This window comes from Talpa europaea (assembly GCF_964194135.1).
Source record: "Talpa europaea genome assembly, chromosome: 1".
NCBI lineage: Eukaryota > Metazoa > Chordata > Mammalia > Eulipotyphla > Talpidae > Talpa > Talpa europaea.
This window is the reverse complement of record NC_140073.1, coordinates 154,551,540-154,618,888: the sequence shown is the minus strand read 5'-3', so window position 1 is coordinate 154,618,888 and position 67,349 is coordinate 154,551,540. Positions and strand designations below refer to the sequence as shown.

At 50.9% G+C, this 67,349-nt stretch overlaps 1 protein-coding gene across 1 annotated transcript; it reads right to left on the bottom strand.

Annotated features, from left to right (window-relative positions):
* Window positions 1–23,925: 23,925 nt before the first annotated feature.
* On the bottom strand, window positions 23,926–54,709 carry EFHD1 (EF-hand domain family member D1; the record flags this gene model as incomplete). Its single annotated transcript, XM_084253197.1, has 4 exons — window positions 23,926–24,060; window positions 30,527–30,661; window positions 38,236–38,383; window positions 54,402–54,709. The coding sequence occupies 4 exons, from the start codon at window positions 54,707–54,709 to the stop codon at window positions 23,926–23,928; spliced, it is 726 nt and encodes a 241-aa protein (XP_084109323.1).
* Window positions 54,710–67,349: the final 12,640 nt, after the last annotated feature.

The window sequence follows — 67,349 nt, the reverse complement described above, 5'->3', positions numbered from 1 at the left end:
GATGGGTACCCAAGTATGCACACCTGTCAAAATACACATTAAAATGTATACTTCATGTAAGGGTACTTAAAATGAAGGCATTTTATTTATGAATGCTTAATAAAGGCATTTATATTAAGTTTACCTCAAAAAAGTTGATTTTTAAAGGACTACAATTACTAAAAGTAGAATACCTCTCTCAAAAACAGTGCTCTCCAGGGCCTCCCCGGGGGCACAGCGGTTGAGCGCTGGGTTGCGAAGCTGCCCACAGCCTCTGCAGCGCCGGTTCGATCCCCAGACACAGGGCGAGGGTCCCACAAGGCGCGCAGACCACTCCTGCCGCCCGCTGCTCCCCTCAGCAGTGTCCTTCGGTCCTTCTGCCTGCTCTGCTCCCCGCTCTGGCTCTGGTGAATTCTCTCACCCTCCCGCGCTTCTGACTGTACCCAGTACTTATATAAAAAAATAAATCTTTAAAAAAAACAAAACAAAACATAGTGCCCTCCAAAACTAACATCTGAAATATTCCCTTCATGTTAAATCACTGTCTTTAAATCTATTAAAATAGATGTTAAATAAATACATGAAAATAGAAGAACATTATCTAGGATGGTGTGCCTTATACAGCACCTATTAACATATAAAGTTAAATTAATTAAAATTTTAAATTTCAGTTTCTCCAGGGATGGGGGAGAGTAACTTGACAGGGGACAAACCTGACAAGGTGTGCGAGTCAACCAGATATCAAGGTCAACATTAACAGTGACAAATCATGTTAATAACAAGTGCTCATGATGCTCTCAAGGGCATTATGCTAAGTGAAAAAAAGGCAGAAAAAGGCAAATATACGATAGTATCTCACTTATATATAGAATCTAAAAAACAAACTACAAAAATCAAGTTCACAAATACTAAGAACAGACTGGTGGTTGCCAGGTGGGAGGCCAGGTGGACAGCAGGCAAAATGGGTAAAGGGAGTAAAAAAGTACAAACCTCCAGTTACAAATCAGTCATGAAGAAATAACGCACAGCATGGTGATTACATTTGATAATATTCTACTGCGTATTTAAAAGCTGCTAAGTATAAAATCATATGCTTAGCATATAATTCAACAGAAAAATGTGTTTAATTATGCATGGTGAGGAATGGTAACTAGACTTGTGATGATCATTTCACAGTGTATACAAACTGTGTAGTATGACTGAAATTAATGTCAATTACCTCAATAAAAAATTAACAAAATCCACTATAAAAGAAATTTAAGTTGTAATAAAAAAATAAAAGTGTTTTACATTAAAAAAAAAAATGCCATTCCGGGCCTCCCTCGTGGCGCAAGGGGTTAAGCACCGCGCTATGAAGCAATCCACAGCCTCTGCAGCATGAGTTCAATCCCTGGCCGGGCAGAGAGAAACCCACATGGCGAAGCAGACCTCTCCTGTCTCACCCGCTGCTCCCCTCAGCAGTGTATTTCAGTTAATCTGCCTATTCTGTTCCCCACTCTGTCTCTGGTGAATCCGCTCACCCCCCATATCTCTGGCCTGTCCCCTAGCTCTTGTATGCATAAATAAATAAATCTTTAAAAAAAAAAAATGCCATTCCAAGTCACACTAAAACATTTCAACTGCTCAACAGCCACATGGCAGAATTTGACAAAGCATATTTATAGACCATGTCCATGACATCAGAAAGTTCTGTTGGACAGTGCTTGTGTAGAAGCCTGTTTTCATAGTATTTATAACTCATCACAACTTATGACCAAATCTCTAGCTATCCAGTACTAAAAGCGCTCACTGAAATCTAAAGAACCTCAATGCTATGTTTATTTCAGTTCATATTACAAATAATTTAATGCTTAAAAAAAAATTAATGTAACACTGAAAATGTTTTACTCCCCAAAGCAATACTTCTCAAAATAAGGTCTTCTAACACACTTTCAAGGTATCTGTGGTATCAAAACTATAACATATTATTTCCATTTTTCAATGTGTTGGCACTGCACTGATCAAGCAAAGCAGTAATGGGTAAAACTGCTGGCACCTTAGCATTGTTCAAACTGAACTGTCAATCTGTTCCTCACTGTAAAATGCCATATAAAGAAGAGGAAAAAAGCATGCACTTGGTAAAGCAGTAAAAACTACTAAATTTTATTAATCTTGATCCCTGTGTAATATCTTTTAATTTTCTATGTGATGAGATGAGAAGGGTATATAAAGCACTTTTGTGATATGACAATGTCTCAAAGAAAAACACTTGTCTGTGAGTTGCAAGCTAAACTAGCAGCTTTTTACACAGAACATCGTTTTGATTTAAAAAATAGCTTATGCATAAATATGGTTATCCAGACTTAGGTATTAAGCAGATTGTTTTTCCCCCCAAAATGAGGAAAGTAACAATGTCACTGCAAGGAAAACAATTGACAATACTTGCTGTCAATTATAAAATCTAAGCTTTCAAGCAAATATCAGAATTTTGTAGAACTTCTATTCACAATCATGAGTTTCAAGGGTTTCGAGTACTCAAGACTTTCCCAATCTTTTTTTTTTTTAATATAGCACCTATTTCTTTTTCTTTTTTTTTTTAAAGATTTATTTATGCATACAAGAGCTGGGGTACAGGTTAGAGATGTAGGGGGTGAGAGGATTCACCAGAGATAGAGTGGGGAACAGAACAGGCAGACTGACCAAAGTATACTGCTGACGGAAGCAGCGGGCAAGTGAGAAGAGGTCTGCTGCGCCATGTGGCTTGCTCTCTGGCCGACTGGGGATAGAACTCGTGCTGCAGAGACTGCGGTCAGCTTCATAGGTTGTGTCTTAACCCCTTGTGCCACCAGGGAGCCCCTCTTTTTTTTTTAAAGATTTATTTATCTATACAAGAATTGGGGTATAGTCAGAGGCGCAGGAGGGTTAGAGAATTCACCAGAGACAGAGCGGGGAGCAGAACAGGCAGACGCACCGAAGACACTGCTGAGGGGAGGAGCCGGTGAAGCAGGAGAGGTCTGCCGAACCATGTGGGTTTCTCCCAATCCGGCCGGGAATCCAACCCGTGCTGCAGAGGCTGCAGACAGCTTTACAGTGTGGCACTCAACCTGCTGCGCCACCAGGGAGGCCCAAGACTTTCCCAAACTTGCCTCCCCGGTGGCGGTTGAGTGCTGGGCTGCAAAGCTGCCCGCAGCCTCTGGCCACCGGGCGAGGGTCCCTGGCCGCCGGGTGAGGGTCCCACATGGTGCCCAGACTTCTCCTGCCGCCCGCTGGTCCCCTCAGCAGTGTATTTCGTTGGTCTGCCTGTTCTGTTCCCCGCTCTGGCTTTGGTGAATTCTCTCACCCTCCCGTGCTTCTGATTGTACCCAGTACTGGTATAAATAAATAAATCTTTTTTTAAAAAAAGACTTTCCCAAACTTAAAGGCTTTTCTGATGGGTGCTAAACTAATGAAAGTGATTTTCTGACACTGTAAAACATAAAATATCCATTCAATACACAAGATAGACCGATGGATTTTAATACAATAGAGCACCCAAACACGCACTAATATTCATACTTCACATTCCAATTATCTTTATAAACTACTTGTGGAATTTTAGTGTAACATCAAAGGAGAGTATTTTCAATTATCTGAAAAAGCTCCTAAAATAATCTTCCCTGTGTAATTACATACACATCTCTGTGAGAATGAGTTTTCTTTACAGAGCTGAACCAAAGTAATGAAGAGCAGGAGATTAACTACAAAAGCAGATTTGACTCTAGTTGCCTTCTATTAAAGACATGTGGGAAGGTAAAACAGCAACACTATTCTTACCCAGTTTTTAAGACATGTTAGAAAAATTAGTATTTTTTGTTAAAATGTGGTAAGGTTATATAACTTATTTTTAAATAAATTAATAAATTATCTTCTAAATTTGGTTTATCTTCTAAATTTCTCAATATTGTAAGTAGAGATATAACTAAAAAACCAAAAGCTCATTGGGTCCTGTAATATTGAAGAAAGTAAAGGAATCCTAATATCAAAAAAGTTGAAAACACATATTTTAAAGAAAAAGGGAAAAAATAACAAATAAAAGAAATGCGTAAGTTAACTTAGAACAAACACACATACATGCATACATACATACCCTGGAAAGCATACCAAGGGGTAAGAAATATCACCAACAAGAACACCAAGATCCCAAAGGTGACACTTACACAAAAGTTTCCAAGGTTTTAAAAGTTTCTTTCCAAGGAAGGGACACTTTCACATTGTGAAATTTACTTGCAGGATTTGTCACTGTCCTACCACTGGGCAGTAAGAGTAGGACCCCACTGTGATAACAAAGATGGCACAAGTAGGTATTCAAATAAATGCTGGACTGAAAAAAAAGCCAAAAAAATTACTGACAATCCAATGACATCTCGATTCAAATGATAAAGATGAAATTTTACTATCAAAATTTACCTGTTACATAGCAAAAACAATTATAAAAATTACCATTCATAAGGGCCTGTTTATTCTGTCCAGGCATTATGCTGGACAGTTTAGATTTTTAATTCCCATAACATCTATGGCATATACTTTTTACATGAGGAAAATAAGGCTTCAAGAGGTTAACTTATTTTAGTTACAGGTAGTGACAGAAAATTAAACTCACATCTCTCTACTTAAAGACAAGTTTTTCACTACATATTGAAATTACACTCAATATTGGTTGGCTACCACCTTTTCTCCCCTTCTCTTGGGAATTTTCAGAGGAATTCACTTTGCAGAAGTCACTTTTCCTCCCCCCCAGTCTCCCACTCTGTTCCAATGCCTTCCAACTTCTACTACTTACATTAGTCAATTAAGCAACATAGTAAGCCCTTTGGCTAGGAAACAGTATGTATTTTTATAAACACACCATCAGAAACAGCATTAACAATGGTGGAAGCAGTATAAAAAGCCTGCAAGAAAGAGTAAAGCCTTTTAGAAAGCGTGTCGGGTTCCAGAATACAAATTAAGGCTCTCTGACCCATGATGCTGCAGGACGGCTTCACTTCCAGTTACTCAACTGGCCATAGTATGGGCAACACCACCTCAATTCTCAAGAAGCTCATCATGGGGGGCCTCCCCGGTGGCGCAAAAGGTTAAGATGCAACCTATGAAGCTGTCCGCAGCCTCTGCAGCACGAGTTCGATCCCCAGCCATGCAGGGAGCAACCCACATGGCGGGACAGACCTCCCCAGTCTCGCCTGCTGCTCCCCTCAGCAGTGTATTTCAGTCCGTCTGCCTGTTCTGCTCCCCACTCTGTCTCTGGTGAATCCTCTCACACCTTGCATCTCTGGTGTGTACCCCAGCTCTTGTGTGCATAAATAAATAAATCTTAAAAAAAAAAAAAAAAAAAGAAGCTCATCATGAAAGGCCCTGGATGTGGCCAATCTCTTCAAGGCCAAGCCATGATTAACCAATTAGGAAATACCAAGACAAGTACCTCTGCCAATTTCTTGTCATTGTCTACAACTAAAGAACTAATACTGAAGAGACTAGACCTCCCAAGGCTTCCTCCAGACCCAAGACAAGTTGAATAAAAGGAGCTTTGTTCCCAAAGAACATACTGGCCACAACATCACTGTAAGAAGAAAAACTATTACTATCATGCTCTACACTGCTTCTGAACAGTATGTAAATGTTTTTCTTTTTTCCCCATTTGGGGTAAAAAAGAATAAAATAAGTTATACTCTCATCACAAGCAGTGAACTATTTTAGGGAACATTACAATGCCATAAGCATTACCTGTCATCTGATAATCTCCCCACAAGCCAATGTTTTCCAGAAAGGGATCCCCAGAGCCTGTGGAAGGTTTACTGATTATGTGGAAATCTTTTTAAACCTCACAAAGCCCTGAATATGCCTTACCTCAACATCCAGAAATGTTGAGAACATCTAAGAAAATGTAACTATAAAAAAAGAAACCCTCTCACTTAAAAATGAATTCAGCTACAGTGTAATAAAGAAATCTTAACTGAAAAAAAAAGTATTCTAGGAAGTCACATCTGTGGCCTGCCATTCAATACACTGCTCTACAATAGATCACTTTTACTAGTAATTCCTAGGCTGTGCATCAACAAAATTTAAGTAATAAAAATTACTTAACTAGATGCTACAAACAAAAACAAACAGGACTTCAAAATTCTCCACTAAAATTAAGTTTCAAAAAAAAAGTTTCAGTATTACCTAATAATCTGGAACACAAAAGCATGTTAATATAGAAGTTTATACTCTCACAATTCTTTCTGAACAGTGAAGGTACCGTCACTGCTATCACTCATTCTAATATGAAAAAAGATTCACAAACTGAAGTCCCAATATGAAGCCTTCTAATTCTGTATGGTGTTCTATAAATCTGTATGGCTGCTTAATAATATAAAAAGTTCCCAGAATTGGGGCCTCCCTGGCGGCACAAGTCGTTAAGTCTCAGCACTATGAAGCTATCCACAGCCACTGCAGCACGAGTTCACTCCCTGGCCAGGAAGCTGACCCACATGGCACAGCAGACCTCTCCTGTCTCGCCCCCTGCTCCCCTCAGCAGTATATTTCAGTATATCTGCCTGTCCTGCTCCCCACTCTTTCTCTGGTGAATCCTCTCAGCCCCTACACCTCTGGCCTACACCCCAGTTCTTGTATGCGCAAATAAATGTTTAAAAAAAAAGTTCCCAGAAATCAGAATTTATAAAAGCAATCAATGAAACTAAGTAATCAATGAATTTTCCCACAAACCAGCCTCTCCTTTGCTTTTACTCATTTACTAAAACCTTTATCCCAGACATTCCAAACCCTTTAATTCCTCTTCCATATAAAAAGGAGGATAGCTCTGAATCAAGAACTTTTGTTAAAACACTAAACGAAGGGCCTCCCTGGTGGCGCAAGGGGTTACAACCTATGAAGCTGTCCCCAGCCACTGCAGCACAAGTTCAATCCCTGGCCAGCCAGGGAGCAACCCACATGGTGCAGCACAAGTCTCCTGACTCACCAGCTGCTCCCCTCAGCAGTGTAGTTCAGTCAATCTGCCTGTTCTCTTCCCCACTCTGTCTCTGGTGAATCCTCTCACCCCCCACACCTCTGGCCTGTACCCAAGCTCTTGTATGCATAAATAAATAAATCTTAAAAAAACAAACCAAAAAAAAAAAAAAACAACACTATACTAAGAAGTTCCCACATGGATGCTTAGTGAGACCTATTGGGTGTCATCAACAAAAGATATGCATATAGTTTAAACCTTCTGGAAATTGAAAATGTCATGCTTTATACAGGAAATTTTTTTAGAAAAAGGAAAAAAGTCAAGAAGTTTCTATGGGATTCTGCCTAGAATAGCCACTACTCCTTCTTCAGAGAAAATTGCCCCCCCCCGCCCCGCCCCTTAGGCGTGGGATCTTTCAGCTAAATGTGTTTGCACTTCTAGATCTCAACGCTGCGGCCACACTACTTGAACCAAAGATAGAAAACTGGACAAAGAGGTTAATCAAATTTTTCCTTCTAGAAATATGAAATTGAGTTACATTGGGCAGTAATCAATTGGCAAGGCACTTAAGTTTGTTCATCGGTGGTTCTAGAAGTGAAGTAGTCATTTTCTTCCATGTATTATTACAACAGAAAAGGCCAGACTGGGGAAAGACAACTAAAGCGGTACAAAGAGACACAAGAGGACACTGTCTGGCCAGTGGGGAGAGGAGTGCTACTTGGATTACCTTGGTTCCTGAATGCTTCCCAGTTTCTGGTTCATGTCCTTCACGAAACCAAGTGTTTTGGGGTTCTTAAAGATACCTCCTTAATTATGTAATGTGATAGGGGTGCTAAATATTGCTACAATGGTAATCACAGAATACAGAAGTGTATCAAATTAACCCCATATACACCTTAAATTTATGTCATATACATTCATTTAAAAAAACCCAAATATCAATTTAAAAAGGTACTTCCTTACCTTACCCCCAAAGCATCCCCCCCTTCCCGTTTCATGTCATCAAAAAATCATTATGACAGTTTAAGACACAAATTCATGATCGATGCAGAAAGGGTCTGATTATTCTTAGAGCTCGTAAGGAATCTAAGATGTACCAGAAGTTGATTTTATTGACTGTCTATAACCTCAGACGAAATAATGGACAAAAAGAACTGAAATCTTTAAAGTAAAAATCATACGTTTGCATAAGCCCTCAGTTCTGTGCTTCCTTTCAATACTCACCTGCTCAAAAGTTCTGCTGGTTCACAGCAGGAGGTTTCAGCAGACTTTGTTCAGGTTCTTTCAACACTGTAAATAACACAAGTATTAAAGTAAATGACCAAGCAATCTCTTAGGAAGCTTTCAAAACATAGTTTTTTGTCATAAATATGTTTTACAGGAAATGAATTCTAAACCTGGTTTCAATAGAATAGCCTGGTGTGCTTAAACTAGACTCCCTGTCCTAACAGCTAGAGAGTCTCCCATGGTAGATCTAAAGAGAGATTAAAATATACGTATTTTTTTAAGGTCTAAGTGATTCTGATGAAGTTAACAAGCACCACTAGAGGGTTTCAGGAAAGTGATTACTTGGGGGTTTCATTCAAAACACAGGGATTTGGTATTAACATTTTATACATATGTGACAGAGAAAAAAAATTACACCCAGTAACAGAGTAATACAATACGCAAATCACCAATGAGTCCCACTATGACCACTGCCAAAATGTCCAAGGAGCAAAGCACCAGGTTGCAAAATCACAACCTTCTTTTAATGCTGTAACGAGACATTATCTTAAAAAAATCCATAAGACGTTGTTATTTCAAGTGAAAAGGAATGGTCATACAAAAGACTCAAGTGGTTTGTTAGCTAAAATTAAATAATGCTATTAAAGGGTAAAAAAGCAGTAATTCAAAATTTGCTGTTAGTAAATTTTTTACTAACAGCATAAAAAGCAACTTGAGAAAGCCATTTCCACCTCTGATTTAATTTTGAGAAGTAGTTGCAGGCCTCCCTGGTGGCACAAGGGGTTAATTCTCAGCACTATGAAGCTATCCACAGCCACTGCAGCACCAGTTGGAACCCCAGCCAGGGAGCTGACCCACATAGCTGCAGACCTCTCCTGTCTCGCCCGCTGCTCCCCACAGCAGTGTATTTCAGCAGATCTGCCTGTTCTGCTCCCCACTCTGTCTCTGGTGAATCCTATACCCCCCCTCCCGACACACACACACCCCTCTGGCCTAAACCAGAGCTCTTGTATGCATAAATAAATAAAATAATCTTTTTTTTAAAAAAAAGTAGTTGCTATGTTATAATGTCCTAAAGGTCATACAACATTACCCACTGTACTCTGCTTTCTGTAAGGACATAAGAGAAAGAAGGAAGAAACAGACAATAAAACAAACTCTTCTCTCACTCTAACCCAAAAGAACAGGCTCTAGAGTATCTCCTATTAGAAGTATAAAAGTTCAATTCCAATGAAACCCTCTAATTAACAAGAAAATGTAAAATTACATTTCTTAATTAATCAAATAGAGAAGTATGTAATACTCTGAAAATATTTTTACATAATCAAGTCTGGTCACTTAAGGAAATGTTTTGTTTTTCAAACCTCTTCCCAATTCTCCCTCAACCTCACCCAAATTTATGGGCTCATGAACAAAGATATCACTTTGCATTCCTGTATAATTAATCTAACATATTTCTCAGTCACCTAAGAACATAAAAAAATGAAAAAAAATGCTAATCTGGTCAAGAAATTAGGATTCTAGTTTATAAGTAAGCCTGCCAATGGAGTAAAAATCTACTTATATTTTTAAAGATATGTAATTCTTCAGGGAGTAAAAATGAATAGAAACCCTAGGGCTTGACCATAATTAGTGGGAGATCAAAAGAAAAAAATCCTGACTTCAGAGTTTTGCAACAATGACCAAAGAATGTTAAGGCAATGAAAGAAACCCGGATTAACACGAACATAGGCTGTTGATTAAACCTAGTGAGAAGGGTCCTACTATGATCTATGAAAAACACAATAAAATGGAGAGGACTGAAAACTCAGTCAGCAGGAGCTAGTGGAGAACCACAAAGGAAGTCAGTCTTTGAAAATGGCACAATCAAAGATCCTTAAGAAGGGCAAAAAGGGGCAACAATAATCTTTCCCCCCATAAAGGTTCTTCCAGATTATAATCACAACCAATCAAGAGTCATCTTCCAGGGTATAGGTCAACCAAGAGAAAAGACATGGACTACTAAAACTCAGTCATGAGAACAAATGAGCGCTATGACATCAAAAACATTGTAATTTGGAGATGTCATTTCAAAAATTCAACAAAGGAACAAGAGGGAAAAAGGCCATTCGTTAAAACACTACCTCATCACTGATTCATCACTGTCTCCTTTTAGCCAAGGAGCACCACTCACACCCTGAAATTTAACTCCTTTCTTCTCATGATTTTCAGGCAAGTCTCTAAGACAAATTATTTTTCACACATGTAACTCACCAGTAATAGCATTTCAAAACCAAAATACTGAATTTCTCAGGTGAATTGGAAAGAGGACATTTATAAAAGGTCAGTAAAAGACTATGAAGGTAAGAAAGAAATAGCAATACTTTCTTCCAAATAAAAGCCTACTGTATCAAATTGGAGAAATAGCCTGAAAAGTAAAAGTGGAAAAATTAAAATCTCAGCACAAAAAAAAGTTCTACACATGTAAAATGCTATAAATTATGTATAAACAAATTAGTGGAAGAGTCTCTGAGGAACTTACCACTAGGATGGACAGCAGAGAAATAATTAAGAGGAATTTTTCACTAACTAGATTAAGGACATCATGAATTAATACACAGAAGCCACCTTTCCTCTGAGTTATAGTCCTTAATACCCTGTTTAAACTTCAAAGGCAAATCATTTGTTTACATTTTCAAATATCAACCTCATTTTAAGAGTTTTATTTTTGAGAAAGGTATTTCACTGCAATTTCTGAAACATGTTATACATGCACAGTGAATATTTCCAAAATGTGGGGGAGATCATGTAAGGGGACAGGCAGTTTGGGAGAGAGGCCAAAATTTTCAGAATCTGATTTCCCCAAGAGTCACAAGAAATGTGGGAAAAGATCCAGGACACTAAATAAACCCTCTCGTCTTAGTATCAACGAGATGGGTACATACCTCCTGTAAGCTTCCCTTTCGCTTGTGCCTCTGTGACTAAGTGAGCTTCCATTCCTTTCCCAACCACACCTGATGTACTCCCATCTCAGTTTTTGCCTCAGTCTTTGCCCTTGCTCCCTTGGCCTAGAATATTCCTCCTCCATATAGCTACAGGAATAGCTCCTTTACCTGTATTAAGTCTTTCCTCAAATACTAGCTTTTCCATGAGGCTTTCCCAGGGCACACTGGTTAAGATTAACCCCTTCTCCAACTCCCTATTATCCTATTTCCCTGTCTCATTATTTTTCTACATCACTTACCATTACACTACATATTTCACCTAAGTATTAATTTGAAATAAAGTAGAAATGAGCTCCATGGAGGCAGGAATGTTTGGTTTGTTTTGCTCCCAGCCCCAACAGTGTGGTAGGCTCTCAATATTTGTCAGTAAGTGAACACATGCATGGATGGATGGCTAGCTGGCTGGCTGGACAGATGGCTGGATAGATGGATGGATGTACAAGGTCCCCTCTCCTGCCTCAGTGTCAAAATTCTAAAACATTTTGTCAACTGTGAAACGGGTATAAGGTACATTCCTTCCTAGTGAATCACAACTATCACTGGTGCATTCCTCGGTGTTAGATGTCAAAGGAAGGATCATGTGGCATTTTTCCAGATATATGCCACTTTCAATTTTTTTCTAGCGTCCTCTGCTGATGTCAACATCTAATGTAACAGAAAAGTACATATTCCAGCTTAAGCACTCTGAAAGCTGCTCCACTAATAGTAGAACACACAAAAACATCAATGAATGAGAGAAAGCTTTTGTGTTCTGACCAAGATGGATAAACACTCAGGTCAGAGCAGCAAATACATGAGGGTTGAAACTTAATGTACAGAAAAAATGAGAAGAAAAATATTTTTTACTCCAGGAAGTCATCAGAATCTAAAAAGGAAATACTATATGAGAACACCTTCCCAGGGCACACAACACTGGGAATCAAAGCTGCCTAGAATCCAATGTTCAGAACACTAGACAAGCAGCTGTTCATGTGTTCTGGCCCCCTCCTCAATTTCTTGCAAGTTAAACTGGTATCCTTACCCTCCTCACAGAGAGACGAAGTGTGTTTAAGTGCTTTGACTTTCCGGGAAAGAAATTTAAAAAAACAAAACACTGCTAGGTAAATGCAAAGCTACGTTACTGCTTCCCAAACGCGGTCAGACGACTTGACTCTCACACCCTGCTCCCTGTCGCTTGATTTACGTTTGAGTCACAACACTTTTCAGTGTTGTGAGTGCTTCGTGGGAAACTGATGACACTTGAGGCTAATGCCCATTTCAACCCGATGTGAATGTTCGGGTCCCAAAGCTGCCAGGGGCTCTTCCCCGACCTCCAGGCTCCGATCATGGTTCCACCTTGCCTCGGGCCTGGTCCAGACCCCGTCCTCTCGCCACGGAAGGGTCTCCCAGCGCGGATGCTCGGTGAGGAAGGCCAGGGCGCACCTCCCAGAGGCCAGGTGCGGGGCGCAGGGCCGGCAGGAGCAGCTGTCGGGCCGCAGCAGCTGTTGCCCGGGCACGCAGGCCGGGCGGCGGGCGACCGGCCGGCCCCGAGGAGCAGGTAGCGGAGGCGAGCCCTGGCCCGACCGAGGCGGCCTGACACTGCCCACCCACCACCCCTTCCCTTCCTCGGTGCCCCCCGCCGGACCCGGGGGCCCCGCAGGAGGGAGCTCCCCGCCTCCGCGGCCGAGACGCGCCGGGGCCCGGGGTGGCCCCCGCCGGCCGGAGGCTCCCTCCGGCCCCGCACCTGACCTGTCCCCTCGCCTGACGCCCGAGCCGGCCGCGGCGGCGGCCGGGGCGGCCTGTGGTGTCCATGCGGCTGGGCCGGGACGGGCCGCAGCGACCGGGACACCGAGGAAGGCGGGAGGCCCGGGAGGCCCGGGGCAGGGCGGCGGGCCGGGCGGCGGCGCGGAGCCCGGCGGGGGAACGAGCCGCGGGCGCTGGTTACCTGCGGTCCGGGACAGGGAGTCTCTCAGACACCAAGTCAGTCCTCAGCCTCAACAACACAAGATGGCCGACACGTCGCCACGCACGTCACGTGACCGCGCTCGGCGGCGCCACGCCCCCCGCCCCGCCCCCGCCCCGCCTCCCTCCGCTCCGGGCTCCTCCGGCCTCCCACGCCATCCTTCCTCTCCGCGGCCTTCGGCCCGCTTCCCCGGCCACGCCCCGGCCACGCCCCGGCCCGGGCCCCGGATGTCACTCTCCCCGCGGGGCGGGGCCGCCAGGGCGCAGGCGCGGCGGCGGCGGGCGGGGCGGGCCGGGCGCCTGCCCTTGAGCTGCCGGGGTGGGTTCCAGCGCGGGGCGCGGGGCAGCGCCCGGTGACTCGCCGCCCGCGCGGCCAGTCGGTGCCCGTTCGAGTTCAAAACGCTCCGCAGTCCTGACGGGCCGACTTCCCCAACGAGAACCTCCCCGGTGTTCAGCCAGCGTTTCCTGCGCTTCGACAGCCGCGGGCGCTGGGCGGGCGCGGCGTCCCTGCGGGGAGCACCCCCATTCCCTCTGCGGGGAGCACCCCCGACTCCCCCCTGGAGGGAGCACCCCGCCCCCGACACCCCCTGCGGGGAGCACCCCCCACTCCCTCTGCGGGGAGCACCCCCATTCCCTCTGCGGGGAGCACCCCCCGACTCCCCCCTACGGGGAGCGACCTCCCCGACACCCCCCTGGAGGGAGCACCCCGCCCCCGACACCCCCTGCGGGGAGCACCCCCCACTCCCTCTGCGGGGAGCACCCCCCATTCCCTCTGCGGGGAGCACCCCCCCACTCCCCCTGCGGGGAGCACCCTCCCCGACTCCCCCCTGGGGGGGGCTGTAAGCCTTTTGCCTAAAAGTGAGACTTTAGGGGTCGCCAGGCAAAATGCAGGGCGCACGGCATGTTGGGGAGGTAATATTTGCACTGAAAAGTGCTCGTTTTTCCTAAATTCAAGTTGAACTGGACATCCTGCGTTTTTATTTGCTGAATCTGGCAGCTCTGTCGCTCTCAGGTCGCCCGTCCTTTCCTTGGAGTTTTGCAGTCCTCACCTTGGCTTCGTGCCGCCCCTTCTTCATGATGAACCACTTCCGACGTTTGTTGGGCGAAGATTTATTTTATGTATTCATGCATACAAGAACTGGGGTGCAGGCCAGAGGTGCAGGGGGTGAGAGGACTCACCAGAGACAGAGCGGGGAGCAGAACAGGCGGATCTACTGAAATCCACTGCTGAGGGGAGCAGCGGGGAGACAGGAGAGGTCTGCTGCACCGTGTGGGTATCTCACTGGCTGGGGATCGAACTCGTGTGGCAGTGGCTGACAATAGCTTGGTAGCCCTGAGACCTTAACCCTGCACCACCAGGGAGGCCCACTGCCGACTTTCTGAAACACTTTCTTCACCTTGCTTCCCAGGGTGCGGTCAATGGACCAGCAGCATAAACATCACTGGAAATGTGTTAGAAATGCAGAGTCTTGGGCCTCCCCGGTGGCGCAGCGGTTGAGCGCTGGGTTGTGAAGCTGCCCGCAGCCTCTGCAGCGCCGGTTCGATCCCCGGCTGCTCCCCGGCCACCGAAGGAGGGTCCCACATGGCGCGCAGACCCCTCCTGCCGCCCGCTGCTCCCCTCAGCAGTGTGCTTCGGTCCTTCTGCCTGCTCTGCTCCCCGCTCTGGCTCTGGTGAATTCTCTCACCCTCCCGCGCTTCTGACTGTACCCAGTGCTTGTATAAATAAATAAATAAATAAATAAATAAATAAATAAATAAATAAATAAAAATAAAGACTGATTAAGATTCCATTAAAAAAAAAAGAAATGCAGAGTCTTAAACAGGCTCTTCACACTCCCTCCTACTGAGCTCTCTCCCTTCTCGCGTTCATCTTGTCCCTCTCCTTACTGTCCTTATTGTTCATATTGGCCCCTCAGCTTCAGACATGCCCATGTATGAGCCTCACATATGCACTCCTGTTTAAGCGTTTGCACATGCTGTTCCCTCTTGTTACAATGCCAGTCCAACACTTACCCCATTGCTCATTAACCTGCGTGACTCCTGCTCATCTTCAAAAGCTTAAATCATGTTAATGCTTTAATGTAAAGCCTGCTTTAATCCCCTTCCTTACACCAAAGCACTTACCCCTTGAAGTGTTATTTTTAAGAAAATTCGGAAGGCCAGTGCTAGCTACGCGCCAGCCACCTCATTAAGCACTTTACAGGCATACCTCTTTTTATTGTGCTTTGCTTTATTGCGCTTTGCAGATATTGCTGTTTACAAGATTCTCCTCCAGCAAAAAGACTATGACTCAATGAAGATGCAGAAGATGATTAGCATTTTTAGCAGTAGTTTTTTATTTAAGTGTGTACATTGTTTTTGTAGACAAAATAGACTAAGTATAATGTAAACCGAACTTCTATGTACACCAGGAAACAAAAAACTTCGCCTGACTCACTTTGTGCCATACTTTTATTTCCATGGTCTGGAACCAAACCAGCCTTCTTGCCAAGGAGTGCCTGTGCATGCTTTCTCTCTTGTAATCCTGGTGATGCTGCTGTCGAGCACTAAGAAAATCAGCCAGACGCCCGAGGGTGCTTACCTTCGCCAAATCTCAGCGGGACTTCCTAGCCCAGCCTGACTGCAGAGCCTGTCCCTAACCAGCTTGTCGTTCCTGCTCTCTGATCCCGTACCACCTGTGCCTGTAATTATATATAATTAAAATATAATTTACATACAGTAAAATTTAGCAATTTTAGTGTGCAGTTCTACCGCTTTTGACAAATGCACGCAGGTGTGTGTAATTACCACTAAAATCGAGGTACAAAATAATTCCATCACCCATAGAAGTTCCCCCAATGGCCCTTTGTGCTTAGCCCTGATCCCCACTCCCAGCCCCTGAAACTACTGATCTGTTTGCTGGCCTGATAGTTTTGCCTTATAATGTCATGTAAATACAGCTGACCCTTGAACGACATGGGTTTGAGTCATGCGGGTCCACTATATATAGATTATTTCCAACCCTCTCCCTCCTCCTCCTCAGCTTACTCAACATGAAGATGACCAGGGAGCAGACATTTACGGTGACCTACTTGTGACTGCCTTACTAACATTTTCTTTTCTTTAGTTTGCTATAAGAATATATAATACATATAGTAAAAAATATGTTAATCCACTACTTCTGCGATTGGTCAAGTCTCTGGCTACTAGTAAAGTTTTGGGGACTTTATACATGGATTTTCCATAGCGTTAGGGCAGCATCCCTAACCCCTCCATGGTTCAAGAGTCACCGGTAAAAACCATAGAGTATGTGGTCTTTTGAAACTGGCGTCTTCCATTTAGAATGATGTGTTTTAGATTTAACTATACGGTTGTGTGCTTCAATACTTTCTTCTTTTGATCACTGAGCAGCATCCACTACGTATGCACTATTTGTTTGTCTGATGCCCAGTTAGAGACATTTGGGTTGTTTCCAGTGTGGGGAGATTATTAATAAATCTTCCATAAATATTCAAATGCAGGTGTTTCTATTTCACTTGGGTAAACACCTTGGAATGGGGTTGGTAGTTAAGTGGTTAACTTCATCAGAAAACTGTCAAACTGTTTTTCTGAGTGCCTTAGCCGCACTTTCTTTTTTTAAAGATTTATTTTTATTTATATAGGCCTCTAAGAGCAGGGGTGTAGGCCAGAATTGCGGGGGTAGGAGGATTCACCAGAGACAGATTAGGAAGCAAAACAGGCAGATCTACTGAAATACACTGCTGAGGGGAGCAGTGGGTGAGGCAGGAGAGGTCTGCTGTGCCATGTGGGTCAGTTCCCTGGCCGGAGATCAAACTCATGGTGCCGTGGCTGCCACTAGCTTCACAGTGCTGAGACTTACCCCTTGTGCCACCAGGGAGCCATACTTTTAGCCCTGAGCTATAAGCTTCCAGACAGCTAGAACCAGGGTGATGAGAATGATGATGGACAGCTAATAAAATCCCATGCTTTTAGCCATTGCACATACTACATTGGTCAGTTTTGCACGCTCAGCACTGCGCTATCCAGGCACACACACAGCAGTCACTCAACGAATAGCTATAGACTCAAATACATTATTGATTATCGAATCCTCACCCTAACCCTAACCTTAACCCTTCTTCCCAGGGCAAGGCATTTTCCTCTTCTGCATTTACTCACTCTGTCTCATCCATGTTTCATTGTATAGTGGCTTGAAATTTATAATAGTAAACTAGTACCTGCTCTAGTCAGGGGTGATAGCCAAGTTTTGGTTTTATTATATATTTGCTAGACGCAGAAAATGAGAATAATAGATCACTGAGTGGAAAGGGGAGCAAGGAGTGTGGCCCCAAATGAGTTTGATTAGGAATGAACACAGGTTGATCACACCGTAGTTTTGTAAAGATGGCGACAATAGCTGTAGCACCTTGCGGGCCTTCACAACCTGTAGAATGTGATAGAAACCAGGTGGAGCCCAGTGCTAGATGGTGGAGATAGCAGAGATTCCACTTGTTTGTTCAGTTCTTTTGAAGCAAGAGCTGCCAGAGGGAAGTTCCCTGAAGCTGCCATTCTTTTTTTTTTTTTAAAGATTTGTTTTATTTATTTATGCATACAAGAGCTGGGTATGGGCCAGAGGGGCGGGGGTGAGATGGTCTCTCCATCAACAGGTCTATGCTGCTTCATTCTCAGCACCACCGAGCATGAGGATGTTGCACCCCATGTGGTCGCTGACCTCAGGCAGTGTCTCCATGGCCAGAGATGTGGCCTTATTTTGTTTTTAAAGATTTATTTATTTATGCCTAGGCCACAGGTGGGGGGTGAGAGGATTCACCAGAGCCAGAGTGGGAAACAGAACAGGCAGATCCACTGAAATCCACTGCTGGGGGGAGCAGCAGGAGGCAGAAGAGATCTGCTGTGCCATGTGGGTCAGCTCCCTGGCCAGGGATCGCACAGTGGTGATAGCGCTGAGACTTAACCCCGTGGCCACCAGGGAGGCCCCAGATACATGGCTTTATATATTTCACACAAAACCAACCATCCCCAGGTCCATCTCATGAACATCTCCGCAGCGTCATGCTTCCACCATTCTGCTTAGGAAATACTTTTTCCATGTTTGGGGAGAAAAGAATCTTTTTTTTTATTTAAATATTTTATTTTATATAATTCTTACATCTTTTTTCACCTTTGCACAATGTATGCATTTTCATTTTGGTTACATTCCCCCTACAATTGCACCCCCCCCTTATTTTGACTCTAGTCCTTCCTCTCCCCGCCCCTCCCCCGCCCCAGTGTGTCTCTGGTTTATAGTTGCTTGTTGATTTTGATTTTTACTTTGTATTAATTAGTCTTTTTCCTGACCCCTTATTTAGGTTTTCTAGATTCCTGCTATGAGTGAGACCATCCGGTATTTTTCTTTTTCTTTCTGGCTTATTTCACTGAGCATGATCCCTTCCAGCGCCATCCATGTTGCTGCAAATGGCATGTGTTTATCTTTTTTGAATGCTGAGTAATATTCCATGGTGTATATGGACCCCATCTTCTTGATCCATCATCTATTTTTGGGCATTTGGGTTGTTTCCAAAGCTTAGCTATTGCAAACAGTGCTGCTATAAACATAGGCGTGCGGGTGCCCTTTGGAATTGATGTTTCTGTGTCCTTTGGGTAAATACCTAGGAGTGGAATTGCTGGATCCTATGGAAGCTCTATGTTTAGTAGGTCAAGAAATCTCCACACAGCTCTCCATAGTGGTTGGGCCAGTTTGCACTCCCACCAGCAGTGCAGGAGAGTTCCTGAGAAAAAGAATCTTGATGGCGGCAGAGCCCACCTCCCTTAGCAAAAGACAACATCATGAACACTAACCCTTCCGACCACCATGTGGGCACATGACTGGGCTCAGCCTCAGTCTCTGGACTAAGTGTTATAGAGCAACCCGATATTAAACGGGTTCCTGGCTGTGGGTCCTCACCCGCGCGCTTTAAAGGGACTTATGAATACTCTACTACAGACACGCAAAAGGGTTAATAAAAGGTTTATTTACAAGAGAAAAAGAAATAAGGAAAATATACAACTCAGGGAGAAAATAGGGAAATAAAGTCTTTAATGCCTCCTACCCGATCCGACGACCTGGAAACCCAAAGTCACTCCCAGAGCTGGCCGGACGGACGCTGTGAGCTGGCGGAGAGCCAAAATGGAGAGAGCCCCCCAAAGCCCACGTGTCTGCCTTTTGTATCCACCTGGCTGCTTCACCCCACTCTTAGGTTCCAGCCACCTTCCCTTTGGTGGGGATGAGATTTAGAGTTCCCAGTGGCTTTGGCTTTGACCTGGGGTGGGGGTGGAGTCCACAAAGCCTATATGGAATTTGCTTTGGGACAGCCTTTTCCCCCTAACATAAGGACCTGAAGATGAAGTCTCCCCCAAACCTCTGGTCAGCCTGGGCCACAGCACCATGACAGCGGCTTCTCAAGGCATGCTTTTGGCTACCGTCCCTGTTGCCTGGCTCCCTGCCTGTTCTCTTAACCTGTTCCCCTCCGCCCCCCGCCCCCCCACACACACACAGTCCTGTGCCCACCTCGGTGTCTTTTCAATCAATTCTGCTTCAATCTAGCTGGCTTAGATTCTGTCTCTGATAACTGAGCCCCTTGGCTGACTCAGTAGCCGCAGCCTCCGGATGACGCCCAGCCATTCTTGCCAAGTAGGAGGAGCTGACGGAGTGTGATTTCGAAGCTAGGCATTTGAAAAAATAATGTGGTTTACATCTGCTCTTCATGTACCACTTGCTTTGTGGGAACCCAGCTGCCATGTTGTGAGGACACTCAAGCTGCCCCATGGAGGGTTCCCTGTTGAGTGACTGAGGCCTCCAGCAGCCAGAAGCCACTTGAGAACTGCATGAGGGATTCACCGTGGAAGTGGGTCGTCCAGCCCTGTCTTCAGATGACTGCAGCCCCGAGTGACCGTTGTCTCATGAGACCCCTGAGCCACAACTATGCCCTTCGCCACTGGTGAATTCCCGGCCCCCAGAAACTGTGTGGAAGAGTAGATGTTAATGATTGTTTGTAGCCCAAGTGATGGGATGAGTTTTTTTTTAAGCTACAGTAAATAACACTGATATAATTTTTAACAGTCTTAACGGTCTCCTAAATGCAGGGCACAGAATCTGCCAGGTAGATCATCACCGTCATCATCCTCACCCCATTTTGCTAGTGAGGAAACAGGTCCAGTGAGGCTGCTACATGCTGCTATAGTCTCACTGCAAATCCTTAGCTTCCAGGGCAAAGGCAGAACTGACTGGTTTGTTGCTTATTTAGTTGGTGGGTATTCCCTCTTGCTCAAGAGAGGGTCTTTACTTTTCCTGGGAGAAAGCTGTCCCCAGTCTTTGCCAGCCGTACTTTTAGGGCAGTCCCCTCAGGCCAGGCTCCCATGTCAGGGGATGTGAAAGTTCCCTGAATTTGGGCTAGTGGTCCTCCCTTTTCCATTTTTGTTCACTTCAACAAACAAACCTGGTATGTCCTTGTGAAACACAGAGGCGTGGGTGCCTGTCACATGCTGGATGTCTGCTCCCTATAGCTGTGGGCCAGGCAGCGTTCATAGTCCAAAGGGAGAGGCCAAGGAGGAAGGATACTGCATAATGCCGTGAGGACTGCAACAGGGAACAACTCAGGGTGCAATCGAGTAGGGACACTTCACCTCCCCTGGGAGCTTCAAGGAGGCTCCCTGAAGATAATCTTTAGGCGGAGTCATAAACAACCGAGGAGCAGTTTGCCAGGGGAAGGGAGGGAAGGAGGTCCAGGGCGAGGAAACAGCATGTGCCAAAGTCGGGAGGAGTGGCACGTTCTAGAAAATGCTAGAATATTGCATGCATTTACCTGGAGTATACAGTTCAGGAAGAGGGGGGGAGGGAGATCCAGAGGAGCAGGGGAGGTCAGCTGGAGGCAGATCCTAAAAGCAGGGACGCAACAATTGAAGGGGAGATGTCAGGAACAACCTGCACTTTATGAAGCTTATTCTCACTTCAGGGTGGACAATCAGGGCAAAATGAGGGCAAAGAAGCTGCTGTAGAGACGTGGGAGTGTGCCAGCGAAGGTCAAGGCCTCAGAGACACTGGTGAGAGGCACAGCAGACCCCGCTGTTGGACTGGGTTTCCCAGCCGGGACAGGTTGTAGCTGGGTGTTCCAGTATTTGGCCCTTCTTGTTACATTGTCTGTCATTTACAGTTCAAAGACTTTAGCGCTTATATTGGCCAGTTGTCCAAAGAGGCAAAAGGATGTTTTGAGTTATTACACTGCTATGTCCAATTCTTTCTTTTCTTTTTTTAATTGTCAGACTTTTAGAGTAGTTTCAGGTTTGCAGAAAAGCTTAGCAGAAGATTCCGAGTCCCTTTCCTCTGATGTAGTGAGGTATTAATACATTCGTGCCTGCATTGATACATTATTATTATTATTATTATTATTACTATTATTATTATTAAAGATTTATTTTACTTATTTATGCATACAAGAGCTGGTGTCTAGGCCAGAGGTGCAATGGGGTGAGAGGACTCACCAGAGACAGAGTGGGGAGCAGAACAGGCAGATTGACCAAAATCCACTGCTGAGGGGAGCAGTGGCGAGACAGGAGAGGTCTGCTGCACCACGTGGGTAGCTCCCTGGCCAGGGATGGAACTCGTGCTGCAGTGGCTGCAGATAGCTTCATAGGTTGCGTCTTAACTCCTTGCACCACCAGGGAGGTCTGCCGAAGCATAATTATTAACTGAAGCCCATAGTTTCCTTTAGGGTCCACTTGTGGTTTACACATGCTGCTACATTTTACTACAATGACTTGTATCAACCATTGTAGTATCACACAGAATAAATGTCACCTGCCCTAAAATTCCCTGTCCTCCACCTGTCCTTCCCTCTCTGAGTCCCTGACAGCCACTGATCTTCTGTCTTCAGACTTGTCTTTTCCAGAATGTCGCAGAGACGGCATCCTCTCAGACTGGCTTCTTCCACTCCACCGTGTGCACTTCCGTCTCCTCCAAATCTTTTGTGAGCTGAGAGCTCATTTTCTTTCATTGCTGAATAATCTTTCCTCATTGAATGAATCGTGTCCGTTGTCTGGCTGTGCCAGTGTGCTTCTCCCATCACCTATGGAAGAACAGCTTGACCACTTCCAGGTTTCGGCCATTAGTAACGATGCTTTTAACATTCACGTGCAGCTATTTTGTGAAATAAAATTTTCCACTCATTTGGGTAAATCCCAGGAAGCAAGATTGCCAGCTGGCACGATCAGGGGCTCCCCACTCCTTTTTCATGTCCACTTCCTCTGATGGGGAAGTTGGAGGGTGACCCTACCTGGGGAAAAGTAATGACCAGAGAGAGCAGCTCTTGGCTTATGCAGAAACAGAATAACCCTCTGTAGGGAGCTAAGGGTGTTCTCTAAGGACAGGGGTCCTTAGCCTGGTTCCCCCAAACACTCTGGCATTACACATGGGAAGGGGAGCTCGTCAGCCTTCACCCATCTCAAGGGGCCTAGTAAGCCAGAGAACTTAAACAGATCTTACCTGCAACTGACAGAATCCTCAGTGACAGACAGGGACAGACGAGTTCAGTACTCAGAATGCCCTGGAATGAGAACCAACCCTGCAGTTACCTCTTCTAACTGTACTTCAGCGACTCAGTGTCAAACAGAACCCGGACTAGACTTGGCCCCCAAGAAAACACTCTCCTCTCCCAATTCGAAGAAGACTGGAAACACACTGAGGTGAAGGCAAAGTTCATCGGCACAGCTTTATTTAAAAAGAAACAGCTGTAAGGTAGAAACACCCATGTTTTCTTCATGGTAAAGACAGCAGTTACAAAAGAGAAGTAATAAATAGGACGTTAGGAAATTATTTTTAAAAATACAACAAACCCCTGGTACTTGTGAGCAATCCCAAGAATGAGCAGCCCGTGAAAGCTGGTGCTGGTGGTAAGAACATCTTCACCTCCACTGTGGAGCAGTTGCTGGGACGTGACTAGATGATGAAGCTGGTCGTGACTTTTGGGATTTTGAAAGTTTCTGGATATGTCACGTGGGAACGTCCAGGGTCTACTGCCAAATGATTTGCATAGAGTCAGCGTTAACAGGAATGTTTCGACGCTTATTAGGACTTCTAATTATTCTTTCACTCTTACAGGTAAGTAGTACAGTGTTTTGGAGTCGAGAAGAGGCTGGACTGGGAAACATGTATGGAGGGGGTGAAGAGGACAGGAGAAAGGCGATGGGCAGGTTGAAACTTCCAGTCTTTTCTCTATCATGTCATCTGGGCAGCGTGCCATGGCCCCTGCTGGAGAGGAGACAGGTTGGGGCCCAACCTGGCTCCCATCAAGCCTCCCCAAGGTCAAAGGGAAGAAGAGCAAACAAAAGGCACGTGGGAGAGTCAGGTCCAGTGAGAACAGGTGGTTTGATGGAAAGCAGACGGGAGGGAGCAGTCCAGACACCAGTTACCCAAGGAAACAGGCACCATGAATCCTAGTCCTCCAGGACTAGGCCTGCTCCGAAGACGGCCAGAGGAGGATCTGTACAAATTAACACAGCCGACCACTCTTCGAGGTAGAGTGGTAGAGGGACATTAAAAAAAGCAAAGGCCAAGTAAAGGCACTTTCTGGCTACAGAGAAGTTTGGAGGGAGGCAGCAGGAGCCGGCAGGCAGCTGACTCATCCCAGGACCCTGGGAAGAGAGTTACCACCACGAGGTTGAGGACTTTGCACTGGGCAGAGGTGTGGAGGCTGGCTGGGGGGGGGGGGGGCAGTGTGGTGAGGATGCCCAACCAGTTTCCCAGGGGGCGGGGAGAGCATCTGTGAGGCACAGCTGTGGACAGAGGTCAAGGGCATCTGCCTATGCACTGAACGTGGCCTTCAGTTCCCGGAAGGCGGCCTGGCGGACCCTCCTCTTCTCCTCCTCTTGTTTCCGCTCTTCTTGCTCAGCTTTTAACTCGGCTTCAAACTTACTGGCAGAGGCCAAAGCTCGGACCTGCAGAGAAAAGGACAAAACAGACCCAGCGTGAGGGAGGGGAGAGCAGCATGGACATGAAGAAGTGCATCAAATCAAACTCTCGGATGTGTCCAGCCATACAACATGGGCCCTGGTCCTGCTGGGGAGAGGGCCCCCCAACAAACACTCCTCCAGTCATCTGCTTCTCCCGAAGTTTGCTTCAGAACAGCAAGGATGCTTTGTCCCCACCCCTGCCTGCTCCTATCTTCATTCCCGTATCAGGATACTGTTTAACATCCCCCTGTTACCCACTGTAGTTCTGCCCTTACTTTCATGATAATAGTGTTTAGTTCTGGGGGGTGGGGGAGACAAATGAGCTCCCTGCTAGGATGAGTGTGGTTGCATCCCTCTACCTGCGGCCATATACATCTTCCCTAGAGTCAACACTGTTTTTATGTGGCCCACTAAAATATTCAGCTTTCTCTCAATCTATCCAAATTTGCTTCCAAATCTGATGTTTTTGTTGGTGTAGTGAATAGGATATGGTGCCATTTTTTTAAAATCTTATTTTCTGGGCATCCCTCGTGGCACAAGGGGTCAAACACGAGGGGTTAAACACAGCATTTAGTCAAGCCACCTGTTCTGTTCCCCACTCTGTCTCTGGTGGGTCCTCTCACCCCCCACACCTCTGGCCTGTACCCCAATTCTTGTATGGATAAATAAATCTTAAAAAATATTACCCTTACAACCTTAATATTAATTTCAAATGTCATTATTCCATTCCATTTCTTAATGTTCTCAGATCCTTACTGTTATATTCATGAAATTGATTTTTTTCAGGATGCATTGTTTTCATTTGGTTTTGTTAGGAGAATCATAGCTTCAGAGAATGAATGTGATACAATCATTGTCAGTCGGTTTAATAGATTTTTTGTAACATGGTACAACATTGAGAAATGGATCCCTTAATGCCACAGCACTTAGCTCTGTGAGGGGCAGAGTGTGGGCTGGGCAGATTTGATAACTTTCTACTTATAACTGTCTTTATGATTCACCATATTTCCACTCATTGTCTAAAAAACAGCTTGAATGTAACTCTGGTGGGAGTGTTACACCACATGGCTCAGCGGCCTCTCCTGTTTCACCCACTGCTCCCCTCAGCAGTGTACTTCAGTCAGTCTGCCTGTTCTGTTCCCCACTCTGACTCTGGTGAATCCTCTCTCCCCCACACCTCTGGCCTACACCCCAGTTCTAATTTGCATAAATAAACACATCTTTTTAAAAATGCAAATTAAATCTTAAAATGTGTAATGTTTATAGCTTTCACCCTATGCATTGCTCCACAAAAAATGAGGGAATGTTGTTCCAATATTTAAAAACTGTTATCAAATTCAGCAAAGTATTTGCTCACGTCATTGAGAAGTGAGCAAACTTCTGACATATGTCTTCACTTTCGCTTCCAGACTCCAACAAGATATCAACCAACATTCGTACTGGAGTTCTATTCTTTTTCTCAGTTGCCACCAAAGGCTGGCTACAGACACAAGAGCCCGGCAAAACCAAGGAGTCATTCTTCTGAGACCCCGTAGGTGACAGGGAGTCTGCCATCTACATAACAGTGGGTTGTCAGAAAAACCATGACACATTTTTGCTATGAAAAACATAGAAAAAAATGCATCATGACTTTTCTGACAGCCCAATATTTGTATTATTATTTGTAAATTGCGCCACTTATCCTTCACATCAATTCAGAGAGTCAACTGCCTGACATTTACCAACGAACCAGGGTTTCAGCCTCAACTTCCTCGCCTGCCAAGTGAGACAGTGTCTCCCGCCCCCAGTGTCATGTGAACGTCAGATAAGACATGAACGGCTCGTGCTCAGCAGGGGGTCTGCCCCCCCCTTCCACACCCTGTGTTTGTTCACCACCATGCACCCAGCTGTCTTGCCCAGGACAGAGGGAGCAGGGCCCTGAAACTCCTGCAGCTGGGGTCATCGTCCCTCCCATCAGCCCACTCTTTCTTTCCCTTCACTATTTCCCGGTGACTGAAAACACACCAACATCATCTAAATGCACCAACATCACCTAACGCACCAACATCATCATGAAAAATAAACCAAAAACTTCTTCTCTGACCCCAAGATACCACCCCCCACCCCTAGTCTGGGTCTCCTCTGCCAACTTTCTAGACAGAAAAGCAGCCATCATGAGATTTTTCAAAAAGGTTTATTTCTTTATTTATGCATAAAAGAGCTGGGGTGCAGGCCAGAGGTGTTGGGGGTGAGAGGATTACCAGAGACAGAGGAGGGAGCAGAACAGGCAGACAACTGAAAGCACTGCTGAGGCGAGCAGCAGGGAGACAGGAGAGGTCTGCTGTGCCGTGTGGGTAGCTGCCTGGCCAGGGATCGAACTCGTGCTGCAGTGGCTGGTGATTGCTTAATAAGTGCTGAGACTTTAACCCCTGCGCCATGTGGGTGAGCTCCCTGGCCAGTACGGAACCCAGGCCACTCAAGCCGCAGCCCCAGTAGTGTGATAGCGCTGAGACTCACCCCCTATGCCACCAGGGAGCCCCCGCACCTTGTCCTGTTGTAATCTGCCCTCCACAGCAAGCCTCCTCTCAACACTCTCCACTTGGCCCACTCGACGGGCCCAAGGCCATTGTTCTGGCCTTGTCTGATGTAATCTCTTCTTGAAATTGCTCTCAGCTTCCAAACTAGCATTTCCTCCAGCGTTTCCTTGTATTTCTGGTTACCTCCTCCTCACAGTCCGGCCACCATTATCCCCCCACAGGTCCTTCTCTTCTAATTCTCGGGCTCTACCGTCTCTTTTGTGGCGATGGCTCCTGGGTGTGCTCCACGCCTCCCTTCTGTCTTCCTGGAGGGGCTCTCCCACATGTGGTCCAAGAGTCTAGGGGGGACTGCCCCACCCTTGGGCTCCGGGAGAGAGAACCCGATTGGGTAATAACATCTCAGCCTTGCCCGTGGCCAGCCCAGCACCGTCCTCTCGCAGAAGAGATTAGCGTGACCCTCGGTCTCTAGGCTCCTCGTCTTCCCAGGTGGCAGAATCACAGGTGGGCATGTGGGTTCCTAGCAAAACAGCCATGCTGGAGCCTCCCGTGCAGCTGGGGGCGGTGTGTTCTGTCCAACAGGACGTGAGTGGAAACTGGGGGTGGAAACTACATGGCCCCAAAACTGCCTTTCAAGTGGAGGGATGTAGTAGTACTAGTTATACACTAAAACCCAGTTTATGGGCCTCCCTGGTGGCGCAGGGGGTTAACTCTCAGTGCTATCAAGCAATCACCAGCCACTGCAGCATGAGTTCAATCCCCGGCCAGAGAGCTTACCCACATGGCGCAGCAGACCTCTTCGGTCTCCCCGCTGCTCCCCTCAGCAGTGTATTTCCTCAGTCTGCCTGTTCTGTTCCCCGCTCTGTCTCTGGTGAATCCTCTCACCCTCCCCCCACCTCTGGCCTGTACCGCAGCTCTTGCATGCATAAAGAAAAATAAATCTGAAAAAAAAATAATAAAACCCAGTTTATACCTTTTCTCTTCAAACCATTCCCACACTTGGGGGGAGGGGATTCCTGTCTTGATTTTTTAAAAGACTGTCAACTCCCTCCACACAGCTCTGCCACCTTCTCCGGTTTTGCACCCCACCTCCCCATCACGTGGTCTCAAGCACCAAGAGTTCCGGATTCATCCCACTTGCTCCCCAGCCCCATGGGCTCTATCCTCGCTTAACCTGCAATTCTCCAGACATCTGAGGATGCCTGTCTGAGTTCAGCCTCTCCCAGGCAAGTCTGTCCCTGGCCACCCCAAGGCCCTGCTCAACACCCCCAAGGGCATGAGGCCTCCAGCTGTGCGTTCCAAGAAGGCTGTGCGATGGGAAACCTGCACAGCTGGCTCAGCTCCACGTTTCCGGCCCCCCACCCCGAGAAACCCCAGGTTCCATCTGGATGGGGCCTGGGGCTGGTCCACAAGGGGTGCAGGAGTCAGCAGGCTGGAGAAGGCCTGACCTCAGGGGAGCTCAGAGCACTCTGCCCAATGGCGTCCAGTGAGGACAGTGGACATCCTTAACCTCTGTGCCTCGAGGCTTCCTCCGGCTGTTCCCACGATGGGAGCGCCTCCCTCCCTTGATTACAAGGTGACTCCTCATTCATCTCTGAACATCTGTCACAAATGTCAGCTCCTTTATGGCCCTCTCCCAAATTTGAGTGATGATGCCCTCCATTCGTCATTCATGCAAACGTTTATGGAGGGCCATTATCCAGCAGGCATGTAATTACCAAGATAAACACCCACTCTGCCTTTGAGTCTGGGTGAGGAGGCAGACCATAAACACAGCCAGTTCACAAAATTTTATTGTTGTTCTTTTCATCTTTTCTACTGCTTATAAAAAAAAAAATGCATGCATGTTATAAAACATTACAAAAATATGTTTAAAAAAAAAGTCCCTCACCCCTGCCTGTACTAATACGTTGGCATGGAATTATCCCGGCAGTATTTAACATGCAACAAAATGGGACCTGAAACACGCTGCCTGCTGGGTCCGTCTGGACATCAGTCCACACACATCCGCTTCCACAGCTGCGGCCGTGTGGACTCCGTTCCTGGAGATGGGGGTTTGATGTTTCCAGATTTTCTCTACTACCCACAATGCCGCGTCTGCAGGTCTAGCGCGCTGGCCTGTACTTCATCAGGGATAAAATCCTAGACGTAGCTTCCACGGCAGAAGGATATGAAATGGTGACAGCCAGCCTCAGCTGCTTTCCAGAAAGCTGAGCCAAGTGGTCCCCTTACCAAGATTGCCGGAGCCAGCGAGCCTGGGGCAGATCGGTGATAACAGGCTTCATTCAGAAAGGGATGGGCTTTGGCCCCTGGGAGACTCGGGAAGGAGCCAAGAGGAGGCAACACTTTCAAGGGGTCTTAAAGAATGAGTAGAGTTTTCTAGGAAGCCGCCTTAGAGGGGCGTCGCTGGAGAAGAAACAGCAGGCAAGGAGGGCTAGATTGAGGAGGCAAGACTGTTGGAAGAAATGCACACAGTGGGAGGGGAGGCAGAGCACGGGCCTGCTGAGCCGTCTGGAGAGGCCTTCCCGCAGATGTCCAAGAGCCCGGCTCGGGCACGGGGAGGAAGTGTCCTGCTCACTGTGCGGGGGCTCGGGTCTGGGCACCTGCCAGGACATGCAGATTTGCAAGTGTGGATTCACGGGATGAACGCGAGGACGCGCCTCTCTGCCAGGCTGAGTTGGCTCTCCTCGCTGGAGGCGAGCGTGCCCTGGGGAGGCCAAAGTTGTATCTGACACCCCCTTGCAAAGGAGCGGCTTCCCCAGGTCTCGTGAGGAGCCTGGCGCTGCTGCAGTTGGGCGGAAGCATCGCTCTGCCTTGAGAAAGGCCCAACCGATGTCAGGATTGGGCCCTGGGGCTTGGGTGAACGGTGCCATGAAGCCCTCAGAAAAAGCTCTCAGTAGAAAAGATGAAAAGAACAATAATAAAATTTTGTGAACTGGCCTGTCCCTGAAGCCCTCAGATGCCTCAGGAATCAGGCCAGACGCCTCAGGAATCAGGCACAAGGGGGCCGCTGCAATTCACAGTGGGCGCGGGATGTGTCTCCAAGCCGCACCACAGAGAAGTGGACGAGAGTCCTGCTTAGGGGCCTGAGCAGGCTGGGATGTGACAACGTGGACATTTGGTCTCTGAACAAACCTCTGGGATAAGCCAACAAGTCTCACGAGGCCAGCTCCTGGCGCAGCGGCAGGGAGCCCGACAGCCCGTATCTGTGAGCCAGGCATTGCAAAGCACTCGGCCCACAGGAACTCCTCTAACCTTCACAGCAATCCGACAATCGTCCCCATCATACAGATGAGGAAACTGAGGCAGAGACAGTAAACGGGGTGAGTGAAATAGGCAAGATAAACCCAGGCAGCCTGGCCCCCTGAGCCACACATCTCTGGGATCTGGAGAACTTTCTTGATCTCTTTCAGCAGATGAAAAGGGCAGTGTCCAGCCAGGGCTGGGCACTGGCACACACCAGATACATGATTAGTGACTGGAAGAACAAGGAATGGAAGCACCCAGAAGGATGCCGGGACTGTGGAGGTTGCTCCCAACTCCCAACCCTGTGAATGGAGCAAATACCAGATTCCTCCCTGCCCCGTTATCCCCTTGTTTACATACGGGTATTGAGATGCAAACATGGAGGTAATTAACTATTCAAGCAACTGAACAGTAGCTTGGGGAGGAAAGAGAGTTGATCTGAGAGCATCATACCAGTAAATCTGCTGAATCTGAAACCAGCCCAATTGCATTTACCATTTGTCATTTTCCGTTTTGTTTTTCATTTTCAGATCGCTCACACATACACCCTCACTCCTAGGTATTGTGCACGACGTGTGTCTCTTGAGCTATTGCTGTTCTGCTGTCCTAGGGGAGTTCCCTCCATAGCCCCTGACTGGGAGCTTCCATCACAGGTGGGCAGAGGAAAGCTCCCATCACAGGGGGGCACCTACCTTGGCTTCAAAGAAGTCCTTGGCACCCTTGACGCCCTCCAGGGCAACATTGATCTCGGACAGCTTTGCCAGCGCCATCAGACCACTGTCCTCCTGCAGCTCCCCTGCGGCAGCCTTGTGGAATATGAGCAGGAACTGCAGAGAAGGGTGGGCTAGCATCAGGGCCAGGGTCACGGGGGTGAGCAGCAGTCCCCTCTTGCCAAACCCCTAAAATGGGGTGCGTATGTGGGTGGGGGGACAAATCGGTTCCCTTTCACACTCAGCAATGAAAACATACCACTCTTCACAGGATGCAGGGAACTGGGCGCCCTCACTCCAGGGGTTGGGAGTGTCAATCAATCAAACTTTTGGAAGGGGACTTGGTGAAATGTGGACCAAAAGCAAATTTCCCTCCCTCGGACCATTAATGCCACTTGTACCCCTTGGAAACGTTTACATGATAGTTCAAGAAGCTACCTATAAAAGCTGAAAATTGACAACATCCTGTTTTTTAAAGCCATGAATAAAAATAATCTAACAGATCTGTATTACTGGTTTTTTTAAATGAACTGATTTTAGATTTCTCATATTTCTGAGATCTTCCTTATTTTCCACGTATCCCTTTCTCAGTATTTTCTAAGAGATCTCTATCGAACCTGGTTACTTCAAATACTTTAGCACAGCCACCTGCCTTTTAATTTTATTTCTGGTGATATTTGACTTCAAAAATCGATTCTTTTTTTGCCTTATGCTTAGAAAACTTCCTCCCCGCCAAGGTTACAGAAACAATCACCATGTTTTTGTCTCCTGCTCTTCTGACTCCTTTTTTTCACATGTAAATATTTAATCTCTGAAATTTATTCTGATCTATCATGTGAAGTTTATCATTAACCTTATTTTCTGTCAAATGGTTAGTTAGTAATTCCCACTTTGTTTATTGTATAATCCATCTTCCTCCAGCCTGGACTAAGGCCACCGTGGAATAATATTTTATTTACTTATCTTCATTATTTAAATGTTTTTAAATAAAAATAACATTTTGAATGAAGAAGTAAGTACTTGAAAAGGCAAGTTCCCCATCTCCCTGCCTCTCTCCCTTAAGGCAATTCATGATCTTTTACTTCTCTTCTTTAAAGTATATTTGTTCAGTGATAGAAGTTGGCTGACAAATAAATTATCTTTGTACTTGGCAAGAATCTGCAGGGACACCCCCCAGGTCAACGCAGGAAGAGTCTTCCCGAAGGTTCCAGGAGGCCCCAGCGGTCAGGGAGTTCCTTGGACCCTCTCCTCTGCCAGCTGGCTGCCCCGGGGCGCAGAACCTTGCCTTGAGGGAGCTGGAAAACGACGTCACTGTTTTTTCCCCAGAGAGCTCCCAATACCAACTTTCCCAATTTTCAATTTGGAAAAACTTCCACATTTTCCAACAGAATTTCCAAATTCCAACCCGGGAGACTTTATCAGCCAAACTCTTCACCTCTGACAGGAAATGAGTTTCCTTCTAGTCAGTCTCCAGCTCCACCCCCCCACCCCCCCCACAAAGCCTCCCTAATAAAGGTTTCTTTGTCATTCTTGCTTCGGGGTCCTAACTCCACTGTGGGTGCTGCCCAACAGGAAGCAAGGGGTGCGCCACACACCGCAGGACTAGTAACCGTGCAGAGGCCCCTGTGGTCAGCGGGGCTGGGCTGGGAAGCCACGTGGACCCGCCTGCAGCCTCAGAGTCTCTCACTAGAGGCCGGCAAAGACCAAGTTTGCTGCAGAGAGTGGAGCCAGAACACAGGCTCCAAAGAAGTCTTGGGTAAGGAGTGACTGGAAGGAGGTGAGGCGCCAGGAACAGGGTCAAGGCCAAGGGGTGGAGGGCCCGTCGTGGTGGGGGTCTCTGGGAAGAGACCGAAGAAGCAAAGACTCAGATCTCCAAATATGAGCCATAATTGGAGAGGCGGGAAATCCCAGTCATCAGGACCAAACCGGTCCTTGGAACAGTTACAGGAGCCCCTCACCCTCACCCCCACCACTCCATAAGGCCAACACAGAATAGGGGGCCCCTCCTTGGGGGAGATGGGGTGCTGTCCCCAGTTGAATGATGACCAAATGACCAGGGGTGGGTGACCATGCTTGGGGTTACAGGGGGGGCTTTCCCCCACGCAGATCCTGGCCAGTGAGTTTTCACACTCATTCAGCCAGCTCTGCAGGTGACCCACAGCGGCCCTGTCACCCCTGCAGGGATCCCCAACCCTGGCCAGTTAAAAAGGAAAACAGGGCCTCCCTGGTGGTTCAAGGGGTTAAGCTCAGCACTGTGAAGTTACCCGCAGCCACTGAAGCACGAGTTCCATCCCCGGCCAGGGAGCTACCCACATGGCGCAGCAGACCTCTCCTGTCTCCCCGCTGCTCCCCTCAGCAGTGGATTTCTGTCAATCTGGCTGCTCTGCTCCCCACTCTGTCTCAGTGAATCCTCTCACCCCCCACACCTCGGCCTGTACCCCAGTTCTTGTATGCATAAATAAATAAATCTTTTTTAAAAAAATGAAAAAAAAAAACAATCCAGCTCAACCTGAAAATGTCCAGCCTTCCACAGAGCATGCCAGACATTCCCACCAAATTTTATTACAATCACCAAGCTCTGAATGACAATTTCTCTAACTGCCCAGCCTTGTTTGTCTTCCTATTTATAGTCCACAAAGACTGGTATGTTGTGGAGAATTGGAAAGTGTCCTAGTTGTGACTATGAACAAAGGGTGGGGGAGCAGAAAACAAAGACACAGAGCGAGCACCCATGGAGCTCAGAGGCAGTTGCAGAGACAAGCTACCCAGTGCTCGGAGAAATGTGGGGAACTTCATTCGGTGCCTCTGAGCGGAGGGGAAGCGCCGGCCCTGAGTCAGAGGTCTGGATCCAGTGCAAGTGGCAGAAACAGCGCTGTATGTTGGGTTAAGCCAAAAGAAGGTCTTCGTTCTGTTACGAGGAAGTCTCAACCCCCCCGCCGCCTTCCCAGCAAAATGCAGCAGCCTAGAAGAGGCCTGGGGCTGGGAGAGAGAACACTGTCTGGTGGAGGCCAGAGTCGCCAGTGCCTGTGTCTGGGCTACAGGGTGGGCACTAGCCACCCCACACTGTGTTACACTCCCAGAAGCCACCTGCAGGGCCAATTCGCAGGACTTTAGCCCAATTGCAAATTCTCGGGCTACAGAATCCTACTGACTTAGTCTGGCCAGGGTCCATCCATGATCCAGTCACCCCTGACCAGGCAGGTGGGCAACCCAGGGTGTGCAGGGATCCCCGCTGGGAGGGTACTGTGGAAGAGACAGAGGGACCCACAGTTCCCAGCACTGACTGGTGTCCAACCTTTATAAAAGCCACCGCAGGTCTGGCCTGCTTTGAGGCAGAAGTAATGAATTAGTGAGGACTACAAGAAAAGGAGGAGACAACATTAAGGTTCTGCTGTCTGCTCCAAAGGGGATGAGGTGAGGACACCTGGGGCCTGAGTCTCCAGCACTGGAGCCTGGAGACAGGACTACTGCCATCTGGTCCACCCTCGCAACGTCACGAACACAAACACGCAGAAGCCATAAACGCTCTTTGGTGACCTGCTTTTGTCCCTACTTTTTACACCATCAGCACTGTTCTCTGGTCGTGAAATGCTGTGTTACAATTTCATTTATATTGGTTCCAAGTAGGCCAATTTCTAAAATGCCCCCAGTATATGTGTTATTTTCCTAATTAGAAGTGTTTTTCAAGAAAGATCCATTCCTTTGCCCATTGGGGAGAAAGAGCAAAATAGTGCTTGATAGTGACATGCCCCACACATCAAAAAATATTTATTTGCCGTGACTTGCTTGGATGGAATTAATCCAAAGGGGGGAAAAGGGAAGAGAAAACAATCACCAGGCACCTACTAAGTGCCGGGTTGTGGGGAAGGAAGTGCAGAAGGGAGCACTTTCATCTGCCTGGCAACCCAGTCCCAGTGATGAGGGTGGGGCTGCTGCTGTCCAAGGGACCCTGAGCATGTGACCTGCTCCTACCCAATCACAGTATCCTGATGCAAGGGTTGGTCTAGGAAGTGGGCGTGTATCCCCACGAGGGCAGATCAGAGGCCTTCTCCTGGGACTGGTGTGGACTCTGGAATAAAGAAACCCTTTGGGGTCTCCCTGGTGGCCTGGGGTTAAGTCTCAGCGCTATCACTGGTAAGGGCTGAGTTCGATCCCTGGCTAGGGAAAACTGACCCACATGGCACAGTAGACAATTCCTGTCTCGACTGCTGCTCCCCTCAGCATTGGATTTCAGTAGATCTGCCTGTTCTGCTCCCCACTCTGTCTCTGGTGAATCCTCTCACCCCCCCACATCTCTGGCCTACATTGCAGTTCTTCTATGCAACCCCCCCCAAAAAAAAAAAACCCAGAAACCCTTTGTTTCTGGCTCAACCTGCAATGTTACTAGGAGTTGTGGGGAGCATCTCAGCAGCCGCCTGGATATGGGAAGCCAGATGAAGTGGACACAGAAGAAAGCAGTCAAGACCTGGCCAGAGAAAAGACCCCAGGTTATTTGTGCCTAGAGCACTTCCTCTGTCTTCACCTCCCGGGTGTATGAGCCAGTTGTCTTTCCTATTAAGCTTGCTGGCAGTCTTGCATCCAAGAGTTCTGATGCAGACATAGAAAGAGCATCATTTCACAGCATTCAGCAGGAAACTGTTAACATCCCTATTGATTTTTAACTTTTATTTTTATTTATTTATGTATTTATTTATTTTGTTGGACCCTTGCTGGTGGCGGGGGAACAAACTGGCGCTGCAGAGGCTGCGGGCAGCCTCGCAGCCCAGCGCTCAACCACTGCACCACCAGGGGAGGCCCTTAACTTTATTTTTAAAAAAGATTTATTTTTATTTATTTATGCATACAAGAACTGGGGAATAGGCCAGAAGTGCGGGGGTGAGAGAATTCACCTGAGACAGAGTAGGGAGCAGAACAGGCAGATCTACTGAAATCCACTGCTGAGGGGAGCAGCAGGAAGTCAGGAGGGGTCTGCTGTACCATGTGGGTAGCTCCCTGGCCGGGGATCAAACGCGTGTCACAGTGGCTGGCGATAGTTTGATAGCACTGAGACTCTAACCCCAAGGGGCCGCTGGGGGCCCCTTGCTTTTTAACTTTAAACAAAATTTTATGACACAAAGGCTGTCAGATCATCGGTTAGTCCTCTGTTTAGTGCATCCTTATTCTTACTCAGCACAGAAAAGCTGCTTCCTAACTCCCCTGGGGATGGCTGATAAGCACTAAGATCCTGCTTTTAACAGAAGAACATTAAAAATGTCTCAGCAATTTAAGGGGAAGCAGTACCTTGGTAGGGAGTTCTTGGGTTCAGTCATCAGGAATATACAACTGTCTTTTTGTTCAAAAATACAAAATAAGTAATTTGGAGGCAGGGACAGCAGGAAACCATTACATGTTGTCAACTTTTGAAGACAGAAAAGCTCGGGGTGGTAAAGATGAAGGGTGTGAACCTGTATCTCTGACTTCCAGACCATCTTACAAACCAGTGTTACCTCAATTAAAAAATGCAATAAAAAACCAATAAATAAAACATTAAAATAAATGCCAGGTAAAGACAGAAGGACAGCTGGAAACCGCTTGCGGCTCAGCTGAGGAGGGTGGAGGGTGGAGGCCTGGGCCCAGCCTCCTTCAGACTCGTGAGCACAGGCTTGGCTCCGTGGGCCCCCAACACGGTGGAGACTGGATGAGAGGGGCCGCCAGCAGCTGGTCAGTCTCTGGAGCCCATGGCACACGTACCCACACTTCCAGATCCTGTACTTCCAGACAGACCACTGGACAGGGGGCCACGACGGGGCTCCGACCTGCCAGAGGAGATGTCCCGGCCTCCGGTTCCACCCCTGGGCCTGCTGGGCACACCAGCTACTCGCTGAAAGCTCACCAAGTGTCTTGGATACAGGGCGGAGCACACCGGGGTGACTCCTGGGCAAAATGGGGTGGGGGGGGCTGGTGGGTGACTTGCAACATCTCTAAACCCCCTGGATTTCTTTTCCCAAGGTCACACGTTTGCTGCAGCATTACCGCAGGCGTCACCAAGGCAAAGCTTGTGCTTTGTGCCCCAAGAGAGCTGGTCAGGAAAGAGCCTGTGCCCGGTGGTCAGTGACACAGGAGCCAAACAAGAGGCGGTGGTGGCAGGCAGCTAGGAAGGCCGGGCTAGGGGAGAGGGCAGAGGCTACAGCCCAGGTCCCGTCCTGAGCGTGGACAGGACTTCAGGCCAGTGCTGCTTTCTAGGTCCTCTGGCTCCTGAGCTCTGAATGAGAAGACGGGCCTGGCCTATCCTGAGGGGGAAGCCCGACACAGGTTTTCCTTACTCTGCTCTCTGCACATCTGCCATTCTGGAACGGAAGAGACTTGCGAGATTCCAGAGATGATTTGTGGCTACTGGAGGCAAGGCCAGTTTTCCCACAGCTTGGGGGGGGTGGGGGAGTCACAGCTGCGAAGACCCCTGGGAGGGACTTTCAAAGGCCCTGTCTCTCCTGGACAGAGGAGCAGTCTTTGGCCAAAGGTGTCACCATCACAACCAGGATGCCAGGCGACACTGTCCCTGCAATGGCCAAGGTTAAATGCCAGGAAGCAAGGACAGGCCTCTGTGCCCAGCCCAGGGACTCAGCTGAATCAGGCTGGAGAAGGAGACTAGCTGGGCGAATGCTCGAGACTTCAGCCCAGATGTTATCACCCCGGAGTTTCCTACCACCAGGTGACACCAACATCGAGACCTTTCCAACCAAACCAAACATAAAACGTGGAGTTCTCTTCCTTGTGGGGCAGCATCCTCGCCATGGAAGAAACCCTGCGGCTTTGAGACTCCCCCCCACCCCATATAGTGATTGGCTTTCTCACCAAGGTTCTCAACCATGGTGGGGGGGGGGTTGGGGTGGGAGGACAAGCTCCAAACCTCCTTTTTTTTTTTTTAAGATTTATTTATCTATGCATGCAAGAGCTGGGTGTAGACCAGAGCTGCAGAAGCATGAGAGGATTCACCAGAGACAGAGTGGGGAGCAGAACAGGAGGATCTACTGAAATCCACTGCTGAGGGGAGCAGCAGGGAGACAGGAGAGGTCTGCTGCGCCATGTGGGTGGCTCCCTGGCCAGGGATCAAACTCGTTCTGCAGATAGCTTCACAGTGCTGCAACTTAACCCCTTGCACCACCAGGGAGGCCCCTCCAAACCAACTTGTATGTTCCCGAAAGACATCTATGCCTACAAAATTTTGCCTGCAATTCCAGTGGTTCAAAGGCCAAAAAGTCTCCTCTTGGATAGTTGAGAGATGGGGGTCCAGAGGCTAAGGTTAAGACCTTTATTCAGTTGCCTTTTCTCCCAATTTTTGTTTATCATAGAAACTTAATTCTATGTTTAAACTTAATTCTTAAGTTTAACTTAACATTAAACTTAATATGCAAAGGAGTTTAAAATTATGAAACCACTAAAACTTTGCTCCCATAAATATCCACAGAGACCATGCTGATGAACTTCCCTCCAGATTTCCTACAATTTTACCCAAACACAGTCATTCTGCCCCCTGATTGTTACTGAGCATTTTCTTGGCCTGCACCGAGGTTCACTCGTGCCCGAAAGCTAGTTTTAAAATCAGACTAAAGGTTAAATAACCAAGCAGCCTCTAGGAGGCCAAAGCAACGTGCACTGTGATGTGAGGGTCCTGGGGACTCCCCGAGGGGCTCAGGACCGCAGGGTGCAAGTACCTCACGGAAGCTGAGTTTGCCATCGAAGTCTTCGTCCACCTCCTTGATCATGCTCTTCAGGCCCAGGTGGGTCTGGGGGGCCCCCAGCTTCTCCATCATCAGCTTCAGCTCCATCAGGTCAATGAAGCCATCTCGTCCGGCGTCATACCTGCAGGACCAGGACAGAGGTCACTTGTGACCCTCAAATGTGTAATTCCCTTGGCTGCCTTTATTGAAAAATGACTTGAAATGCTCCCTGCTTTGCAGTGCCCCCTTCAGCCACCCCAACAGAAGGGACTCCTCTCTTCTTGAACATCGTGTCTTAGGACACAATTCAGAGAGTGGATTTTGTACTGTTTGTTTTCCTGTCCTTTGTGCCTTTAACTAGATCGGAAGTTTCTTGAGGACGACACTTCTGAAATCAAGGGTGGGCCTTGATTTCCCCCAGTTTCAGTCAACAGACATAGACCGACTGTCTTGATGCTGGACAATGGGGGAACGAGCCCCAAGAACCCCCTAATTTCACAAGGAGTGGGAGGCAGGCAGGTCCAGGCCCTCTGGTCAGGTGCTTTGTCCTCCGGGCCCTCCTCAGTGTCCAGGTCTGAATGGGCACATTTGTGTGAGTGACACTGAGAGAGGCCCCAGTTCTGCCCTCTCTGCTGAACTGGCCACAGAGCCAGCACCTCCGGCCCCACCCCCTGCCTGGGAACCTACCCGGGATCCAGGCCAGCTCTCTACTCCCTAGTACCAGGGTCAGCACCTCGGGGTCTTCTGTCCTCTGCTTTCTACCACCTTCTCCCCCTTCACTACACACTTAGGCGAGACCTCATGTTGCTCAGGCACTAAAACAAATCAGCTCACAGCAGCCAAGTGGTGGAAACAGCCAAGTGTCCTCGCGCACATGAGTGGATAAGCAAGATGCTGTCTCGCTGTAGGACGGGGAAGTCAGACCGTAGAATATTAGTCATGATAGAAGGAAAGTGATGCCACAGACGCCTCAGGGTGGTGACCCTTACGAGCCATATACTAGGGTGAAATGAGCCAGATGTAGGGACAGCTGCTGTCCAGTTCCACTCACAGGAGGCACCTGGGCAGGGAGAGGCACAACCAGAATAGCGCTTACCAGGGCCGGGGAACATGGAAATGGGGAGTTATTGTTCAATGGATTAAGCCTCCCTTTGGAATGAAGAGAAATTTCTGGAGACAGTTGGTGATGGTCATACCGGCATGTCATTGAGCCCTCCATTGTACACTTAGATGGCTAAGGCAGGCAATTTTATGCATAATTTTGCACACTAAACAAATCAGGCTTCTTCACTATTGCCTGCTCCCACCCTCCACCCCCACCCTGGCTCCAACAACAAAGCCCCCCAGTGTTGAGACCACACCAGCATCCACCAAGAAATGCAGCCTGTGGGCAACTAGGAATCCAACATTGTAGGCTAGTGGTATTTAAGGCTCGTGGTTGGGCTGGCAAGGAGGCCCAGGACTCCCCAACGTGCCATTCCAGCCACTGTGACCATCTCATGCCATTGCTCCCTGCCACCACCTCCACCCTCCTCAGCAGCATTTCTGTAGCCGGGGCAGGGAGCCAACCCTTCCTCCTCTGGCCTCCAACAGCACCCATTGTCTGCCCCCTCTGGGCCTCATCAGAGGCCACCCCCTTCTCCACCCTTCCCTTCCTCCTAACCCAGACCATCTCCTGGCTTGGCAGGACTGCAGGATGAGATGCCACAGGCCGCGGCACCTGGGTGTCTGCTGGTAAGTTCTGAGGAAGCCTGAGGGTCAAGACAGGTACTCTGGGCCTAGAAAGAGCAAGCCACTTCTGGGTGTCCAGGAAGCAGAGAGTTTATGAAACACAGATGGGGCAGGCCGGGATCCTGTGCTATCATTGCATTTGGGCTGGTTTGGAGCCCTGACAGAAGGAAGCGAAGATTGCCACCAGTTCACTAAAAAATGACTCAGGGGTGGGCCTCACTTCCTTGATTTTTAACCTCCTTTCAAAATAACAATTTTACTGAGATGTTATTTGCATGTCATAAAATTCACTCTTAATGTAAACTGTTGCAGCCACTATGGAAACAGCACAGCGATTCCTAAAAAAAAAAGACTAGAAATACCATATGGCCCAGCTATCCCACTGCTGGATATTTTTGTTTTGTTTTGTTTTCTTGCATAAAGGAACTGGGGTGCAGGCCAGAGGTGTGGGTGTGTGTGAGAGAGAGGGAAGTCCACCAGAGAGAGAGAGTAAGGAGTAGAACAGGCAGATCTACTGAAATCCACTGCTGAGGGGAGCAGCAGGTGAGACAGGAGAGGTCTGCTGCGCCATGTGGGTCAGCTCCCTGGCAGGGAATCGAACTCAGGCTACAAGGATGGGTGCTAGATAGTGCTGAGACTCAATTCCTACACCACCAGGGAGGCCCTGGGTATTTGTTTCAAGAACACAATAATAACACTAATTTGAAGAGATACATGCACCCCTATGCTCATAGCAGTGTTCTTTTCTTTTTGTCCCATTACCCCAGGACAGTCTGCTCCACTCCAGCCTGACCCCACACTCGGGGAGCGGGGACACGGGGCTGGTCCATGGGGGGCACCCCTTGAAGGAAATCATGCACATTAGGCCCAGGGAAACCAGAGTTGCCTTCTGATGGTGCATTTAAACTTCCCAGGAACATCCCCAAAGGTCGGCCCCTCTAGGCAGTGTGTGTGACACCAAATGACAGACACAGGAAGAGCTTTCTGGCAAAACCAGCCAACTAGAAAGAGACTGAGGTAAGGAGAGCTCGGACCAACAGGCCGGAGGGAGGCTCTCTGTTACATGGAGCCCTAGTCACAGTAAACAGCTTTCTTTACTGTGGAACTTTCCAGAGCCTTCCATATGGTCAGGTGTCTGAAACCTACTCGGGGAAACAGCACACACAGCCTCATCTCGACACTTGGGATTTTCCACTGTGAAGGCGCATCTTGGCCACCTCGTGTTCCAAGGGAAACACTTTTGGAAACACTTTGCAGGGTGGCACTATCCGGACCCCCACAGCCCCCTCTGTGCTGAGATTGTGAATCAGTGTCCTTGGTCCCTGTGTCCCCAGCACATGGTGCCCCTTCCAGCAAAGTTTGCAGACAAGAGGAGACTGAGGCCCCAGGGCTGGTCCATCATGTGGGTCCCTCGGGGGAAAGCAGAGCTGGGGGTGAGGGCTGGGAAGGGAAGGAAGACGGGGGTCACTGGGAAGCTTAGGTGTAGAGACAGGATGGCCCCGGGAACAGCGGACAAGGTGGAAGAGGGACGAGGAGACAAGAAAGGGTTAAGGGAACAACCAGGAACTTGTCCTCACACAGCTCAGGAAGGAGGGGGGCTTCCTGGCCCACCCCAGAGCCAGCGCAGCCTCCCCAGCACCCTGGAACTGCGCAGCGGGGGCTGGTCATGATCCTCTCCTCAGGCTCACAGCTCTGGAACATTCTCTAGGCCTAGGTCAGAAAGGGTCTCCGTCAAGTTGGGCAGCAGACTCAAGGAATTCCAAACTCCTTGAATGGGCAGGAAAACCTGTTTTCCACCACTTAGCTGAGCACGGCCCAGATGCAGAAACCTGTCGCCCCAGACCGAGAAAAGGGGGAAGATGCAACCACAGAAGAGGCCACTCGCGTCCCACCAGGAGCCACCCGCTTGGGCAGGAGGAAAGCCAGTGTGTAGACCTGGAGGAGCCTCTCCAGGCCAGGCAGGGCGGGGAAGGGAGGGGCCGAGCATTAAGTCGTAGGTAGGTTTATAAAGTGACTCCATTGGTGGCGTCCCCGCCCCTCCGCGGGAGCTGGGGTTTACAATCCAGGAGCGCATCCTTCCCTCTTCAAAGTGGCCTGAGAGGCCTGTCCACCTCCTCCGGAGGCCTGCACGCGCAGGGCAGGCAGCAGACCGCCCGGCTCTTCTCCCCTTAGGGTTTTCTCTCTGCTCCCCCGACACACCCAAGCACGGCTCCCCGGGCCTGACAGCCAAGCCCAGCAGCTTCCAGCCCTCGGCGGTTGTCTCACACGCCAGCTTTCATCTTTCCCACCGTCCTGGGAGGTGGTAACAAGAGCCTCCGCGCTGACTGTGCACTCAGCTTACCAAGGGCCGCGCGTGCTAAGTCGCCTCACTCCTTCATCACACCGGAAGCGGCCATTAGTCACCCCACTAGACAGAGGGGCGCGTGAAGGGCGTGGCCAAGTCCTTTCCTGAGGATCAGCACTAACCTGGGGCGTCCAAGCAGGTCCCCAGCTTTCCTTGGGGACAGGGAAGGCAGGAATTGGAATTGATCATTTGATGAGTTGGGACAAGGACCCCTCGACTCAGTGGGACGGAAGGGCGGACATCCACTCCCTTTGCCAGGGACGGCTGCAGACGGGCACAAATGACAGGGAGCCGCTGAGTCCTGGCCGTGCCTGGACTCCAAGCAGCCCCAGGCCTTCGTCTCCAGCTGAGTGAATGCCAGTGACTCCGTCTTACCACGCTTTGGAGAAACAGCTTTCTCAGCCCTTCAAATAGTTTCTTATTTGACCCTTAATGCTGAGGGATATAGTTGGGTGCTTGGTTGACAAGGAAACCAAGGCCTCTGGGGGTCACTGCTAGGCAGGTCCAGGGGACAAAGGGCCCTTCCTAGCCTGGGGTGTGAGACCAGGCCCCAAGGAACTGGGAAGGGGGTAGCAGGGGGAGGAGGCCCTAGGTCCATGCAGGCCTTTTTTTTTTTTTTAAAGATTTAATTTGTTTATGTATGCATACAAGAGCTGGGGTGTAGGGGAGGGGTAGGGAGAGGGGACGTGGAATGAGAGGATTCACCAGAGACAGAGTGGGGAGCAGAACAGGCCGATCAACTGAAATCCACTGCTGAGGGGAGCAGCGGGGAGGCAGGAGAGGTCTGCTGCTCACTGGCCAGGGATGGAACTCCTGCTGCAGTGGCTGCCCCTAGCTTCATTGTGCTGAGACTTAACCCCTTGCACCACCAGGGAGGCCCCATGCAGGCCTTTCTTAAGAAGTCCCACCAGCCTGGACTTACCATCCCCACATTTCAAACCATCAGACTCTGTCCCTTCAAATGCCTGCAGGCTGATGGGCGGCCCTTAAAAGATTAGCTTCTCCCCTACGAACATCTTAGCTTCTTATACCAGTTTTTTCCCATAATTTGTTACCCTAGCATTTTCTGATTAAAGGCAATCCAGGCTACTAAAGAAAAAACACCCATAATCCCAAGACCTGAACCATTTTTGTTCCCTGGGGCTTCTTTCTAGCTTCACTCTGGAGGGTCACCCCAGGTTTTTGCTTTAGAATGTCCTTAGAAGACAACAGTCGCCCGCAGGAACAGGAGAAGGGCAGTGTGTGTGTGTGGGGGGGGTGGCTGGGAGAGGGGCCAGATGGGCTATAGGCACAGGGAAGGCATGAAAGTGAAAAATATTTATAAAAATATGCATTAAAAAAATCTCTCAGCCTGTAGGTCGCGTGTGTAGATGAATCAAGATTAGTCCTGACAACTGCTGAAGGCCGGTGATGGCTGTGTGAGACACGCGTGATGAAGTGAGGCTTCTGAGGGTAAGGGCTGAGGAGAGAAGGTGAAGGGCCAGGGAGGAGTTAGGGGCTGAGGTGGGGAAGTATGTCCTCAGCCTAGAGCCCCTGGGCCTCCAGGACATGTTAGGGAGGGAGCTGGGCCCTGTCCACCTGGGTTGGTTCTGCAGACACTGGCCTGGTGAGCTCACTGAGTGGGGAGCAAGGGCATGGAGGGCTTGGAGGAGCTAACACAGCTGGTGGGCCCTGACCCCGGCCAGCCGTCAAGCAGGGAGTTGTTTCTAAAAGTAGTCCTTGTCTGCAGAGGGAGCAGACGGCCTCTGGGCTCCAGATTTGAAGAGCGGCCCACACCCACCTGGGCCTCAAAAGTCTTAGCATTCTGGGGGTCCCCGAATCCACAGCCTGCGCTGAGTGGCCATGAAGCCCTGACCATGACTCACAGCCCAGCCCAGCCTGCAACATACAATGGGGCTTCGGAGGGCTGGGGACAGGGTGGGGTGAGCAAGACCGGCTGAGATTCCCCAGAGATTGCCTCAGCTTCGATGGCCTAGGACCTGGGAGAGGCTCCTAACCCTCACCCCACCAAAGCCCAGCTAGTAACGGGACAGGACAAGGCTCAGAGTCCGTCCCCAGTGTCCACCCAGTGCTGGGCCCCTCCTCCTGCTGTGAACCACTTGCTCTCTCCAGAGCCCCTGGGTTTTCTTGGTTTTCACCTCACTATAATTATCCTGCCCCTAAAGAAGAAAGAAGCTGGCCAGCTTTTGTCTGCCTGGGGCAGACGAAGTTAACAAGCTTTAGTACATCGAAAGAAAATACAAAATTAAAATGACACCCTATTAGATGGATGAAATTATTTACACAGTATATATTGATATAGGTTTAATATACAAGACACATGAAAAACTTATGTAACTCAATAAGAAACCAAACAGGGCCTCCCTGGTGGCACAGGGGTTAAAGACAGCACTATCAAGTTATTGCCAGCCACTGCAGCACAAGCTCGATCCCGACCAGCCAGGGAGCTACCCACATGGCGCAGACCTCTCCTGTCTCCCCGCTGCTCCCCTCAGCAGTGGATTTCAGCAGATCTGCCTGCTCTGCTCACCACTCTGTCTCTGGTGAATCCTCTCACATCCCCGCCCCCCCCCCACCACCACACACACACCTCCGGCTTACACCCCAGCTCTAGTTGCATAAATAAATAAATCTTTAAAAAAAAAAAAAAAGATACCGGGCATTTAAGAGCAGACAAGTGGTAAAACACTTTCAAAAACCAGTAACCATCCCGAGGGCTCTGAGGTGAAGCAGAGGGGAGTGAAAGGAATAGGGGATACAGAAATGGGGGCCCCTCGGAGGGGTGCTCCTTGGGAGGTTGGCAGTACCCAGAAAGCTGCTCTGGTTGGGGGTGGCCTACACTCCAGACACCCCCGGGACAGGCAAGCAGCCCTGCTTTTCCTTAAGCAGAAAGGCTGACTTTCCCAACAGGCAGGTATAGGAACCCAGGCCCCAGGCCCAACATCCCACAACCACCCAGGCTTGTTAAAAACACAGACTCTCAGACCAACCCCGCCTAGACCTGCTGAATCAGACCCCCACTTTCACAAGATGCGCTGGAGAAGGGAAATGCTTTGCCAGGCATGTCCTAAGCAGGTGGGCTTTCTGGGGGCCCTCCCAGACCTGCCTTGGGACACCCTAAAGTCATAGGACCTCCACCTTCAGACGTCCCAGCATGCCCAGTTACCCAAGTTCTGGCTTCCTCGCCTCTGTGTGGGTCCCCTCCAGAAGACAAATCCTGCATTGGTCCCTCCCCGCTTCCTCCCAATGTGCTGCGGGTCGGGTGGGAAACCAGATCTCCAAGCGCCTACAGTCTCAGGCAAAGAGAGGAAGCAAAGAGAGGAAGCAGGAAGGACTCCCGAGGGGAGTCTGAAGCGTCAAGTGCAAAAGGTTGAACCCAGAGTCTTGGATTTCTGCTCCCGGCCATCAGACACAAGCTCCCAGTACCTGGCCCACTCACCCCCTGGCTCACCCCTGGCTCAGAGGGGCCTGGGCCTCTCCAGAGCAGAAGGGAAGCACAAAGACCAGTCCCAGCGGGGAGGCAGATGGACAAAGAGACGGTTGAGGAGTGTGAGGCCGGAACCTGGGCAGTGCGGGAACAGAGGAGGGAACAGAGGAGGGGCGGAGCGGCCAGCAGGACCTCTCAGAGCCCAGGCGGGGCAGCCCAGTCCCCAACCAGCCCAGCATTGTGCCTCCTAAGGGCTCCAGGGGACAGACAATCCCCAAGAGTCAGAGCACCAAAGTGTTATCAGAAGGGGGTTCCAGAAAGACCCCTCAGCTTCCTGTGCAGGATGAATTTTTGGGGGGAGGTGGGGTGAGCAGAGTAAGGCTGGGCCCAATTAGGGAGCACACAGTTGCCCAGGCGAGGAAGGCTGCAGGCAGGCTGATGGGGTGGGGGTCCCTGGGGGTGGGTAAGCCCCAGCATCACCTGTTCTATGCCCAGCCAGTGTGGGGGGCTCACTTCCCCCAATATCCTTCCGTGTCAGTGAGAGGCCAACGTCTCTGCAGGCTGTGGGAGGGCAATGGCGGCTAGGTTCCCTGCCCCCTCTCTGCACCACCCTCATAGCCACAGCACCAGGCAGCTCTAACAGACTGCCTGGAAGTTGATAAAGAAAGTGGGGAGGCAGGCAGAGCTAAAGGGCCACCCCACTGCCATGGAGGACCCCTGTGCACTCAGCACCTCGCTGCCAGACAGTGGAGGGAAGCAGAGGCATCATCGCTGGCCTCCAAGACAAGCAGGTGTCCGCTTGTCCTGATGCCCTGGGGGGACAGTGCCTCGCCACACAGGTTCAGGGGTGAGGGTGCCCCCCCCAGATGGCCGCTCCCCAAACTGGTGAAACTCAACAGCAGGAAGGCACGTCCAAGGAAGGTGAGGAGAGCGGGCGGGGTGCGAGCCTGGGGCGGGGCGCAAGGGGATGGAGCACGTGCTGTGAGCCGCTGAGCAGCTGCTCAGACTCCCTGGGCCTCGATTCACCCTTTGTCCCGCTGACTCAAGGGAGGCCAGGGAGCGCCCGGCTTATGGTGAGCGTCCATTTTTTCTAGTTTGGGTTGTTAGTGTCTATCCAGAGAAAGGCCCTAATCACAGGGGCGGTCATGCTGGGCTTGGGGAGGCAGAGACGGCTGGGGACTCGGCTGGCAACAGAGGGGAGAGAGGATCTGGGATTTCAGAGCTCCAGGCGGTCCAGCCGGGAGGGAGGGAAAGGGCGGAGGTGACGGAGGTGACTAGGGCACCTGTGTCTCGTGGGAAGCTGCCTGAGCAACCCCGAAGGAGCAGGGGGAGGCCCAGAGGGCTCCTCCCATGGGGTATGTGGAGCGAGCGAGCCACCCTGGCCACAGCCGTCAGGGGCTGGGAGGCGCCCCTGGAGGAAACACCCACACACGCACATCCCGCCCGCGCTGCTTGGCTCCGAAGGCCAGGAGTCCCGACAGAAGCCGCAGGGAGGAGCCGCGGGTGTCGGGGAGGCCGGGGGCTACAGGCCAGCCGAAGCGGACGTCGGGGGACTCAGCCGTCCCAGCAAGCAGGAAGGGGCCCCCTGGGCTGCCAGCCTCTGAGCCTCAGTCTCCTCTCCGCCGCCCCTTCCCTGGCAGGGCGCCCTTCTCCTGGGCCTCCTCGAGGCCGGCACCACCTTAAATCCCACAGCCCCGGGCCTGCCACTCCCCTGGGCAGAAAGAACACGGGCTGGACCAGAGCGACCTGATTAAGCCCCAGCTGCACGCCGAGAAGGCGGTCACGCGATCTGGGGACAGCTGAGAAGGTGGCCACGCACCTTTTTCCACATCTCACTTACAGGCCCGCGCCGGGGGGCACGCGGGGGAGGCCCTGCCGGAGGTGACCTCGGGTGCCTGTGCCAGGCTGCAGAGCCCCCTGCGTCACAACGCGTGGGAGAGTGGGGAGATGGCTGCCCCCGAGATGGCTGCCCCCGACACGGCCCCCCACGCAGCGAGCGGGAGGAGAGTGGAAGAGGCTGCAGGTCGGAGGCGCGGCTGGAGTCAGTGGGTGAGGGGCCAGTCCCAGCTCCACGCGCTGCGCCGGCAGGTGACCCGGCATCTCTGTCCGTGTCCTGAGCTGCGAGGCGGGGGATAGTCATAGACCCACACCAGCATAGAGGCTGCGAGCAGCGCCTGCGCCCCGGAGGAAGACGGTCCCTGCGAAAACAAAGCTGCCAGAAACCCCGAAACCTCCCTTGGGCTCCCCTGCCTGGCTTGCAACACCATGGGCAACAAACCCACCAGCACTGAAACCGCTCCAGGAAGTAATTCTCGGTCACAGTGTCTTTCTGCCAGAGACCGAGACCCCAACACAAAGCCAACCTGGGTTCTGGGTGAAGGCCCCCCAGGAATCCAGACCCATCCTGGGATCGCCTGTCCCAGCTCTCAATCTAGAATCCAGAGGGAATTTCGAATCCCCGAGGACAGACGCTACCACGGGGAGTCGGAAGTTCTCAGCCGGCCCCTGCACCCCGCCTCTAGGGGGAAGAAGCACCAAATTTCCATTTATTTCCATCCACCGTCTTCATCTCTAAGTGTGATTCACTCAAAATATCCCCTGCCCAAGGAGCAGCCACCTCCCCACTCCCCCCACAAACCTCCTTAGGACACTGGCTTCACCTCTGGCAAATTCCCCGGCCTGCAGCCTACACAGCCCTTCCACCTCTGAGAGGAGACGGGGAACAGGGAAAAGAAAGTCAGAGCGGGGGTAGCCAGAAGTGCAGAAGGCCATGACACCTTGCCTTTCTGGGGTTCGGTGGGTCTGCGGGGGTCAGGCGCCGGCAGCGGGCAGTGACACCACCATTGCCTAGTCCGACAAGAGGGCAATGTTCCTTTCCCTGCCAAACGCCCCCTTCCCACCCTCTCTTAGGGGAATTGCAACAGCAGCTTCTAGTAAGCAGCAGAAACTCCTGGCTGCCCTCTGAGATGCTGCCACGGGGCCTGCCTGCCTGCCTCCTGGTGACGGTCCCCCCACCCCCCAGAGGCCTCCGGATAAGTCCTGGGTAGTGAAGATTTCCTGTCTAACCTTGACAGGGCTGCCAGCTCGGATTACAGCCCTGGACACACACTGGAGAGTCAGTTTCTTCTGAGCCTTCTCTCTTCCTTTAAAATCAGGCCACGATTCTCTGGGCTGGGGCTATCGGTAACACGCTGCGAAATGGAGAGGGAACTTTCTCTGGCCCGGCTGCCGCCTCTGGCTTCCCACACTCATTAGAAAACTATTCTCTTTCTTCTACAATGCACGATTTAGGAGCCAACTCCTTTGTGTTAGGCCTGAAGGAAGCACAGAGCAGTGACTCCACTCCCAGAACCCGCAGGCTCACAGGCTGGGAAGGAGCCAGGTTTTTGTAACTTTGAAATGTTAAGAAACCCCTGAGCAAAATACTTCTAAATGGGAAAATCAATTTAAAAGATCAAAGCCTATTCTGCAGTATCTGCCTGGATCTCTCCGGCCTCCAACAGAAAAGAAATGGGTGTTTCCTACCAGGTCAAGTGGGGTTCCCAGGGGGTTCCAGGGCGACATCAGAAGCTGCATCTGGACACTGATTAGAAGTGAAATTCTGGCTGAAGTAAGCACACTCCTGGCACAAGGCGGGGGTTGCTGTTGGTTTTGCTTGGCTTTTGTGGTGACTCCATCTCAACTGGGTTTTGGGGAGGCTGCGCACCTTTCCGGCGGGAGTGGGGCCATGCTGACTTTGATTAAGTCTCCACTGGGTCACTCCTTGATCTGAGGGCCTCCTGGAAAGGGTCTCCCCACCTCCCACCCCCCAGCTCAGGAGGTCAGCAGGAGAGTCCCGCAGGGCCACAACTGGCCAGCTCTCCTTGCTGCACTGGACTGACTACGTCCCCCCAAATTCACAGCCACTCAGAACCTCTGAATGTGACCTTATTTGGAAAGAGGGTCTTTTGCAGATGTCCTAAATGAAGATGAAGTCATACTGAATTAGGTCCTAAGTAAGTCCTATGGCTTCATTCTATAAGAAGGCCACTTGAAAATACACACACACACACACCCCATGTGACTCTGGGGGCAGAGATTAGAGCAACATCAGGAAGCCAGCACTGGCTGGCCAGCACCAGAAGCCTGGATGGGCAGGGAAGGGCCCCCGGAAGCCTGTGGAGCAGGGCGACCCTGGGTACGCCTGCAGACCCCAGCGTCCAGAAAGGCGAGAGAGGAGATTTCTGTCGTTTGCAGCCACCACACCATGGTGCTTGGTTAGAGTAGACCATGGTCACTCAGGGCCTTCCCAGCAGTGGGCCCAGAAAGTTCCCTCAATATAATGCTCAAGGGCAGGGGCCAGGCAGAGTCTGGGGGTGCCTACTACTCACCCAGGTCCCAGTCCCACTCCACACTGCAGATGAAATCACCTTCAAAGGACAGGCTGGACATGGCAGAGCACGAGTGAATTGTTAAAGGAAAAAGCACAGGGGCCTCCTGGGTTAAGTTTCAGCACTATGAAGCTATCGGCAACCCCTGCAGCATGAGTTCGATGCCCAGCCAGGGGGCCTGACCCATATGGCGCAGCAGACCTCTCCTGTCTCCCCGCTGCTCCCCTCAGCAGTGTGTTTCAGTAGATCCACCTGTTCTGCTCCCCACTCTGTCTCTGGGGGATCCTCTCGCCAGCTGGGCCTATTCCCCAGCTCTTATATGCATAAATAAATAAAATAAATCTTTAAAAAATAAAGGAAAAAGTACAACATGAAATCTGTACCCAGATGTCGGCTTTGCATTCAGCTGCAGGTCAGTGGTGCAAGCCTGCCAGGCCCTCAGCTGGCGCCAAGCGGGCAGCACCTGCTTTACATCCTTGATGGATTTAACCCCACAGGGCAGGTACTGTTCTGCCTCCACTGGACACCAGGGAAACTGAGAACGGCACTTTTATATAACCTGCCCAATGTGGGGGGGCTGTGGGGGGGGGGAAGCCAGCAGGAGGGACAGTGCGGAGCCCAGGAACCCAGCCTCACGCCTCATGCTCGGCCTCACAGCCCTGTGAAAGCCGGACAGAATCGGGACAGTCATTCAAGGGAAAACAAGTGTGTTCTCTATGTGTTTGGCATTTTTTACTTCTTCATGGTTTTCATTTCTTTAAACAGAGCAACTGAAGGAGAAAAAGGCAGCAGGCCAAGCTTCAGCGGGGGGCCGAAGCATAGGGACAGCGGGCTCCTGCTGGGGCGCTGCCCAGCCACGCAGGCAGGGAGAGAAGTCAGGGAGGGGTCTGGAGCATGGGCTCCTCCAGGCAGCATAGGTTCTGGAAGTCCCCCACCAAGGGGTTTCCCTGCCAGCCCTCAGGGAGTGGCCCAGGCCTCTCAGATAAGAGTCAACAGCAGTAGGGGGAGAGGCGGGGTGGGGGGGGGTGAGCAGTCCAGTGGGTTTTTTTTTTTTTAAGTCATGTGGAACACCAAGGAGAGGGCCAGATTCTGGGCTGGGTTGTGGAGCTAGGCCAGACCAAAGGGCCGTCAGCTGGCGGCAGAGGGCAGAGAGCAGAGAGAAGGCCCCGCCTGGTCAGAGCAGGTGGCAAATCCCCAGGGCAACCTTCCAGGTGAGGGGCCCACACTTGCCCCGGCCTGGGTGTCTGCCCCCAGCCTGGGCTGATAGGCTCAGGCAGAAAAGTTCCCAGAGCCAGCGGGCCGGCAGGGAGGAGCTGCTGGTGGCAGGAAGGCAGTTCCCGCAGCCTGGGGCGGCAGTGGGTGGGCCTGGCCTAGCTGCCTCCTGGGCACAGGAAACTGGGCAGAAAGCACTTGAAGGGAAAACAGCGAGCTCAGCTGGCAGACTCAGAGCGTGTGGGACTCGGGGGTCAGGCCAAGAATCCTGTTTCACAGGGCGTGGGGAGCCTGATGGCAGCGCAGGGCGGGAGGGCTCTGGACATGGACACGCGGCCTGGAGCCAGAGCATGGATGTCACTGGCAAGAGGTCCCTGCTCTCTGTCACATGCCCACTCAACACCTGTCACCCATTCAGCTCACTGGGTTCTCACAAACCTCCCTGAAAGAAACTGTTGCCCCCATTTTATAGATAAAAAGGTGGGTGTGGTTAAGCAAGTTGCCCATGGCCACTGCTAAGAACTCAAATGATGGGCTATGTCCCCACCATGCCCCAGACCCTGATGGATAATGGGTCTTGACAGCAGGTTTAAGGGGGCCTTCCAAACCACTGTGGGGAGAGAAGGGCAGCCTCCCCAGTGGTCCCTGCCTCACCAGAAGGTGCTGTGCCCATTTTAGCAGTGGGGAAATTAAGCCTGAGAGGGATGAGCAGCCTGCCCAGGGTCACAGGTCCTGGGCGTGCGGATCTAAAGGCAATACTGTCCCCTCTGCCATGCAGGTGCCTCAGACTATAGCTCAGCTGACTCCAAGGGAGCAGAAGCTTCTAGGACACAGGGGACATTCCCCAGGAAGGTTCTTTTGTAACAAGTTGTTCCTCAGATCTCACTCCCTGATGACAGAACTGCCAGTCTTGCCTCAGGACACTCATGGTCAAAGGTGACCAAGTCGCAAGCCTGAACCAGCCCACAGCCAGGGGCCAAGAGAGGGCAGTGAAGGTCACACACATGTTCCAGCACATGTCCTTTCCCCTCAAGACCCCTACATCGACCAGGGGAAGGCCATCCTTCTCCTGCCACTGGAGGGCTACACTCCTCACCACAGGGGACACAGAGCTCAGGCCTGGCCAATGCAGACACCCGACTCCCCTGGTCGTAGCCATTGGTTCACAGCTAGTAAGAAACAACACTAGAGGTGTGAGGGAGAGAGAAAGGTCTTTGCTACGGTTATCCTTCCCCAATGGACTAACTGGAGAAGCCAGGGCCACCAGCAGGGATAAGTCACCTGGAGACACACAGGAGCCTCGTTTAAGAAAAAAAGAGAGAGCACCTGGATCCAGCTGTACCTGACGCCAAACTGATTTTTCAGTTCCACGAGTCAATGAATTGCCTTCTTGTTTATATCAATTATGATTGAAAGTGCTAGAAACCCAACCTAGAATTGTACATGACGCAGTCGCTCTGGAAGGAAAAGCAGCAGGTTCAGTCTCCCCTGCCAGCTCTGTGGGGACCCCAGACCACACAATGCCATTCGCTTACTCTCTGAGGCCACCACACCTTGCTTGGCCTCCCAAGACTGCGTAGACTCCCTTTTTTAGCTCTCAGGCAGCAACAAACAAGCATAGCCATGTAAAGATTTTTTTTTGCAGGGAAAAAACTCTATTAAAAAACCCACCAATTCACACAAAGCAGCCTGAACATGAAGGTCCTCAAGATGCCCTCTGGGCGGGGCAGGACTGAGCTCACACAGCAGGACCAGGGCCCCCTTCCCGGGAAGGCATCGCCTGGATTCAACGCGGGAGCGCGGACCCACCGATCCCTAGAGAACTGCTCTCGGCTCCACCCCAGGCTCAGGCCTTCGCCCCTGCTCAGCCTTCCTTCGTCGACCAAACTAGACCCACCAGGTGTGAGTGCCCAGGATCTGGGGTCCCAGAACCGAAAAGTAGGATCAGGGAAGTAAAGCAGGTGCCAGGGGCCGGGGCTGGACGGCCCAGGCCACAGCGCCTTTAAATAGAAGCTCCCGCCGGAGGACAAGCACATTCCGGGCGCTTTTTAAAGCGCCCCAAGCATGACCTGGCCAGCAGCCTCCGCCCCCCGGGCATTTTCCCGGTCTTGGTCCAATTCTGGGCATAATATTAATAGCTCGGCCAAAAGCTCACGGTGCGCAAAATGCAGTATGGCCTTAAAAGGCAGGATGCAGGGCTGCCCTCACGCTCCAGATGAGGAAACTGAGGCCCAGGGAGCTCCCGGCTGCAGGGCCAGCGAGCCGGCCGCTCCGCCCTCCCTCCCTCCCGGCCGCCCGGGGTGGGCGCGCGCGGCTCCGGCCCGGGGGTCTTGCGCGGCGGGGCCGGAGTGAGCCCCGCGGGACCCGCGCCAGCTGCCGCGTCCGGTTCCGAGGGGCGCCTCCGGCCCAAAGGCAGCGAGGGGGGAAACCGACAGGGCGACGGCCCCGCGGACTCCCGCGGCCAGACACCTCCAGACCTTCTGCCCCGAGTTTGACAAACTCCAGCTCGCGGCCAGGCCTGGCACCGCAGCCCCCGCGCCCCCCGCCGAGCTTTCCTCTTTCTGTTTGAGGAGACAAGAGGCCTCCGGGCCCGCTGCTCCCCGGGGAGAGGGAGGGACGCCGGCAGGTGAGGCGCGCGCCTCTGGCTTTCCTGGAAGTTGCGCGCGGAGCGAACCCCGGGACGCGCGGGCAGAAAGGGCGGCGCCGGCACTCGGGGCGTCGGCGCGGGGCGCCCCGGGGTGTCCTTTGAGCTCGGGGTGCCAGAGCTGTGGCTCCGGCTCCTGGTCTACGAGCCCGGCCGGGTCCCCCCACGTCCGGGATAGATTCCGCGCGCACAGAAAGAATAGGGGGGCGCTGGGACACATGCAAAATGCACCCCCGAAACTCTGCACCTTCCCGTCGCAGCCCACCGAGGCGGGGACTCCGGGCGGGAGGACCGAGCCGCCGCCTCCCGCCTCCCCCCGGGGCCGGGCCGGGGCGCGGGGGGGCGCGGGGTGGCGCGGGGCGGCGCGGGGCGCGGGGCGGTGCGGGGGGGCGCGGGAGGGCGCGGGGCGCGGGGGGGGCGCGGGGCGCTCACAGTTTGAACATGCCCTCCAGGTCCTTGATGAGGCGGCGGCTGAACTCGGGGAACTCGGTGTAGGGGTTGAAGACCCTGCAGCGGCGGGGCCGCGCGGCGCCCTCGTTGATGTCCAGGCGGCGGCTCAGCTGCGCGCTCAGCTCGGCGTCGGCGCGGGCGGGGGGCGCCCGGGGGGGCGGCTGCGGCGCGGGCTCGGGCTCCCGGGGCGCGGGCTCGGGCTCCCGGGGTGCGGGCTGGGGGCCCCCGTCCCCCGCGCCCTCCCACTGCAGGCGCCGCTGCAGCTTGCGCGCCAGCTCCTCGCTGGCCATGGCGGCGGCGGGACGGGACGGCACCGGCACCGGCACCGGCACCGACGCGGGGCGCGCTCCGGGCGGGCTCGCGGCTCGGGGAGGCTCCGCGGGCGGCCGCGGCGGCGGTTGGCAGGACCCCGGGCCGGCGGGGGGAGGCGGGGCCGCGCCGCGGCTTTAAGGAGGCGCCGGGAGCCGGCACCGCCCCGGGCCGCGGCCGCAGGTGTCTCCGCAGCCCCCGGCCCCGCCCGGCTCCCGCCCGCCGCCGGCCGCTCCTCCGCCCTGGGCGCGGCCGCCCCCATCCGCGCCGAGCTCGCACCGCGCTCGGGGAGCCCCGGGACTCCGGGGTGCCCGGGGGCAGCGGCGCAGCGGAGGGGCAGTTTCAAGACCGCTGGATGGTTCCTTTCTCGCTCCCCCAGAAGAGGCCCGACTGGAGGCGCTCGCGGCCGGGACAGGCCGGGGTGGGCGCCGCCCGGCCTCCCCGGGGACCCCCTCGCACCCCACCGCGGGGGATGAGCACCCGAAGGTCGCGAGGTCTGGGGGCGAGACAGGGTCAGGGAGACGGTCAGGGAGGGCTGGGCGGGGTGGGCGGGTTGACACTGTTCAAATACTCAGGGAAAAGAAATGTTTCCAAACACGCTCAAGAGACTAAAGACAGACAAGCAAACAGGGGACGCGGGCGCAGACAAACCCGGGCGGCGGTTCGAGACCCGCAGCTTCAGACCTGACCTTCTTGAAACGCGCGGTGGAGGCGGGGAGCTTAAAAATAAAACACATCAGCATTTTTAACAGGAGGGTGAAAACAAAAACAGTCTTTCTCCCCGAGGAGCTGATGCTGAGGGCAGTTACATCAGCCCAGCCTTGACAAGAATCTTGTAAACACCGGTTCGCCCCAGCGGCCAACCGGGCCGGTTCTGCTCTGCCCGCCCGGGCTGGTGACCCCGCTCCGGAGCCCCGGGCCCAGCCTGTGGCATGCCTGCCTGGGGCACCCCGAGGTCCTGGGAAGGATTCCGGGCATCTGCAGGGGCCTAGTGCAGGAAAGTTATTTTTAAGAAAAAGATATTAGGGAAACTACTGCTTATAAATAAAGATATCAAGCCCTCCCTGGTGGAGCAAGGGGTTAAGCAGCGCACTATGAGGCTGTCTGCAGGCTCTGCAGCACGAGTTCCATCCCCAGACAGCCAGGGAGCTGCCCACATGGCGCAGCAGACCTCTCCTGTCTCGCCCGCTGCTCCCCTCAGCAGTGGATTTCAGCCAGTCTGCCTGTTCTGCTCCCCACTCTGTCTCTGGTGAATCCTCTCCCACACTCCCCCGCCCCATCTCTGGCCTGTGTCCCAACTCTTGTATGCATAAATAAATCTTTAAAAAAATAAAGATATCAAATCAATTCGGTACTAAGTCATTTGATTTGGGCCTGAAAAAGCAGTTTAAAATACCAGGTTTTATGCTTGAAATGACCGTTCATTTAAAAAATGACAAAGCGAAACAAGAAATCATAAAACTAAGAAAAAAACTAAAAAATATAAATGAAAATTTTTTTATTAAAGACTTATTTTTATTTATGCATACAAGAACTGGGGTGTAGGCCAGAGGTGCAGGGAGTGAAAGGGTTCACCAGAGACAGAGTGGGGAGCAGAATAGGTGGTTCTACTGAAATCCATTGTTGAGGGGAGCAGCGGAGAGACAAGAGAGGTCTGCTGTGCCGTGTGGGTAGCTCCCTGGCCTGGACTCGAACTCAGGCCCCAGTGGCTGGGGCTAGCTTGATAGCGCTGAGACTTTAACCCCTGCGCCACCAGGGGGGCCCATCAGTGGGTTAGCTTGTCACTTCTGTTTTGAGCACTTTACGCGACATAGTTCACACACAAGAAGTTTACATTCTCAGTAGTCTCCATCAACAAAAACTATGTGTGAGGAGGTAATAAAAAATGTCAATGATCATTTTACATTCTACATTTAGACAATCTAGTAGCTCTTCCTTTTCTTTTCCTTATGAACATGACGTTGCATTCTTGTTTGAGTAGATGCTTAATGCATGTATATTCCTTTGTGTTTCAAGTGAAGGGTTTTTTTTACAGCATTGCTGAAGTATAACTGATAAAGAAAAAAACTGCATGTTTTAGCATCCATTTGATGGGTTTAGACCTGTGCAAATCCCACATCATCACCACAATCAGGGTACTAACTAGTGACCTACCACCTCCCAAAGTTTCCTTGTGTGCCTCTAGGTTTTATTTTGGGGTTTTGGGGTAGGAACACTTAGCATGAGCTCTCATTTAGTGACCTGCGGTGGTCACAACCACAGCTCGAAATGCCTTGCTGCCCATCTCCCCCCACCAGGGTCCAGCTGGGTGCCTAACAAACAGCGCTAGACAGGGTGGCCGGATGCGGGCCAAGAGCGACACCATCGTGAAGCATGACCCGCGTTTTGTAAAACAGATTTCTATGTGTAGGGAAGAAAAAGACTCAAGGAGAAGGAACTAAATCATTAACTGTTGTAAATGCTAAGATTCAGATCATTTTCATTCTCTTTTTAAATCTTCACCTTTGTTAACCTGCTATGGTTATATGGAATGATAATAAAAAATCAGAAAATGTTAGTTTAAATGGAAAAGTATAAGAACGCGTCTAGCTACTGAGCAGCTGATTTTTCACTTCCAACCCCTGAGCTCATTTATTTCACTAACTTTCCTCTAAAGAAAGGTACGGGGGCCTCCCTGGTGGTGCAGGGGTTAAAGACAGAGCGCTATCAAGCTATCATCAGCCACTGCAGCATAAGTTCAATCCCCAGCCAGGGAGCTGACCCACATGGCGCAGCAGACCTCTCCTGACTTGCCTGCTGCTCCCCTCAGCAGTGTATTTCAGCCAATCTGCCTGTTCTGCTCCCCACTCTGTCTCTGGTGAATCCTCTCACCCCCACACTCCGGCCTGTACCCCAGTTCTTGTATGCATAAATAAATCTTCAAAAAAAACCAAAAAACAAAACAAAAAGACAGGTCCACTTCTCATAAGGACAATCTGATGGGTGTTTAACCCCAAGAGTTCACTGCTGTATAACAAGCTGTGCCCCAGCCTAGTGGCTCCAAACATTTGCTTTACTCACAAATCTGCAATTTGGGCAGAAAGTCTGGGGAAATCTCTTTCTGAGCCCTGGGGTCAGCAGGGGCAGCTCCAAGCCTGAGGGCTTCCTGCTGCTGCTGCTTGGCCTTTCCTGGGGGCCTTTGGCTGGGAGGCCTGCACCCGACCTGCTCACAGGGCTGAGCTTCCCAAGAATGGTCGCTGGGTTGCAGGAGCAAGGGGAGAGCCAGGGAGAAACAGTTCTGCCTTTGATGATGTGGGCTCGGTAGCCAAGCGGACAGCCAGATCCACTGACCGGAGCAGTCCCTAAGGGGAGAGGACGGGTCTCTACTCCCGCTGCAGGAGCCACCCCGTTACCTGCCTGGCAGTGTGGGATTCGCATCTACACGCCTGTGGCCATCTTTGGAAACACAACTTCCCGCCTCCCTTGGAAAATCCCTGTAGGACCAAGTTTATCTCAGTTCTGTGGAGTCTGTACAAGCAGGTGTGGCCTTCAGGCCAGATCAGCTGACGGAGCTCTCTGGGCCTCTGGGAAGAGCTTACCTGCCTCCCACAGAAGTCAGAATGGCTGAAATTCTAGAAAGGGGAAGCCCTCCCAAGAGAGCAGCACCAGAGGCTGCTCCCGGCATGGCTGCCTTCACACCGCCAGCTGGGGAAGGCCCAGTCTCAGGACTCTGCTTGGTCGTTGGCTTGTTGTGGAGGGAAAAGGTTTTGACCTTTAAAAGTACTGTTGGAAAAAACGCCCTGATGGTGTTTCGATCTTGGTCTTCCAGCCTCCAGAACTGCGGGAAAATGAATGTCTTTGTTTAAACAACGTGCGTGTATATAACACACACACACACTCTAATGCATACCTCTAAACATGCACGTTGAAGCCATGCGTATTTCTAAGTTTCCTCGTGTGGGCCCCCACATGGAATTGAAAACATTCTAGAACTAGATAGTGCAGATGACCACACCACTCTGAATATATTAAAGACCACTGAATTGCACAGTTCAAAAGGATGGATTCATTGGCGTGTGTTATAGCTCAATAAATCCGTTATTTTTTAAATGATTAATTTTGGGCCTTCCTAGTGGCCTAGGGGTTAAGTCTCAGTTCAATCCCCGGCCAGGAAGCTGCCCACATGGCGCAGCAGACCTCTCCTGTCTCTCCCACTGCTCCCCTCAGCAATGTTTTTCAGTGGATCTGCCTGTTCTGCTCCCCACTCTGTCTCTGGTGAATCCTCTCAGTTCCCCCCCCCCAGTTCTGGCCTACACCCCAGTTCTTCTATGCAAAAATAAATAAAAATTTAAAAAATAAAATGATTAATTTTAAAATTAAAGAAGCAATGACATAAATAATAATAGTGAGAAGAGAAACAGCGCTGTCTACCTGGGCCCATTTCTTTCATGTCCACCTTTATAGAGGTGCTTTTTATAGAGCACACCTGGACACACGGACTTGCTGCAAGGCGTCCCTTTGTTTGAAGTCTACAAGGGGAAAGCGAGCCCTGCAGGACTGGAGTACAGCGGCTACTTAATTGGAGGAGGGTGGAGTGTTTGAATCGCCTTTCCAGGTCTTTGTGATCATCCCCTCCTTTGACACATAAAAACTCAGACAAGTGGTAGTTTCTTGAAGTTTAACTGCAATATAGACACTGAACGCGTCCACACCAGACTCTTCACACTGTTACATCACTTCATGATGCTGGTCTCTGCATCACCTCCGAGCATCAAGTCCTGGACATGTTAACTCAGCTCATTTATGTGTGATGTTCAAGTTCTCCAAAAGTCTTGCTTTTGCTTAGAATGCAAATAACATCTTTGACAGCAAACGCTCCCAATTGTTTGCCTTGCGGTGACAGCCTTGCTTTGTTCATTGTTCCAAAAAGTTTCTTCAATTACTGAGCTGTGAATAGCCAGTTTGTCTGCTCTTTCACGTTAGAAATGATGTCCCCTGGGAAAGAGGGGGTTCAGCCCCTCGCTCAGGTACAGTGCTCTGCCCACCCTCACGCTTGACTCGGTCGGGGTCGTTGTGTTCTTCCTATTCCTCATATTCCAAAGTCATGTACTGCGGATCAAAATTTCAGAAAATTAAGAATTCTCGGGCCTCCCCGGTGGCGCAGCGGTTGAGCGCTGGGTTGCGAAGCTGCCCGCAGCCTCTGCGGCGCCGGTTCGATCCCCGGCTGCTCCCCGGCCACCAGAGGAGGGTCCCACATGGCGCGCAGACCTCTCCTGCCACCCGCTGCTCCCCTCAGCAGTGTCCTTCGGTCCTTCTGCCTGCTCTGCTCCCCGCTCTGGCTCTGGTGAATTCTCTCACCCTCCTGCGCTTCTGACTGTCCCCAGTGCTTGTATAAATAAATAAATAAATCTTTAAAAAAAAAAAAAAAAAAGAATTCTCCTGTTTCACCAACAATATTCTTTTTTAAAATTTATTTATGCATTCAAGAGGTGGGGTGTAGGTCAGAGGTGGGGGGTTGAGAGGATTCACCAGAGACAGAATGGGGGGCAGAACAGTTGGATCTACTGAAATACACTGCTGAGGGGAGCAGCGGGGAGACCCAGGAGAGCTCTGCTACGCCCTGTGGGTCATTCTCTGGCTGGGGATCGAACTCAGGCCACAGTGGCTGCTGATAGCTTCACAGTGCTGAGACTTAACCCCTGCACCACAAGGGAGGGCAGTCATCAACATTCTTAAGTGTAACTTCATTTTTATATATAAGATGGTCATGAGGGTGCAGACCACAATGACCCCGGGCAAGTTTCCTGGCTCTGTTTGCTTCGGGCTGAGGAGACACCGTTCGCCCACCATTGCCTTTGCACTATCGGTCACGCGTATTACATTGAAGAAACACATGGTGTTACAGTGACCAGGCTCTGCAGGCCGCATGTCGGGCCCTCCACCTGACTCCTTCTCATGACAGCCAAGGAGTCTAGACTCTCCTTGTGGCTTGGATCAGGTACACGTCCTGCTGATGGACAATCAAGTTGATGGATTGCGACGAGCCAGGGTGGGCTTCCCTTTAACACAGCTGTTGGGTTAAAAACGAAAACCCTCAGGCCTCCCTGGTGGCATGGGCGTTAAGTCTCAGCGCTACCGCTGCATTGGCCTGAGCGCGATCCCTGGCCAGGGAGCTGACCCACATGGCCAGCAAACATCTCCTGTCTCCTCGCTGCTCCCCTCAGTGGTGTATTTCAGTACATCTGCCTGTTCTGCTCCCCACTCTGTCTGGTGAATCCTCTCACCCCTCACACCTCTGGCCTATACCCCAGTTCTTGTATGCATAAATAAATAGAAATAAATCTTTTTTTAAAAAAAAATCAAAAGAAGAAATGGTTAGAAGAAAGACAGGGCCTCCCTGGTGGTGCAAGGGATTAAGTCTCAGCACAATGAAGCTATTGGCAGCCACTGTAGCATGAGTTCTCAGCCAGGGAGGTGACTCATGTGGCAGGGCAGACCGCTCCTGTCTCGCCCACTGTTCCCCTCAACAGTGGATTTCAGTAAATCTGCCTGTTCTGCTCCCCACTTTCTCTGCCCCCCTGCACCCCTGGCCTACACCCCAGCTCCTTTATGCATAAATAAATCCTTGAAAGAGAAAGAAAAAATATAAATACATATTTTTTAATATATTTGCCTTTTATAAATAAAAGGCAAAGACAAAACAACAAATGTAAAAGAGACAAAAATTAAAATTAAGGAGACAAGAAATAAGATAAGCAAACAAACAAAAATAATGAAGAAGAAAAAGGTGAAAGGGAGTGTGTGGGGAGCAAGTTGCCCCCTCAGTAAAATGGCCAGAAGCCTCATGGGTGAACTGACATTTAAATAATGGCCAGCAGAGAGTGGGGGCCCAGAGAACTAAAGTCCAGGAGTGAACCACTCAGAGCAGGAAGATCACCCCCAATAATCAGCATCCACAGTCTACCTACTTTCCTCTAGTTCTTCCTCTATAGAATGTTCCAGAAAGTCCTAGCTTACTTCTTTGTTTTCCCAAGGGACATTGCCTCAAGGGCAAGTTTCAGGTGTTTGTTTTCATTTGGGAAGCTCTTAGATTAGTGACTCTCCCTGTGGAGAGCCCCCAGGCACTGCCTATGTGGGTTTTCTCTACTCTTTAGGCCCTGGCAGTGTAGATGGATCCAGGTAAGCTGAGCACACCTGTCTTCACCCACCCCCGGCCCTGCACTCATGAGCCAGCCCTGGAAGGCCCTGCTCACACACAGCTGAGGAGAAATCCTGACAGAAATCAAGGAAGCAAAACCTGGGTTGCTTAGAACTCAGGCCCCAGACCCAGGCTAGACTGGAGGTTCCACTACATGTGAGGCCTGGCCCCCCGGACCCCCTTTGGTTCCTGGCATCCCTGCTGGTGGCCTTGGGGACATGTCAGGGAGGCCCTCAGGAGACCGATTAGCTTGGATCCAGGCTCCCTCAGCAATGTCTGCTCAGAGAAGAAAGAATCTCCAGACCAAGCATACCCCGAAAGAGAAAACAACCACTTTCCTAATTCCCACCTGATAGGAGGCAGGAATAAGAAGGTGGAGAGGTGGTGACCGTAAACCCAGTGGTCTGGAAGGGCAGGTCAGCCAGAGCCTTGCACTGGGCAGGCTGTCAGAGGCTTATCCTGTCCCTCCCGCCTTTCCCCCACCCCCACCAGGCAGTCTTCTGGGGCCCCCCATGTCCTTAAGGTCGGTGCCTCCTTGGGAGATGCCCTGTGAGCTCTTGGTTCTGCCCCAGCCAAGGCTGTTTGACTGTCCTCGCCTTTAGCTTCCTCCTCAGAGGCCGCCCCCTCTGTCTGTCTGGCCTCACTTCGCGCACCCAGGTGGGAGGGAACGCTCCAAAGCATTGCTGTCCAACAGAAATTACTTGTTCTTTAAATTCTAGTAGACACTTAAAAAAAATAGCATCTGTAGAAACAGGTGAAGTTAATTTCAATAGTATATTGCACTGAACCCAGTACATGCCAATGATTATCTTCTTAGCAGTAATCAATATAAAACATTCATAAGATGTTTTACATCATTTTGTTTCCTGCCAAGGCATTGTAATCTGGCATGAACTTACGCTTAGAGCACATCTCACATCTCCGTTTGAACTCCACACATGTCAAACCCTCCACAGCCGGTGGCTGCCATCTTGGATAACTGGGGTCTAAGAGGGAAGCCACGGGGTACACCCCTCCGGACCTCCACTGCGGAAGAATTTCTGTTGCCAGGTTCCTGTCTGGCCTCATAACTGGCCTCCACTCCCTCTGGTCTGAAACCTACAACCCCCCCACACTTCCCAATTTCCGCCCCAGCACCCAGATCTACCCTGTCTCACCAATGCCCCCTCGATGCTAGGCCTGCGGACAAGATCCTAAAATAAAGACTGGACCTTGCCGCCAGTCCCAGTTTCTGATGTCCTTTTTTTGTTTCAGGCTGGGATCCCAAACACAGAAGCTTATGAGACTCAGGAGGGGAGTTTTGGGGAAGAATAAGGGTGTAGGGCAGAGGCGCAGGGGTGAAAGAATTCACCAGAGACAGAGTGGAGAACAGGAAAGGGGGGTTTATTGAAATACAGTGGTCGGAGAAGCAGCAGGTAGACAGGAGAGAGGTCTGCACGGGAGGAAGGATTTGGGGCTCCCCTTTATACCTGTTTTCTTGGGCTTTTCATGACTGGGGAGTCGGTTTGGGCCAGTTAATGCCGGGAGGGCTTAAGTGTTGACCTTTGACTCAGAATGTGCGCTGGCCCTGCTTCCACATTCATGGTCAAGGTGATCAGTCTTATGATCTGGTTCCCAAAACAACCTTATCAATCCCAGCTATCTATTCAAGCCTCCCAAACTGTCTGCCCTTCCCTGTGTAGAGGGACAAGGCATCCGCACTGGGCGTTTGGGGGTGTTACACCTCACTTAATCCCCAAGTTCTCTGATAGGCTTTATATCTCACACAGGATAAGATGGCCTTTCAGGCTCTCATCACAATAAACTATTCTGTCTCTTCCCTTTATTTTTTTTTTAAGATTTATTTATTTATACATTTATACAAGGCCAGATGTGCGGGGTGGGGGAAGGCGGTGAGGGGACAGAGACAGAGTGGGGAACAGAACAGGCAGACTGACTGAAACACACTGCTGAGGGGAGCAGCGGGCGAGACAGGAGAGGTCTGCTGCGCCATGTGGGATTCTCGCCGGCCAGCTGGGATCCAACCCGCACTGCAGAAGCTGCGGACAGCTTCACAGGGCGTCGCTCAACCGCCTGCACCACCAGGGAGGCTCCCGTCTCTTCCCTTTAGACAGAAGCAGGAGCCCTCCACCCTGGGCACAGAGGTGGGAGAAGAGGAACAGTACAAATCCTGGCTCCGTCAACTCAGTGGCTGTGTGACTTTGAGTAAGTTACGTCACCTCTCTGAACCGACATTTCCTCATATACACAAAAGATAATACCACCCACGAGTATCACTGCTATGAATTTGCTCTACTCCCTGCAAGGACGGTGTGAATCTGGTTGCACGATCACATCCGCGCAAACCTTTCCTGGTTTAGGGGCCTAACGGTTAACTGCGTCCAGAAATATTTGGAGCGAGCAAGAGACCATAGTCTTGCATTACAGGATGTTGTTATAACCGTTCTATGCTACCGTCAGTTATTGCTGTTAATCTCTTACTGTACCCGGTGTATAAAGTAAACAGCACCGACCAGGTTGGGCACTAGCCATGGTTTCAGGTATCTACTGGGGGTCTTGGAGTGTCCCCCTAGCCAGAAGTGCTGTGAAGCACTAAGTAGGCGCTGGTGTAACGCCATGTGTTGCTGTAGGCACTGCACAGGGAGCGGCTGAGGTTGAGGGGGTGGAGGAATGACCCCCAGCCACAGGGCTTGCTCCCTGCCCTACAACTTGGCCTGGACTAGGCCGGTTTCCAGCAGGATCCCTGGCAGCCTTCTTGCACTTTCTCCTAAGAGAACGAGCAGCGCAGCCCTTTCTGGTGTCCAGAGGTCGGCGTGGTCTGGACATAGCGGGCGTCACACTGCGGCCACACCATGACTTCTGTTTTGACTCTAGAAAGTCTTCTAGTCAGCATCGCAGCCTTGCTCCCTCTCCCCTGCTCTCCACCCTGCCCCCATGCACTCCCCACCTTGCCCTGCAGCAGATCTTGCCGCCCCCATGTTTCTCCCCCGCCCCCATTAGCTCCACCCCCCTGGAGACCCTCACACTCCTGGTGGAATGAATCTCTTTGCATCTCTAGGGATCTGGTGGGCGCCTGGGATCTTTGTTTTTATCTGCAGACCAGGGGGCTGAGTTGGTTCTTCAGAACCTCAGGCTTCAGGGATACCTACTTGCCAGGGCAATTCCAGAGGGTCCATCCCCAGGAGAAGCACCGCAGAGATCGTCAGCAGAGGTGACCAAGGGCCCAGGGCCTGGCGAGGGCTCCACTGAGTAACACAAAGCAAAGCCAATGAAAAGCTGGGCAACAGGTGTGGACGCGTCCCCAACTTACCTAAACCGGTTTGTTCCAGTGCGACTCAGACTGGGCTTGGTGGGTTCGTGTCACGGTCAGAGGAGATTGGGTGGGTGTTAGGTACTCCCCACAATCTCGTTATCACACGGGAGGAAAGCCAGTCTCAGACCAGAGTCTCCCAAACATAAAGATATTGATCAAAGTCTCGTTTGCCACAAGCAGCCCGGAGCAGCTCAGCCCACTCTGGAGGTTCCATGAAGCCTCAAATTCCAGAGCTTGGCCTCTCAGAGGCAGGAGGCCCCTCCCCTGCCTTCCTGACGGCCGGCCTCGGACAACCAGAAATTCTCCTAAACCAAAGGCTGACACCGGGTGAAGATCAAGGCTCAGAGGTAGGTCGCAGCTTTGCTGGAGTCTCGAGCCGGGCAGAGTAGGAGGGGGTGGTTTTAACTGTTGCAGGCGACCCACGCATCGTGGGTGCAGTGCTTTCAGGTTCACCGAGAGCCCATTTTTTAACCCTCATCCATCTGGCGGACAAGCTACCGCAGTCACCAAGGACCCCCTCGGTGTTGTACGGCTTCCCTGCGAGATTCCCCCCACCGCCCCCCGCTGCTCCCCTCAGCAGTGTATTTGTCAGTCTGCCTGTTCTGCTCCCCACTCTGTCTCTGGTGAATCCTTGCGCCCCTGGCCTGTACCCCAGTTCTTGTATGCATAAATAAATAAATCTTAAAAAAAAAAAAGAATGGGTGACTGATTTCTCTGGCGGCGGCCCCCTACGCTCTGGGAAGGGCTCCTGGGCTGTGAGGCCCCTGCTCAGCTCTATCCCGCCTGCCCCCCTTCAAGCTCCAGCTGCGCCGAGGTTAGTGGTATCTGCTTGCTTTACTGAGATTCAGAGAAGGTGAGTGTGGGACCCAAAGACACACAGCTGGCAGCGGGAGGGGAGGCCAGACCTGGCGGGTCTACTGCTTAGTCAGCCCGGCCCCACCCTGCAGGCCTGGCCCCCTCCCCAGGCTTTACTTGCTGAAGCAGGGAGAACGCCCACGAGGGTTAGCCAGTGGGGTCAGCTGCTGATTTTGGTGAACTTGGGCAAGTAAGCCTCAAACCTCAGTTTTCTCATTTTTAAAACAGAAAGCATGCTCCTTTGTTGTTCAATCATTCATTCATAAACAGTTTTGCCAGGCCCTGGATCACCCAGGGCAAAGGGCTGTGATGAAGGTTGCCCAGGAAACCACTGGTCACCGAGGGGCCGGGGGGACCCCTGAGGGACGCTGAGCTGGGAGCCTGGAAAGGACAGGAGGGTGTCGGACACCCAGAGCATGGACAAGCCTCTGCTAGTCTGAACTTTCCTGCCACTTTCCATTCCTTTTGTCTGTTCTAGAATTTTCCACAGATGGAGGCATCAGTGTGGTCTTCTTTTATGTCTGGCTTTTCCCGTTAAAGCAGTGTGAGACCCGTCGCGTCGCCAGGCGCAGGGGTCGGCCTCCTTTGTTGCTGAGTTGGAGTCACTGTCTTCGGCTTGTTCGCGTATCAGTCATGACGAGGCCTGGAGACGGAGTGGGTCGCCTCCGATACGCCACAGGTCCAGATCTAACCCCAGGGCCGTGCTGGGTGTGGGAGCTTCTGGGACGATCAGGTGGGGAGGACAGAGCCCTCCTGAATAAAATCCATACCCGACAAGAGACCCCAGAGGGCCCCCTCCTCCCCCTCCAGGTGAGGATGCGGCCCCTGAGAAGCAGGAACGGGATGTCTCCCAGCACGGTCTGCGGCCCCTGGACCGTGGGCTGCCTGGCCTCCGGACACTACATGTCAGAGTCTGTCCTTGAGAAGCCACAGTCTGTGGCATTTTTGTCCTACAGCCCGCATGGACTAAGACAAGGAGCATGGGAGTCCTCTTCAGTGTGGGGCTCTGCCCCTGAGTGGACATCTACCTTCTTGGGCTAATTCCCTAGGAGCGGGAGGGCGTGAGTGTTCTGCTGCAGTTTTTTAAAGATTTATTTATCTATGCGTAGAAGAGCTGGGGTGCAGGCAGAGGTGTGGGGGATGAGAGGAGTCACCAGAGACAGAGTGGGGAGCAGAACAGGCAGACTGACTGAAATCCACAGCTGAGGGGAGCAGCAGGGAGACAGGAGAGGTCTGCTGCGCCCTGTGGGTAGCTCCTGGCCGGGGATGGGTCTCA